Source organism: Hemiscyllium ocellatum, chromosome 26 (assembly GCF_020745735.1).
Source record: "Hemiscyllium ocellatum isolate sHemOce1 chromosome 26, sHemOce1.pat.X.cur, whole genome shotgun sequence".
NCBI lineage: Eukaryota > Metazoa > Chordata > Chondrichthyes > Orectolobiformes > Hemiscylliidae > Hemiscyllium > Hemiscyllium ocellatum.
The window spans coordinates 11,853,631-11,921,100 of NC_083426.1; the positions used below are offsets into that span (position 1 = coordinate 11,853,631).

The following is a 67,470-nucleotide window of genomic DNA, read 5'->3' on the forward strand; positions in this document are numbered from 1 at the left end:
GAAAATGTTTCAAAACTGGCTGGTGCATGTGTTCAGGCTTCTGTACCTTCAAATGAGGCATGAATGTCGATTACAATCGACTACTTTGATTTTAAGATCATTGTGGCATCAAACATGTTAAAGTCTAGCTGGCTGGCAGCCATTCTGCGTTCTGTATGTACACTTATTGGAAAGGAATCAAAACGAGCTCTGGTAGATGCATGTTTGCATGGGCCAGGGTTAATGGTAGGTGTCTTTTCACTAGGGTGGGGGATTTCAAGACTGCGGGTCATATCTTCAAGGCGAGTGGAGACAAGATTTAAAAAAAGACACGAGGGGATTGATCAGAGATTGATAGATTCTTGTTGTCTCGAGGAATTAAGGGCTACGGGGAGAATGCTGGTAAGTGGAGTTGAAATGCCCATCAGCCATGATTGAATGGCGGAGTGGACACGATGGGCCGAATGGCCTTACTTCCACTCCTATGTCTTATGGTATTTTTATTTTACACAGAGGGTGGTTCGTGTGTGGAATGAACTCTCTGAGGAAGCGGTGGATGTGGGTACAGTTACAACTTTAAAAAGACATTTGGATAAGTACATGAATAGGAAATGTTTGGATGGCTATGGGCCAGCAGCAGGCAGGTAGGTCTAGTTTAGTTTGGGATGATGTTCAGTATGGGCTGGTTGGATCAAAGGGTCTGTTTCCGTGCCGCATGACTCTACATTATCAATGGACCATTGCTGTTTTTCAAAAAGATCACAGTGCACTGTACACAGAAAATTGCGAGGTAATCACTCAGTTTATAAATCATCAACAATGATGTGAAATGAGCCCCCTGCTGGGAGAAAGGCTGTAATGGCTTTGAGTCATTACCATACAGAAGGAGGCTATTCAGCCCATCATACTTGCACCAGCTCTCTGTAAGACACCAGTGACACTGCCATCTCGATGGTGAGCTACTGGAATCATATTTTCTCAAAGAATAATGGCAGAGTTTATAAGACCCAAGAAATCATTGATAATTATTGGGTTCCACCTACTTGAGTTTTAGTGGGCAGGAGATTTGGAAGTTTGAAGTTTTGATCTCTGTCTGAATCTCTCTTTGTGTGAACCCTGAAACAGATGTATTACAATCTGTGACCGAACATTGCAAAACCATGGCAACAAAAATCATTTAACCTTTCAGTGCAGATCACAAAGCTGCAAGGTGTAATATGAATAAATAAGAAAAGCTTACAGTTAGACAGTACATTTCCTGATCTCAAAAGTCCCAACATATGTGTAGCTTATGGATTACTTTCAAAATTTTAGTGATACGATGGAGGAAACACAGGAACTAACTTGCACACAGCAGGCTCATTTAAACAGCGGTACAGTAATAACTAAGTGCTTTAGGGATGTTGCTCAAGGGATAAATATTGATCAGGGCACTGGGAAGAATTCCTCTGCTTTAACTTAACATCATGGGGCCTTCTACAACCAATTAAGAAGGCAAAGCAATGCCTCAATATAATGTTTCTGCAGAAAGACAGCACAGGCAGAATAATCACTCTCCCAATTCCTCCACTGGAATGTCAGTCTGAATTTTATGCACAGTTCTCTGCCTCAACTCTTCAACCAAGGAGCAGGAGTAATACTCAATGAGTCAAAGCTAACAATGGTCACTGTTTCATATTTTCTATAACTCAGAAAAATGCAGAGTCGACACAGCTCTCCACATATGCAACAATTTCTTTTAAAAAGTTTTAAACTATCTCTGCAATAACAACATGTCTGCATTCACACAGCTCACCTTTGTTGCCTGATTACTTTTCTCTGAGGCAATGTTTGACTCAGATTTAATAAATCAAGAACATTAGATCAATTACCAGACTCATATCAGCAAACACAAATTAATTAAACCATTTAAAACTGCAGTCACAAAGGTGAAAATCCTGGAGTAACTGTTTGAATGGAAGGGAATGGTAACCATAAAAGAGTATATGTAATCATCAGTTTTTCAGTAAAACAAATATATTCACCTTTGAAATAACTCCACAGAGGTATGTATCCTGTCACCAATTACTTACATAATTTCCTTATTTATACAGGAAAAAGTCCTTGACTGTAGTACTGCCTCTTCAGAGACAGTTCTCAGAGTGCCAGAATTTCTGACATTCCTTTTTTTTCCCCCATCACCAGGTCACCCTTTATTTACACATGGAGAGTCCTTGACACTGATCCAGCTCTGTCAGAGCCAGCTCTCAGAGTGAACAAACCCCTCACTCCTCTTTTTATCTGTCAGCCAGGGCTCCCTGATTGGACCAGATTAACAGCCCCCAAACAGGGAACTCATATTACATGAGGGTTGGCTGGCTGACTTTGTCGCAATCCCTACAGCCATCCACTAATTGAGAGCAGAAGAGGCTATACCATAAAAGTACAGCAAGATGATACTGCTAGTGTCCTGATAAGTTAACTTTTATTAATTACAGGTAAAAACAATGATTGCAGATGCTGGAAACCAGATTCTGGATTCGAGTGATGATGGAAAAGCACTGCAGTTCAGGCAGCATCCGAGGAGCAGGAAAATTAATTACATCACTATGGGAAATACCCAGCAGGAGTTAATGAATATATGCTCATGATTTGCCAATAGTCACTCTTCACCTCCACTGCCATGGGCTGCTATGAGTAAAATTGATCTTTATGTAATAATTATAAGTTGATGTTAGGGAAATGAATTGACTCATAATCATGAATAGACGATGTCTGGATTCAGGAGGTGACTAACACACTGAACATGACATCAGAAGAAAGTGAGGCCTGAAGATCTGAGGTAAAAGGTGTGGCACTGGAAAAGCACAGCAGGTCAAGCAACATCCAAGGAGCAGGTGAGTCGACATTCCAGACATAAGCTCTTCATCAGGTGCATTCCTGATGAAGGGCTTATGCCCAAAATGTTGATTCTCCTGCTCCTGAGATGCTGCCTGACCTGCTATGCTTTTCCAGTTGAGCAGAGGCTGATAGCCAAGTTAGGTACCTTGAGGATGGCCTCAACCAGGACCTTGGGTTCATGTCGCACTACAGGTGACTGCACTGCACTATACACACACACGCACACACATTCTCTCTCACACACACACAAACACACACAAACACACTCACACACTCATGCAGACCCTCTCTCATACACACGCTCTCTTTCATGCACACACATCTACACCCCCCATTACTCGAAACCATGCACACATCCTCTCACGGGCTTATATTCCATCACACCCACACACACACTTTACCTAACTTTCACACATGCAAACACACTCTCTCATGTGCACTCACACGCACACATTCACTCTCTCTCATGCATGCACATGCACATATAAGTCTATGGGGTGAATTTGTATTTGCAGAATTATATTTGCAAATAGATTCTATTTAGCTCAAAAAATGCACAATCTGCAGGCAGTCAATCCATGTAATATTTTATAAATTCCACTTTGGAAATAGAACCAGTCTGACTGAAGATTGGGACACAGACAGACTCTAATCTCACACCTTTAATGTACTGTCTGAGCTGAGATGGCACCTTTTGTTATAAAACCTTAAGTTATCTTGAGAAGGTGACTTAAAAGAAGTTCTGGGATTTATATATTAATGAACCGAAACCTGCAACCCATTCTCAAAGATAAAAGACTTAACAATGACCCAGATTGTTTAATATATCAGTTCAGTTTCATGACACTATAATCTTTTACTATAAATTCTGTGTCTTATGGTCGTCTGCTCCACAACCACTTGTTGAAGAAGCAATGCTCTGAAAGCTACTGGTTTCAAATAAACCTGTTGGATTATAATCTGGTATTGTGTGATTTTTAACTTCAACAGAATCATAATTGTGGTTGAAAGTCAATTCACTTTTATATGTACAAACACTCGGGGAACATTGTTGTATTCCAAGGAGCCCTTGGGCTAGTAATTTCAATACCTGAGAGGATTGGCAGTGACAGTGTAATCCACAGAAGTCTCCCAAATGTTTTGTACCTTGCAGCATTTTCTTGTGTCCTAGCAACACAAAAGGAAATAATGGAAGACAAAATACATTCATGATTTGGAGCTAGATGAAGGAAACTTAGAAGAACCTGCAGCAGGAGGCATTGCTTTGGCTGCTGTGGGAGAGATCTGTCCTGATATGAATTGGCTGCATTACGATTCAAAGTATGTATTCTGGCATGGGCATGGTACACAGATGAAAGCAAGTGAACAGTACTTAAACTCTAAAGTGAATTGCTATGATTATGCCATTGAAACTTACCAATGATGGACCTTACCATGCTTTAAGGTGCCACTGCTTCTTTTTATGATGAATAGTTTCTACTTATTGGAATTCTGTGGTGCTGTGGCCTTGTGGCTCTGTTCTAGGATCAATACTTTCTGGATTCCAATACTGTCACTGGATTTTGAGGAACCACAAACTAATTTAGGATGAACAGCAAGTTTTACACGTGTATTCTGTCAGCTCAGATGACTCAAATTAATTGAGGCAAGTCATGTGAGATTGTGAAACATGCTGAATGGGATTAAGGCCATAAAACAAAGTGGGAGAAGGAGGCCATTCAGCCCATCTGCTCTGCCATTCAGTGAAATCATGATTGATCTGATCATCCTCAAGTCCACCTTCTTGCCTTATTGCCATAATCCTTGATTCTTTTACTGATCAGCTTTGAGTTAACCACATGTGAATGATTGAAAGACCAGGCCTCATAAGGCCAAATGGCCTTTTCCACTCCAGATTTAATCTAACTTAATTGGATCGTTCCCAGTTCACTTGTTAGAGCCAATGTCTCCGATTGGAGAGCTTTAAAGAAAGATGATTTTTTTGTCATAAACTGAAGCATGACTGCTGAACTGGAATATGTTTAATTATCTATCACCAATAATGCATCTTCATGCAAAGTAACAAATCTTAAACTAGGTTTAGGAAAGCTGCAGGACTCAGGAATCTGTTTTTTTATCCTATATTCAATCTTCTCTTTCCCCACGCTATTCCATAGCTATGATAACACCACTGGCAAAGGGAACCTGTTACTTAATTGAAAGGCACCCTGTGGAGTAGGCAAAGGCCATGCAGACCTTTGAACCTGGTCTATTACTCAGCTTGATTGTGAATGATCTGTATCGCAGCATTTGCCTGTCTTTTCTCCATATCCTTTGATTGTCTGACCTAACAAAAATTACTGTTCAGAGGGTCGGTGTGAACTTGTTGGACCGAATGGCCTGTTTCCACACAGTAGGGAATCTATGATTCTCTGAAAAGTCTATCGTTCTCAGTCTGGAAATAAAAAAAATAAAATTTACTCATGGGATGAGGGCATCAGTGGTTGTGCCACCATTTACTGCCCAACCCTAAGGTAAAGTCAGAAGTCACATGACACCAGGTTATAATCCAACAGTTTTATTTGAAATCACAAGTTTACGGAGTGTTGATCCTTTATCAGGTGAAGTGGGCAGTGCTCTGAACACTTGTAATTTCAAATAAACCTACTGGATTATAACCTGACGTCATGCGAATTCTGACTTTGTGCACCCCAGTCCAACACAGGCACTTCCACATCAAGTCCATCCCTAATCGTGCAGAGGGCAGTTCAGTGTTAGCTATATTGCTGTGGATTTGGAGTTTCGTGCAGACCAGACCAGATAGTGACGGCAGATTTCTTTTCTGCAAAGACGTTTGTGTACCAGGTGGATGTTTACAACAATTGACTGTGATTGCAACTGGGCTAGTCTTTTTTTTTAAAAAATCAAATCAAATTTCACTATTTGCTATACTGGGATTTGAATACAGGTCCCCAGAAAATTAATCATAGTCCAGTAATAATGACCACTACACCACAGCTACCTTGCCCTGTCCAAGTATTAAATTCTGCCTCAATATTGCCTGATTCTAATGTCCAGAAAATGTTTGCTCACCCTCTATTTTTAGTAAATTGGACTTGATTACAACTCAGCTGCAAATGTGTTGCTGGTCAAAGCACAGCAGGCCAGGCAGCATCTCAGGAATAGAGCTGCTGCCTGGCCTGCTGTGCTTTGACCAACAACACATTTGCAGCTGTGATCTCCAGCATCTGCAGACCTAATTTTTTACTCGAAGATTGATTACAACTCAGTCAAAGCCCACTCACTTTCCCAGATCAGGCCAGGATTTTAAGGAAAGGATTATAGGGGAAGAACAGGGAAATGGGTCTAACTGGGAAGTTCTTTTAAATGGGCTGAATGGCCTCCTTCTGCATTTATGATTCTGTTTCTCCAAAACAAATAATCTCCATACAGCTGCGTGCTCTTGTACTGCTGTGTAGGAACATTAGTGTATATGTCTAGAAGTGCTGCGCAACCTGTAGTAAAACAGGATCTGACAGAAAGAAAATATCCCAATTCCTTCCCACAATGGTATTGGGGCTGAACTATTTCTGAGAAAGCTTCTTTTCAGAATATTTTCTCTAGCACTGAGGACTGCAAAAGGACAGCTGTTAATTAAATGTGTTCTCTTCGGCATATACTTGATGAACTGCAGGGGACAGTATTGTGCACAGAGAGCAACCTTCTGGAACTGCATTTTCTGCATTGAGGTACAATAAAAGCCTAATATATTCCTTTCAGTTGTATTATGTCATTTTACATTCTAAATACTGAAGTATACCTCAGAACCTGTAATTACACATAACCTGTCTGATGTAGCTACACTGGAATGTATGGTTGGCATTCAAAAAGTGACTCTAACGATCACAGTTTTTGGCACACTCACTACACGCAAGTTTGAACTAGCTACTATTTGTCATTATTTTCTTTTTGGTATTTTGTTAATACAAATCCAGATCGTTGCCAGATCTTAATGGAGTTGGCAGTAGACAGCTTGAGAATGTTGATCACTTTACTGATCTTAGCCTAGGTACATTCCAGACGTTGTAATGTTAGTAGCAGGAGAGGCAATGTGCTCCATTTGACAGTAAATTGGACTTGATTACAACTCAGTCAAAGCCCACTCACTTTCCCAGATCAGGCCAGGTTTTTAAGGAAAGGATTATAGGGGAAGAACAGGGAAATGGGTCTAACTGGGTAGTTCTTTTAAATGGGCTGAGTGGCCTCCTTCTGCATTTATGATTCTGAGAACCAGCCCTTGCATCTGATCCAGCCACGTGGAGGTCTAATTGTGGTCAGTAGAAGAAGGGGCTCAATGTTCACTTAGTTTCAGGTGTACAATATCAAGGCATTGCTGCAAAATTTGATTGTAATCACTGGCAACATCTCTCAAGATGATCAGAGAATATGAGTTTTATCATTCTTGACCAGCTTTATTTCAATGGGTGGGATAGATTCTGCTTTGCAAAACATCACAGACCTTTCTGTTTGTGACATTGGTAGCTACAGTTAAGAATTTAAGACTACACCTCGATTGAATTGGTTGCTTGGGTCCCAGCACTCCATTTCACTTGATAAGGTGCAGTCTAACACAAAGACAGTGAGGAAAACAATGGGGTGTAGTCCGCTAGCCCATAGTTGAACTGTCCAGAGTCAAACATCAGGTTAATTGTGGAGTCATACCAAAGCAGGAACCATGACGTACATGAAAGGAATTCATCCAGCGACAGATGGGAGTGCAAATCAGGGCAGGACTTATACACTTAATGGTAGAGTCCTGGGAGTGTTGCTGAACAAAGAGACCTTGGGGTGCAGGTTCATAGTTCCTTGAAACCGAGGTCACAAATAGACAGGATAGTGAAGAAGGTGTTTATGCTTGCCTTTATTGGTCAGTGCAGTGAAATAGGGGTTGGGAGGTCATGTTGTGGCTATACAGGACGTTGGTTAGGCCACTTTTGGAATGCTGTGTTCAGTTCCAGTCTCCCTCTTCTTGGAAGCATGTTATGAAATTTGAAAGGATGCAGAAAAGAGTTACAAGGATGTTGCCAGCATTAGTGAATTTGAGCTGTAGGGAAAGGCTGAATAGACCGGGGCTGTTTTCTCTGGAGCATCAGAGGCTGTGGAGTGACTTTACAAAAAACCACACAACACCAGCTTATAGTCCAACAAGTTTAATTGGAAGCACACTAGCTTTCGGAGCGACGCTCCTTCATCAGGTGATTGTGCATCTCCAAATCATGGTTCACTCTAACCATGATTGAATAGTCAATGTCTTTTCCCAGGGTAGGTGAGTCCAAAACTAGAGGGCATAGGTTTAGGGTGAGAGGTGACAGATTTAAAAGGACCTAAGGGGCAACTTTTTCACGCAGAGGGTGGTGTGTTTATGGAATGAGGAAGTGGTGGAGTCTGGTACAATTAAAATATTTAAAAGGCATCTGGATGGGTGTATGAACAGGAAGGGGTTGGAGGGATATGGGCCAAGTGCGGGCAAATGAGACTAGATTAATTTAGGATATCTGGTTGGCATGGATGACTTGGACCAAAGGACCTGTTTCCCTGCTGTACATCTCCATGACTCTATGTGTAATGCTATTTATCAATTGATCTACCTATCTATCTGGGAGAAAGTGAGGACTGCAGGTGCTGGAGCTCAGAGTCGAGAATGCAGTGCTGGAAAAGCACAGCAGGTCAGTCAGCATCTGAGGAGCAGGAGAATCAATTTTTTGGCCATAAGCCCTTCATCAGGAACAATGCCTGAAACACAACTCTCCTGCTCCTCGGATGCTGCCTGACCTGCTGTGCTTTTCCAGCACTACGCTCTCTATCTACCTATACATTCTACAAAGTGTGAGATAACTTGAGTTTCACAATTGGTACACTCCCCACTCAACTCAAACACAATTTTTCTCCAGGCAGGAGAAGTGAAAAATTACCCACAAAAATCTCAGACATTCCTCTCTAACACCCTTGGGCAATTAAAACTTGACCAGCTGATCACCCTTGAGCAGGTCAGGCAGCATCGGTTGGGGCGGTGCGGAATCAATGCTTCAGGCAAAGGCCCTTCATCAGGAAACGTCAATCCTCCTGCTCTTCGCATGCTACCTGACCTGCTGTGCCTTTCCAGCACCATACACTCTCAACTTTGATCACCAGTATCTGCAGTCCTCACCCTCTCCCAGCTGATCACCTTTTCCTACTTAGACAAATGTTACTTCTTATCTTATCCATTGTAATAACAGAGCTCCTTCTTTGTCTTGATGGAAGTGACTGCTGGGCCTTTTACTGAGATATTTCTATCATTGATAGTCACAGGTGAATTGACTATAGGAAGACTGGAGGTTGGCAAATGTGGTGCCACTATTTAAGAAGGGTGGTAAGGACAAGCCAGGGAATTATAGACCAGTCAGTCCAACATCGGTGGTGGGCAAGTTGTTGGAGGGAATCCTGAGGGACAGGATGTACATGTATTTGGAAAGGCAAGGACTGCTAAGAGATAGTCAACATGGCTTTGTGAGTGGGAAATCATGTCTCACAAACTTGATTGAGTTTTTTGAAGAAGTAATAAAGAGGATTGATGAGGGCAGAGCAGTGGACGTGATCTATATGGACTTTAGTAAGATGTTCGACAAGGTTCCCCATGGGAGACTGGTTAGTAAGGTTAGATTCATGGAATACAGAGAGAACTAGCTATTTGCATATAGAATTGGCTCAAAGGTAGAAGACAGAGGGTGGTGGTGGAAGGTTGTTTTTCAGACCAGAGGCCTGTGACCAGTAAAGTGCCACAAGAATAGTTGCTGGGTCCACTACTTTCTGTCATTTATATAAATGATTTGGATGTGAACATAGGAGATATAGTTTCTAAGTTTGCAGATGACACCAAAATTGGAGGTGTAGTGGACAGCAAAGAGGATTACCTCAGATTACAACTGGATCTTGACCAGATGGGCCAATTAGCTGAGAAGTGGCAGGTGGAGTTTAATTTAGATAAATGTGAAGTGCTGCATTTTGGGAAAGCAAATCTTAGCAGGACTTATACACTTGATGGTAAAGTCCTTGGAAGTGTTGCTGAACAAAGAGACCTCGGAGTGCAGGTTCATAGCTTCTTGAAAGTGGAGTCGAGGTAGCTAGGACAGTGAAGAAGGCGTTTGGTATGCTTTCCTTTATTGGTGAGAGTCTTGAGTACAAAAGTTGGGAGGTCACATTGCAGCTGGACAGGACATTGGTTAGACTACTGATGAAATATTGCATGCAATTCTGGTCTCCTTCCTATCGGAGAGATGTTGTGAAACTTGAAAGGGTTCAGAAAAGATCTACAAGGATATTGCCAGGGTTGGAGGATCTGAGATAGAGGGAGAGGTTGAATAGGCTGGGGCTGTTTTCCCTGGAGTATTGGAGGCTGAGGGGTGACCTTTGGATGTTTATAAAACCATGAGGAGCATGGATAGGGTAAACAGACAGTCTCTTCTCTGGAATTGGAGAGTCTAGAACTAGAGGGCGTAGGTTTAGGGTGAGATGGGGAAAGGTATAAAAGAGACCTACGGGGCAACATTTTCACGCAGAGGGTGGCACGTGTGTGGAATGAGCTGCCAGATAAAGTTGTGGAGGCTGGTACAATTGCAACATTTAAAAGGCATCTGGATGGGTATATGAATAGGAAGGGTTTGGAGGGATATGGGCCGGGTGCTGGCAGGTGGGACTAGATTGGGTTTGGATATCTGGTCGGCATGGACAGGTTGGACCGACGGGTCTGTTCCATACTGTACATCTCCATGACTCTAGCTGATGAAAGAGCAGTGCTCTGAAAGCTAGTACTGTACTTCCAAATAAACCTGTTGGACTCTAACCTGGTGGTGTGATTTTTAACCTCATTCTAAAGAAGGCTCTCATGTCACTTTTCAGCCTTTAGCATTTAACAAGAGATTTAATACCAAATTAAAATGCAAACAGATACAAAAAAACCCTTTAAAATGACCCATAAATGTCAAACACTTGAATGGCAGTGTAATTTATTGACCAGATGACTGGTTTGTGTTCTGGTGCTGCACAGCAACGTGTGATGTGATACAATAGCAACGATGCTGACAACATTGGTTAAGGTTTGACCAAAAGTTAATTATTAAAATTGCAGGATCAAAGAACACTCTGGCTTCTTGTGTAGACTGAAAGGCAGCAGTGTTCATGCCACGCCCAATTGATTATTCATATAAACCCAACCCATTTTAAGTTGTTCTCTGGTTAGCTAAGCACATGTCTGCCACACCACACATCTATGACAATCGGCTGAGAAGGAGGATTTTAAAGAAAAATTCATAAATGTTTATGGGAATGCAGAAGAAATTTGAGTCTGTTGGAAAGCTTTTAATAGATTTGGGAGGGCTCCTGTAAGACAGAATAAAAGTAGATTTCAACACACCCAATATAAAATAGGACAGTGCAGACGAAGAGACCGAGCAGATTTGAAACATTAACTCTGTTTCTCTCTCCACAGATGCTGTCAAACCTGTAGAGTTTCTCCCACACTTGCTGTTTTTTTAAATTTCCAGACTTCCAAAATTTGCAGTAATTACTATCGTTAGAATAAGATGTAGAAGGTTAGGTGGTAAAGGAGGGATGCTTTTCAAACACATTCCTGGATCAGTCTATTTGAATACAATGAAAAAGAGCTTGTTTGATTGAATTCATTTGATGAAATGGAGCAAATTAATAATGGGACAATAGGGAAATAGAGTTACAGAGGTGTACAGCATGGAAGCAGGCCCTTCAGTCCATCCTGTCCATGCCGTCCATGCTGGCCATCCCAGCTTTAATAAATTAATCTACTCCTATTTTCCAGTATTTGGCCCATAGTTCTCTAAACCCTTCCTATTCATGTAGCCATCCAGATGCCTTATAAAAACAGCAACTACAACATAGTTAGTCACAATGATGAAGGACACTGAAGAGTCACAAATAAGGCAAAGTTTAGTGAGATAGGAGATTTGGTTGAGAATCCCACCAGATCAAGTGGATCACCAGTAATGATCACACATCCAATCACTCTCCAATGTGAACCAAATTGGATGGGGCTTAAAAATCTTCCTGCTTTGTGGAAAAGGTTAGTTTCAATAATCTGACCCAAATGATGTTGTGGTTCTGTTCACCAAGCTGGGAGTTTTTATTGCAAACGTTCCGTCCCCTTTCTAGGTGACATCCTCAGTGCTTGGGAGCCTCCTGTGAAACGCTTCTATGCTGATTCCTCCGGCATTTATAGTGGTTTGAATCTGCCGCTTCCGGTTGTCAGTTGCTGTCTGCTGCAGGAATCAGCACAGAGCGCTTCACAGGAGGCTCCCAAGCACTGAGGATGTCACCTAGAAAGGGGACGAAACGTTTGCAACAAAAACACCCAGCTCGGCGAACAGAACCACAACAACGAGCACCCGAGCTACAAATCTTCTCACAAACTTTGACCCAAATTAATTAATTAGGAAGGAAAGCTGGCACATAGTATAATAGATTAATAATGCAAAACCTTTATTTATGACATGGTTAGATTTCCAAAGTATATTTTTGTATAAGGAGGCCCGTAACAAAATGAAGTTCTGAGTATGAAAAGAAAATGAAAATTAAGATAAAGCTAAAGAGCATAGCAAGTGCAGTTGGAGGTGATTTGGGATTTTTAAAAGACTGACAAAGAAGAAACTACCATATAATATGAAACAAGATGGAAACAGAGACAAATTATAATCGTGTCAAAAGAATAAGACAGTCAAAAGAATAAGGCGATGCAGGGGGAAGTTGTGGAGGAGATCATAGTATCATAGAATCCCTACAGTGTGGAAGCAGGCCATTCAGTCCCCATCAAACCATTGAATAAATATTTCGCAATTCTTCTTTAAAAGCAGCAGAAGCATTGAGAAAGTAAGTGAACTAGAGGAAGATATGGGAGATAGTTTTAGGAGTTAACGTGTTAACAATTTAGCTGAACTGAAGGTAGATTAGTCATCGGACTCTTGATGGTTGCCCTCTAGGCAATAAGGTATGAAAGAGGAATTAATGCGAATACTGACCACAATCTTTCAATCCCTCTCATCCATTTCATGGGGTTGGCAGCCAACTGAGTGTGACACACCTGTTCAAATTGGGAGAGTAACAAGTACGGACCAGTTAGTCTGAAGTCAGTTATAAGGAACTTCTTACAATTCATAACACAGCAGCAATGATCCGCATGTATAACAGCAGGGGATAATCAAGGAGAGCAGGCACAAATATATAGAAAGAAATTCATGCTTGATTAATTCCATGAGAATAGTTGGAAAATTCACTAACTGCACAGATAGATACAATAAATTTTTGAAAACCAAATTCAGAAAGATGTCACTAAAATTGTAGAAATATAAGTGCTTTATCCCAAGGAACCAGTGATAAACATAACATGGTTAGATTTCTCAAGAATTGGTCTCCCTCTATTCAGTAAGTTTCAGTGGGTCTGAAATTTACCTGGGCTGAAATTCAAAGTGGGGGTACAGAGAAACTTGAAGTGTGTGTTTCACTTGAACACCACTGGGTTTTAACATTAGGACATGACGTTTTAACATCAGGAGCAGTTTGTTTCTCTGTTGGTTGAGGAAGATCACGCAAAACTCGACTCAACTTATGGACAGCTGACAAATGTGAGCTGGTCATCTCTTGCCTGCACCTATGTAATACTCTGCCCAATCAGAACCAACAAACCTAGGAAACATTTACTGCTCTTTTTGAATGAAGGGATATCAAATGGTAGGGAATATCTTGAAGCCAACACTAACATATCCCAGGCAGTTCATTTCAAGACTAAATCCGAGATTTCTGAAATACTCGCATAATTAGAAACTAACAATTTCCTTTTGCTTCCCTCAATAGTTTGAAATCAAACAATCCTCATTCTACATTAGGTTCCCATAGCTCAATCCCAAATATTAGCTTTTTTTTATATACCCAGTAGTGTTATCACACACTACTGAGTGACTTTGTCACCACCAAAATCACCATGATATTTTTGTTTGCTTTTCCTTGATAGTTACTGCCAATCAAGCAAAAACCATTGTGGGCAATCAAATCTTAAATAGGTTCACTTCAAGATTTAATGGTGATAGGGCAGCAAACTGTGGGTATAAGTAACATTGCCTTGGTCCTACAGGACATAGAGCTGCTGTCTCATCAGACAGAGACAACTAGGACCGGGTTAACCTGGGAGTCACCAAATCTCAGGTGTGAGGAAATATTGAGAAGGAATGTCTTTCATGGTAACAGGTGCAGGAATTGAACCCATGCTATTGGCATGAATCTGCATTGCAAACCAGCTGTCTAGCGAACTGAAAGGGTCAAGAAGGTAACTAATCAGCAGGCAGGTCACTCAATAATGTATTTCAATGGCTGCAAGTCTCATGTTGAGAATCTGGGCAGCCAGAAGGAGAGGGGTCTGAATGAGTTTTTTACCTTGACTGATTAGCTGGGGAAGCTGTGGGGCTATACTTCCAGACTAACCTATTTCCTATTCCATTACAATCACTGATTCATCCTTCAGACAATGCAATCACCAACCAGCACGCCCACCTCACTCTTCAACTTTTCCCAGAACTGCCAACTTTTCCCCGATCACTCTCAAATCTGCCTCATGATCGGAGTTCACCTCATCAAAAGCTCTTCTAGTCAGATTCATACCTGGCACAAAGGAAGATGATGGTGGTTGTTCAAAGTTAGCCATCTGAGCTCCAGAACATCTCTGCAGGAGTTCTTCAGGGTAGTGTCCTAGACTCAACCATCTGCAGTTGCTTCACCAATAACCTTCCCTCCAACATAAAGTCAAATGACTGCACAATGATCAGCACAATTCGCGAGGCTTCTGATACTGAGGCAATCTACGCATTAGTACACGCAGACCCAGACAATATGCAGATTGGGGCTGTCAAGTGGCAAGTAGTATTAGTGCCACACAAGAGCCAAGGAACGGTAATTTCAAACAAGAGAGAATCTGACTATTGCCTCTTGACATTGAATGGTATTACCATTACAGCAACACCCACTATCAATATCTGGGGGGATCTGCCATTGACTAAAAAACTATACTGGACTAGCCATTTAAAAGCTGAGGTTACAAGAGAAAGTTGGAGGATAGGAATCTCGCAGTGAGTAACTCACCTCCTGGTTTTCCAATGCTTGTTCACTATTTACAAGTCAGGAGTATGATGGAATATCACCCACTTGCCTGGATGAGTACAACTCCAACAACACGCAAAAAGCTTGGCAGCATCCAGGACAATGCAGCCTGCTTAATTGGCACCACATCCACAAACATTCGTTCCTCATAAAGAATAAAGAAAGAACAAAGAAAACTTACAGCCTGGGAACAGGCCCTTCGGCCCTCCAAGCCTGAGCCGATCCAAGTCCACTGTCTAAACCTATTGCCCAATTCCCAAGGATATGTACCCCTCTGCTCCCCACCTACTCATGCATCTGTCCAGACTCACCTTAAATGAATCTACCATGCCTGCCTCTACTATCTCTGCTGGCAACGTGTTCCAGGCACCTACCACCCTCTGTGTGAAGTACTTGCCGTGTCTATCCCCCTTAAACCTTTCACCTCTCACCTTGAACACGTGACCTCTCGTTATTGAATCCCTCACACTGGGAAAGAGTTTACCTCTATCTACCCTGCCTATACCCATCATGATTTTGTAGACTTCAAGCAGGTCCCCCCTCAATCTCCTTTTTACTAATGAAAACAATCCTAACCTACTCAGCCTCTCTTCATAGCATCATCAACAATCAGTAGCAGCAGTGTGTAACATCTACTAAGATGCACTGCAGAAATTCAGCAAAGGTCCTTAGCGTGTACCTTCCAAACCCATGACAGCTATCATCTACAAGTATGCAGTCCGTACAAGTGATAATCACCATCTCTAGGTTCTCCTCTACACCACTCACCACCTTGACATCACTTCCTTCAGTTTGCTGCATCAAATTCTTGGACCTCTCTACCCCCCATCAACCGGACTGCCACGGTTCAAGAAGGCAGCTCAACCAGCTTCTCAAGGGCTGGCCCAGATAGTGATGACAACATCTCAGGAATGAATAATAAAAAGTTCTGTGGCCAACTCCCACCGTCAGCAACAGGAATTTTACCTGTGTCTAGAGGACAGGAGGAGAAAACTCGGGCAAGAAAATAGAATCAATATTGAGGAGGAAACTAGTTTGACGTGAGTGGTTAGAATGAAACCATTGAATAATTTATTGACCTTAGCAATGACAAAATGTCCTTGTTAAATTTAACAGTTACCAAAGTCTACACTTTGATTAACTTGTGTTTCTAGTCTTATGCCTGGATTTTCCAGTATCACATAATTACAGTTGTTAACATTTGTACGAATGCAAGTCATTCATTCAGAGTTCAGTATCAAAGTTCCTGGAAGGATTCATTGTATAGTCAGTTCTTTGTCCAAATTAATATGCTTGAGAGGACCAGTTATAAGATTGCCAACAGGAAATGTGAGATACAAAGATTTGTTTCAGCTTTGCTGATAAAGTTGGAATGCATACTATACTTTGCCACAAGGCATGAGTAGTGGGACAACAAAGTAGACTGTAGTCTCTTTTCAAAAATGCTGGTTATTCTCAATCCCTCAAATGCTCCTGTTGCTGTATCAGTTTATACCTATCAATGAGATAGGATAACATTGCACTAGAAAAATGAAATCAGAAGTCTGATCATAGGCTTAGCCAGCAAATTACGGCATTGGAATAAAAGAGGGCGATGGAATTGATTTTGGACTAAAAGAGGGCGATGGAATTGATTTCTATTCCATTTGATCATGAAACTGGTTCGTGCCATAGTTTATACAGCAAGCTTCCACCTCTGGCATCTGAGTTCAAAATGAGTCCAGACTGATAATCCAAAAGTCTCTCTTCTGAAATGAGGTTATGGAGCTTCAATTAATTTTTCAGTATATGGGCACAGAATGATAAAGCTTCCATCAATTTGATACAATTAAGGAAAGAAGTTTACTAGTGCAGGAGATAGTTGGACACATGCCCAGTCTGTTCAGCAGACAATTAAGTCTTTTGTTTTTATCTGGCATTATACCTGCTATGCCCATAAGGTATACAGGTGACAGGTGTCATTGCTTTGACAATAAAGTTCAAAACTCAATCCTCAAAGGGGATATCAAAATGTCCCTCTGAATTTTTTTCTTCATTTGTGGTGAGATGAATGGCCTCTGTATTTGCATAGCAATGTGGAGGTAACAAGATAGGAAATCAAACTTATGGTCGACCACACCTTAGCATACCCATGAACCTAGAGCTTTCATGTCAGTGTTAATAGGTTCCATGTTAATAGAACATGTAAGTTGATCTTAATTTTTTTTAACATCCAATTGCATGAACTAGTTTCCTACTTATTATTTCAAACCTCCTCCAGATACCATCACTTGAGCCCAAAAGGGCAAAGCAACTAAGCAATGTGGGGGTATTCTTAATATTCAATTCTCCCGTTGTTTTGTCTTGGTAAGTCTCTGCACAATACACTTGGTTCAGATTAAGATGGTCCCAGTGTAGCATTGTGCTTTAAAAACCTTTCCACGCTGTAAATCCATTTCGAAGCTTGAATATTGATTCAGTGTGAACTGAGTGTGGTGTTTGAAGGTTGTGACAGCAGGGTTCTGTATGAATGGGAGGACAGCTATTATAACTCGATAAGAGTTCCATGGTGGCCATTACTGCTGCAGAGCATGTGACCCCACAATCCCAGCTCACAACCCCACTTAGGGTCCCAACTCTTAGTTTGGAGAGTCCTGGTGAAGCGATGAACAGGATAATTTTCCACTTACAGGGAAGACCATCACTAAGGGCTATAATTATAAGATAGTCATCAATAAATCCACTGGAGATTTGAGCAGAAAGGTCTTTGCTCAACAAGTAGCAAGATGTGAAGCTTGTTACTATGTAAGCGCCCCTGAGCCAACTAGCATAGGTGCACATCTGTGGAATAAAGCTAAGTGACTGAAAGGAAAGGAGGAAAAGCAGAAAACGGTTAAATGCATAGTGATAGTAATAGGCTTGTGCTGGGGACGGGGAGATGGTGGGAAGGATATATGTAAACACCAGTGCTGTCTATTGGGCTGAATGGACTGTTTCTGCACTATCCAGTCTGCAATTTAAACTTTGTTTTTGCATTTAAAAAACCTCTTTAGTCCTGGAAGGGTTAAAGAGAATATTTGATTTTATGTTATTTTTATTACAATTACAATTAATATTATGTTAGGGAAAAAAACTTCAGGGAAAGCACACATTCTCACACACACTTCGGTTGGAGTTCATTTACTAAAGTTTCCATCCATTCTCAATGCTTCTTATTTTTGGCCTCTGTGTCAATGCAATTCATTACGTGCTGATTTTCTGGGCTAACTACATGTTGTCTTTGCATCTCTTTCCAGGATACTGGTTCCCATGTATGACCATGTATGCAGAATTCCTGTGTGCAGCGTGAGTATTCTTCTTTTTGATGGTGTACACGGGATGTGGGTTCTAGTTAATTGTTGCACACTGGAGATTGAGAGGATCGATTGAAACAATGAACTGTCACAATGACAAAATGCTACAACTATTCCCTCAAAGAAATAAAAGGGACACCAAATATTTCTGCTACTGTACTTCCTGCTACAGCCATTGTCTAAAGAGTGCAGAAGTTAAATGATGCATAATGCAGAGGAGAAACTTTATCTGCAATGCAGGTGTGTGCTTTTCTTCCGGCGGATTAGATTTCTGCCCTAATGATTAGTCAGTGGGAAGTCGCACCAGTGTGATTGTATTGAAGAGGAGGTAGCTGTCTGAGAGTCAATTTAGGAACTAGGAGTCATTCTGAAATTCATTGTGAAGGAATGTGCGTTGTATTTACCACCTTTCTTTACAGACAAAATAACCAATTTGATTTGAAGATTAAACCTTTGGGTTACTAATCCTTACATTTTAATCTTCTTATTAGTCAGACATGCCTTATGTAACCCTTTAATAGGTTTTGTTTGACTCATTTTATTTTGGCTTTATAAATACTTACAAAGTGAAAGAAGATAATACAAGACCAATATAATGATGGACAGTGATAATCTAACAATTCTTCACCTTGCTGTAATCATCACTTTTTTTCATTTCCATTGCCTGGTTTCTGACTGTGGGATCAGTCTATTTTCAGTTCTCTTACTGTTTGACTGTATAAATCTACTTTTCTTCTTTCTACTTTGCTGTACTTTATAAATCACACTGTGTCAAATCTTTTACCTGATTTTAATTTTATTCTCAATGATATCCTATCAAATAAATTCTAGCCAATTGTACTCCAGCAGAAAGATTGTGCCTCATCTACCCCAACTGGCAAAAGTTGGTGAGAGAAGACCAGGACAGATAGAGAGAAATAGATTGAGACCTACCTGCTGGACATGAGCCAATAGTGAAAAAGACAAAGGAGATTTCTTCCTGACAAGGAAGTCAAAGCAGACACTTGATGACTTCAGTTCACTGCTTATTCCTCTGGACTGCCATCTTGGAAACCCTGTCAACATCTCAGGGCATATCACTGGGGCACCAGCCACATGTACCCTACGTCCATCAAATGCCAATATCTGCTTTATGTCAGCCTGTCCATCATACCACATCCTAATCCACTTACAATCAGCTTCTGAACTGCCTGCTGCACCTCAGGGCATTCTGGTAACCATCATTGTGATGCTCCTGCAAAGATACTATGTATGCTGGACTAGGCACTCAGCTCACTGATTGGAGTGGGCTGTATCTCTGGGCTGGCTCACTTAGTACCTTAGCTTTGAGCCTACCTGTGACAGGGTTGTGGCTACCACATCCATGTCTTGCCTTACCCTGCCCTTTTGCAGTACACCCCTTCAGCCAGAACTACCTGGTTCCTGCATTGCCTTGCCATTTGGTGCAGATGCAGAGCTAGGAAGCTTGTTGCAGCAGTCGTGAGTCCTCAGTTATCAAGGGAGTCAGCTTTCCGCTAAGGGCCCTAACATTATAAGTCAAATGCAGCCTCCAATGCTGATCTAGGGACTTGACATTGGCCAGTCAGCCACTTGGCATGCTCAGAATCAGGTTCATCTCCTCGTAAGGGGATAGGAACTGAATGGCAGGCAGCCCACCACTCAGCTTGGCTCTTTTTGCTATGTTGTGGGCTGCTTCCAGTTCAAATGGAAGGGAGAGGGGAAAGGGGCTGGCACGACAATTACTGTTGAATTAAAGATGGTCAGGTGTTTCAAGAGAAGGTGGCAGAATTGTGTGAGTGAGAGTAAGTGAGGGAACATATTGTAGGCAAAAGTGATAGAGCATAAGCCTTGATGCAAGGTGGGTAGAGTAACAGTGATAGATCATGTATGAGGTATCAGAGAGATGATGGTGGCACTGACCCTGGTGGAGCAGAGAAGGTCATTGACCTTTTTCCCATACTGCTGAGCGTTACTCTAGACAGCTGCAACTGCACTGACCGGGTGTCAACCTCAGACCAGGCTGTCATTAGTAATGTGGCCTCCTCTGGCAGAGATGTGGGGTAAGGACATCCCTTCTCTTACCACCCCCTCCATTAGGGCCTTGTCTGCAAAGGAGACCCCAAATTCTGCTTCTCTGCCATGACCAGGGAAAAAGTCAGGAACCTTGCAGGGTAGCTCTGGACTGACTGTGCCTGTCTGGGTGGTGCACTATGGCATTGGTGCCTAGGATGTCCAGTCTATTCTGAGATACCCCACTGTTGGCAAATTGTTCTGGATATAGTGAGTGGTAGGATTTGGTTGGCATAGGATGAGTTGCATGCCACAGGGGCATGTTAGGAAGTTCATCAGGCAGATTGGGATAATACTGTGACAGATTTTGTTAGACTTCCAGAAGAAAAAACTCTCCATGAAACTTAAAGGAATTGACACTTCACCAAAATATGGTAAGATTCAGAACATAATTTTTTGATCTTCTATAAGTGTATGCATGGGCTATGAATGATATGTTTGACATTAATTAAAATCAATGAACATGCAATTCCACTGACCTAGCATCTTTTCTGCTGGCTAAGTTCAATTATCTTGCAGTCCACTTTTACCTCCATTTTTAAATCTTCATCTAAGGCTTTACCCTTACGATCTCTCTAACATCCTCCAACCTTTCAACATCTCTGTGCTTTCCAACTCTGACCCCCTGTGGCATCCCCCAGTGTCTTTGCCTAACATTGACAGTCATACCGTTAACCAACTCTCCCTTAAATCATTGGAATTTCTACCCAAAAATCTCTTTGACTTCAACCTCAATCACTTTCTTTGAGATATTCCTTAAAGCATACTTCTTTGCCTAAGTTATTATCCATTTGTCCAAATAATTTATTTCGTTTGGGGTCATTTTTTGTTTGATTATACTATTAAAAAGCAGCTTGGAAAGTTTGGCCGGACTAAAGGCAGTACATAAATACAACTTTTTGTTTTGCATATCTTCATACAACTGATATAATTGATTCATTTTTTAAAGTTACTGAAATTAGTGAGACTGCACAATGCTGATCATTTGATCACTTAGAAGATATTCTACATTTTACATATATAACATCCATTGTGTCCTATATATAATATTCTATACTATACAAAATTGTCAAAAACAACATATATTACAATAAATGCACATTTCATGTCTTCTACCTTACAAGCCATGTAATTTCCCAATACAAACTACATTATCGATTACACGAGGGGACAACAATCATTTGACGCTATGCACATTGACCAGAGATATTTTGCTAGTTTGTGTTGCTATTTATACCTCAATGAATAAGAAAGATTTTCTAGTCAATGAGATGGTCAGTGTTTATTGGGTTTTGACTGTGCTTGCATTGGTTGCTGTTTTTCCTTACTTTACAACTGGAACAAGATGACAAAAACCTTTATTCGTTGTGGAAGTCATGCTGAGGTCATGTAAGATGCCATATAAAGGTGAAACCTTTTACTCTTATGAAATAGCTTACCATCTTTCTACATATCAATACGTTCACAAATTGTATTAAGTGTAGCTATTGCAATTTCTGGGAGTAATCATTACATCCTACTTTTGCTGAAAACTGCGGAGGGAAATAAGTTTCTTCCCCTTGATGGAGACTGGTCTCTGACTGAAACAAAGACACTTTTCTAATTCCATTTTATCAAATCACATGCATGTATAAAACTTGCTTAGACCTCTGATGATCTGTTATATATGATTTCATACACCAGAAATATGAACTTTCATGAATTTTGATTCATTGTGTTCTGAGCTGAAAATGTGTTGCTAGAAAAGCGCAGCAGGTCAGGCAGCATCCAAAGAGCAGGAGAATCGACATTTCGGGCATGAGCCCTTCTTCAGGAATCAATAGTGTTCTGGTCAACCTTTTGTTCAAATTTGATGGATAAGATTAAGTTGTTCAACCTTTACATCTTTAGATTAGATTACTTACAGTGTGGAAACAGGCCCTTCAGCCCAACAAGTCCACAATGATCCTCCGAACAGCAACCCACCCAGACCCATTCCCCTACATTTACCCCTTCACCTAACACTACGGGCAATTTGGCACGGCCAATCCACCTAACCTGCACACCTTTGGACTGTGGGAGGAAACCAGACCACCCGGAGGAAACCCACGCAGACATGGGGAGAATGTGCAAACTCCACACAGAGTTTGCACATTCTTGTTTGGCTCTCAGCGGACTTTCTGTATTCACAAATGCTTGATCACTAAGACAACCTATTTCTATGACTGTGGTATCACTTGTTCTCAGCTATCTGCTGTTTAAACTTCAGAGTCATACAGCATGGAAACAGACCCCTTGGTCCAACCAATCCATGCTGAACATAATCTCAAACAAAACTAGCCCCACTCCTTACTCATATACCTCCAAACATTTCCTATTCATGTACTCATCTAAATGTCTTTTAAAAATTGTAACTGTGCCTGCATCCGTTACTTCTTCAGGAAGTTCATTCCACACATGAACGACCTTTTGTATAAAAGATTTGCCCCTCGTGACTTTTTAAAGTCTCTCTCCTCTCACTACTGCCTTTTTCTTTCCTCTCCAGGCACAATTGCTTAAAGGTGGCATGATGGCTCAATGGTTAGCAGTACAGTCTTATAGTGCTAGGGTCCCGGGTTCAATTCTAGCCTTGGGTAACTGTCTGTGTAGAGTTGGTACATTGTCTGTGTGGGTTTCCTCTGGGTACTCCAGTTTCCTCCCACAATCCAAAGCTGTGCAGGTCAGGTGGATTGACCATGCTAAATTGCTCCTAGTGTTAGGTGTGTTAGTCAGAGGGAAATAGCTCTGAGTGGATTACTGCACTTGTTGGGCTGAATGGCCTCTTCCACTCTGTAGGGAATGTAATCTAATCTAAAACTCTCCTGCCTGTATCCTTCCTTACCTCAAGTCCTTTACATCTATCAACCTGTGCTGACTAATCTACATTGGGCCCTTCATCTAATGCCCTAAATTTGAAATTCTTATCTATGTCTTGAAACCCTCCATGGCCTCTTCCTTTGTCTCTCCAACCTTACAATCAAATCAGAGATCTACATTCTTCCGTGCTTGTAACTCCAGTTTCCTTTGCCCCCACTCCACCCCTACATTCCCCCCCACCACCACCACACCCCACCATTGCTCTCCATGTCTCTTGTTGTCTAGTCCCAAGGCTCAGAAACTCCCTGCCTGAACTTCTACACCTGTCCATTTAAAAAAAATGTTGCCTAAAACTAACTCCTTTGACCAAGATATTGATGTCAATGCCTCTTTCACTGACTTTGGTATTAATGTTCATCTCATTATGTTCTTACAAAACACCTTAAGATGTTTTATGAAGTTAAGGAGCGATACATAGGAAACATCTTGCTTTGTTATTCAATCATAAATTTATCTTATCATCATGAGCACTCTATGATTTGCTTTGAAAACCCAGGAACTCAATCAATCAAAACAAAAAGCTGAAGCATTGGTTCATGTTGTCAATCTAGATCGTAGGTGACCTCAAGTCCAAAGGGACTACATTAAGATTAAGCAAGACCTCTTCTTCATTTGTCATTTCATTGGAAAGGAATGCTGTTCAAACCTTAGATATTAACAACATGAGAAATAACTTCGTGAGGCGGCCAATTAATACTTTGACCTGTTCTACCACTCAATGAGATTTTCTACTCAACATCATTTTCCAGTATTATCCCCATATTCCATGATGAATTTTATACATAGAAATCTTTCAAACTCTGTCCTGAATAAACTCAATGATAGCCTTCACAGCTATCTTAAGGAGAGGACTCCAGGGATTCACCAACCTCTTAATGAAGAAATTCTTCCTCATCCCGGTCACAGAGTCATAAAATCTAAATAATGAAGCCTTAATCTCGGCGCTAAAGAATAAACTCTTTATTTTGACAGTGCCTGTACCTGCACCCCTGAGTCTAGATCAATAAGTCAGGGGAGACGCCCATTTCTATATCTAGCCTGTCAAGCCTGTAAGTCTTCGTATGTTTAAGCAAGATCACTTCTCATTCGCCTACATTCCAGAGCATAAAGGCACAATCTATTTCATCTCTTTTTATAAGATAATCCCTCCATCTCAGGAATGAGTATACTTGTTATTCAGATGTAAAACTGCATGAAGTCCATCTGGGTAAACATTTCAAAGACAGTTCCTTCACTGTTGTGAACCAGTTAGTTAAGCCACCTAATCCACGGCTCTTACAAATGAATAAAAGGTTGCAGTTTCAAGCCTTTGAGCTCAAGAATTTGAGCACAATATTAAGGCTGACATTCTCGTGCAGTACTGAGGGACTGCTGCAGTGTTGGAAGTGCTAACTTTTAGATGGTTGTTAAACTGAGACTCTATCTGCCCCCTCAAGTGACAATAAAAATGTATGACTCTATTTCTAAGAGTATTCCAGCCAATATGTATCATTCAATCAACAGCAGAAAGAGGTATTCTGAAGAAGTCATCTCAGATTTGAAAAGTGTAACTCTGTTTTTCTCTCTCCACAGGTGTGTCCAGACCTGCTGAGTTTTTCTAGCATTCTTTTTGTCTGTTTTAAATTTCCAGCATCCAGTGTATTTTGCCTCTCGCATTTTTCACAAAATGACTTCTCTGGTAACTATCACTTGCTGTTTGTGGGAGCATGCTGTGTGCAAATTGACTCCTGTGTTTCCTACAACAATGACCACCCTTCATTGAGTGAAGAGTGCTTTGGGATGTCATAGATTTGTAGAGATGTACAGCATGGAAACATACCCTTCGGTCCAACTCATCCATGCTGACCAGATATCCTAAGTGGGGTAAAAACAATGACTGCAGATGCTGGAAACCAGATTCTGGATCAGTGGTGCTGGAAGAGCACAGCAGTTCAGGCAGCATCCAAAGTGCAGCGAAATCGACGTTTCGGGCAAAAGCCCTTCATCAGGAATAAAAGGGGCTTAGTGGCCATGTTTAAAAAAATCACACAGCACCAGGTTATAGTCCAACAGATTTATTTGGAAGCACTAGCTTTCAGAGCCTGTTGAACTATAACCTAGTGTTGTGTGATTTATAACTTTGTACACCCCAGTCCAACATCGGCACCTTCAAATCATAAGTGGCGACCGAAAGTGCTACATGAAGGCAAGTCGTCCTTCATGCAAAACCATTTTATGTAAATATTACGATTATTCTGTGAGGTTAAAGGTCACAAATGTGGTTATAATCTATTTGTCCTTGTGTACACACTGACTACCTTCCAAATTCATTTGTCGTGTAATTAGTGGAAGTTCTAGTAAAGTTGGAAACTCAGCAAAGCGAGGCACTGACAAGATCTGTTTTGTTCTGCACTGATTACAAAGCTTTTGCACCGCATATTGGTTCCGTGCCAGAGCCTCTCACACACATATACTATACTGAATATTTCTAGCGCTAGGACCCCAGGGGAAACCACTTCTCACCATCTCGCCGACAACCTTCACTTCAGCATCACTCGGCGAGCGCGTCCCATGAGGATTGCAGGGAAATTGAACTTTAATTAAAAACTTCCCCGCGAATATTTGCAGAACCAGCAGCGGGAAAATCATCGGGAGAGCAGCTCTCAGAACTTGGACTGTAGGTGAAGTTTTGAAGAGTCTTTATACTCATTTCTTCCAAAGAAGAAATTTGAAGATTTACTTCGAGAGGAGTAACTTTCATCTGTTTCCAATCAACATAGATTCGTTTCTGACAATATTTCGGAAGATACCACCTTATGGTGTCAGTGGTGGCGACTTCAATATCTTTCTTCTTTGAAAAGTTCCTGGGAATTTTATATTTGCATTTGTCTTTTGGGAATTACATTTTGTAAAGATTTTCTTTTACTTGTCTTTTGGGGTTATATTTAAATTTTTTGTGCATTTATCTGTTGGAGTTACATTTTTGAACGGTACTTTTTATTTAAACCTTTTGGAGTTACATTTTTTAAAAAAAACCTTTACATTAGTTCTTTGGAGTTATATTTTAACAATATTTTTTATATTGATCTTTTGGAGTTACGTTTTAAGATTTCTTTAAACATTTATCTTTGGATGTTTTAAATGATATTTTTAAATCGGTCTTTTGGAGTGTTTTTTTTACGTTTTTTGGAGTTACATTTTAAAGTTTTTTTACATTTATTTTAGGAGCTATATTTTTAAAAGTCTTTTTCACATTAGTCTTTTGGAGTTACATTTTGAAATGATGTCTTTGACATTTATATTTGGATTTACATTTTAAAAAGATATTTTCAGCTTTGTCTTTTAAAGTTAATTTTAATGTTTTTACCTTAATCTTTCGGAGTTACATTTTTATAAACTTTTTTTTACATTTATCTTTTGAAATTACATTTTTTTAAACTTTTTTTCACATGTTGTGGATGGCCTCTCCACTGTGTCTTTTTTGAATTTACAGTTTTAGTTTTATTCCAGTAATCTTTGGGAGTTAGGTTTTATCAGTGAATTTTTTTGCGTTAGTCTTTTGGAACTCGGTGCTGAAAAGTGAATTGGAAGATTTCCCTTCCTCACTCGCTGCTTGACCATGCTGGGGAGCAGTGACTCTGGCCCTGGCCGGAGGACCTCGTGGCTGGTCAGCGCCTTGTCCCATCACTTCGGCCCCGAGGGCGGCCAAGTGGACAACGAGATTGTGGTGTTAGCCACCGGCCTGGACCAGTACCTGCAGGAGATCTTCCACCACTTGGACTACGAGGGGGACGGGCTGGTGTCGGGCGAGGACTTTCGGGCTCTGTGCTTCGTGCTGGGGCTGGAGGATGGGGTGGAAGGGCCGCCCGAGGCGGTCACCTTCCGGCACTTCCACGCCCTCCTGTGCGAGCCTTTCCACGGCCTCGTGGGTCGGAGGGAGCCCGGGCTGCGGCTGCCCGTCAGTAAAGAGACGGAGCACATTGAGAGGCAGATCCAGCTGCGGTGCCCTCGCCGGAGGAGGAAGAGAAGCGTGTCCTTCCAGCTGCCCCGGGAGGGAGGCGCAGAGGAGGAGGAGGGGAGCCCCGGGGCACAGCAAGATCCCAGTGCCAGGGAGCTGGAGAATGCCAGCCTGCGGGAGCTGGTGGAGGATCTCCGGGGCGCCTTGCAGAGCAGCGATGCCCGCTGCCTGGCTCTGGAAGTCGGCCTCCACAAAGCCATCACTGGCCTCCCCGGGGCTCCCAGGCACCGGAGGCGGCAGCTCCAGGAGCCCCGGCCGCCCGCACCGAGCTGCCCGGGCTCCCGCCACCTGCTCCGGGAGCTGGAGCTGATCCGCTCGTCCCGGGACGGCCAGCTGGACGAGGCGAGGCGCCTGAACCGGCAGCTGGAGCAGGAGCTGCGGGACGCTCACTGCCGCCTCGGGCACCGGGAGCACCGGCTCGCCGCCCTCCGAGCCGAGCACGGCCGGCTCCGGGCTCAAGCCGAGAGGGTGAGCTCCGCACTCCGGGCCGCCCTGAGCAACGTGAAGGAGCTGGAGAGGAGAGTCCGGCAGCTGCCGCTGTTGGAGAGCCGGCTCCAGGAGCTGGAAGACCAGCTACAGCTGGACAGGTCAGTGCACACACTCTCTCATTCCCAGGGACTGTTCTAATGCAGCGGTAATGTCCCTGCCTCTGAGCCAGAAGACTCAGGTTCCCATCCAAATTCATTCCAACATCACACCTCAAACTGCTCCAGTACACAGCGGTAATGTCCCTGCCTCTGAGCCAGAAGACTCAGGTTCCCATCCTAATACCTTAATACACCTGAACAGTATATTTATATAAAGAAATCACATCCCAAACTGCACCAGTACACACTGGTAATGTCCCTGCCTCTGAGCTAGAAAACCCAGATTCCCATCCAAATTCATTCCAACATTGCACCTCAAACTGCTCTAGTACATAGTGGTAGTGACCCAACCTCTGAGCCAGAAAACCCAAGTTCCCATCCTAATACCTTAATACACCTGAACAGGATATTTATACAAAGAAATCACATCCCAAACTACTCCAGTACACAGTGGTATTGTCCCTGCCTCTGAGCCAGAAGAGCCATTTTGCCATCCCAGTGTCATAATACATCAAAAGATATAAAAGAGACCTAAGGGGCAATGTTTTCACACAGAGTATGGAATGAGCTGCCAGACGAAGTGGTGGGAGTTGATACAATTGCAACATTTAAAAGGCATCTGGATGGGTATATGAAGAGGAAGGGTTTGGAGGGATATGGGCTGGGTGCTGGCAGGTGGGGCTAGATTGGGTTGAGATATCTGGTCGGCATGGCTGAGTTGGACCGAAAGGTCTGTTTCCATGGTTGTACATCTCTATGACTCTATATCCTGAACTGCTCTAGTGCACAGTGGTCGTGTCTTTAGCTCTGAGTCAGAAGCCCCAGGTTTACATCCACATGTCATAATAAATCTAAACACATTGTTTTTAAATCAATGTATTTTTCACACTCAAAGGTGTTCTTATGCATGGTGGGAGTGTCCTTGCCTCTGAACAAAAGTCTCAAATCCCCATCCTAATGTCACAATACAGCTGAACAGGTTGATTTTAAAAATATACCTCTTATCAGACATTAAGAGAAACAGCATCCTGTCCATAGTGAATTCTTTACACTCCATTTCTAATTGACAGCAGACCCCCTTGGATTTTGGAACAAGTAAAGTTATTCTAGTTCTACTTGACCATAATGCTGATCTGTCATCAGAGAGAGTGGTAGTGGCTTAACCTGAGGGTCTCAAGCCTCAGGTGAGGGGAGAGATTGAGGAGAGTCCTTTGTGGTAAACTCAGCCAATGCAGGAATCAAGCCCACACTGTTGGTGTCACTCTGCATCACAAAATCAGCCATCCAGCCAAATGAGCTGATCAACCCCTTGCAGCAAGTGACTGACCAATGAACCAGTTCAAAAGATCAGTCATATTGGAGCTGAAACATTAACTATGTCTCTCACTCCACAGATACTGGCAGACTTGCTGAGTTTCTTCAGCACTTTCACCGTTTATTTTAGATTTGCAGCAGTATTTTGCTTTTATTTAATTGACTTCAACTTATTTTTTGTGTGAGGATGGTGGGGGGTTAGCTTGTTTGAAAACCACCTCAGATCATTCGGGTACAAGTTACTTCTGTTGCCTGCTCAGATGTGCACTGTACACATACCAAGGATGCACTCAGTTTGAATCATCTGCTCTCGGCTCTAATGACAGGCAAGAGCCAGGGGCCACAGCCTCCAGTTCCACTTTGCCCCCGTAACATAGAAGGTATGAGAGTGAAGACTTCTTATGTTATCCATTGTAATTGTGGAAACGTTTTGGAGTTTGTAACAGGTTTGTCATTGTACTTTGAGGAAATTACCTGGAGAAAGTCTCCCCTTTCGGAACTCATTGTCAGGTTGTGGTTGTCAATATAAAAGACAGTGTTTGTTGATCGCCTCGTAAAGAGATTGTGTAACTTCTCAGAATCACAGAAGGGTTACGGCACATTGCCTCCAGCTCATTAAATGAGTTCATTGACCAGTATCCATGTCCTGCAGTTCTGTATTCCCTTTTACTTGACCTGCAGTAGTGAATATAATGTGGCATATGGACAATGATGAATACACCATAGACTACCACATCAATGTCTGCTAATATTTCAACCAAATCATTTCAAAAATAATACGTCTCATATATGTAGTTAAAAATCACACAACACTTGGCTATAGTCCAACAGGTTTAATTGGAAGCACACTAGCTTCCAGAGCGTTGCTCCTTCATCAGGTGATAGTGGAGGGCTCAATCCTAATACACAGAATTTATAGGAAAAATTTATAGTGTGGTGTAACTGAAATTATACATTGAAAAATATCTTGATTGTCTGTTGAGTCTTTCATCTGTTTGAATACCATGAAACTATCATGGTATTCAAACCTTTTAACTTTGGACACCCCAGTCCAACACCGGCACCTCCAAATCATGTCTCATATATATATTCCTTATCCATTTGACTCCAAATCTAAACATTACCTTCCAAAAGGAGCCACTTAATTTTGTTTCATTTGTTCATGGGATGTGCACATCATTGGCCAAGCCATCCCTAGTTGCTCCTGACAGGGTGATGGCAAGTTGCCTTCTCAAATTGTTGCAGTCCTGGGCTTGTAGGTACACCCATAAAGTCATTAGAGAGAGAGAGAGAGAGAGAGAGAGAGTTCCAATTTGAATTGTTCATATTGAATTATAAACGATTAATGACTTTAAAAACAAAAGCGATTTGCTGAGAGAGACTTTTTTAAAACTCATTCATGATATGGGTGCTTCACAGACTTGGCCACTAAATGCCCTTCCTAATTGCCCATGCAAAGTTGGTGTTGAGCTGCCAGATTGAATAGCTGCATTCCTTAATGTGTAGGTACATCCACAGGGACATTATAGAAGAAGCTCCAGGATTTTGACTCAACAACTGTGTATTTCCAGGGTTACTTCTAAGGGATGGAGTTCCCCGGCACATGCAGCTCTGACTATATTGGCACAAGAGAGCTGTGATCAATCTTGGAGGGCTTACAACCATTGACAGGTGTGACTTGAGTGCTTTGTGGTAACACCAATGGATCAATGGACATCTTCAGTGGAATCATTAGCAGGTCCCAAAAGGAGCAACCAGAAAGTAGGTGTTGATGTTTCTATCAAATTAAAAGCATAGTTTGCAGCTTTGGAAATGATACAGATTGGAGTGCAGCAAAACCTGGTTTACTGTATTCAAGTGTCCTGTGGTTACCAGAATTTGCTAGCTGCCATTTGGTTAGCAAAACAGTTGATTGTTGGGGATCCCGGTCTGAAGGAATGTGCAATGTTTACAGACTCTCCTGAAGGTCAGGCAGCATCAGAGGAGCAGGAGAATCACTGTTTTGAGCATAAGCCCTGATGCCTGAAACGTCAATTCTCCTGAAACGTCAATTCTCCTGCTCCTCTGATGTTGCCTGACCTGCTGTAGTTTTCCAGCAACATACTCTCGATCCTGATCTCCAGCGTCTGCAGTCCTCACTTTCTCTTAGACTCTCCTGAAGATTTGATGGGAAAGTGAGAGAACACTTCCCCCACCTCCTCCAACCCTCCCCCTACCAACCAACCAAGAAGTTCAATCCTGTGGTTTGGTTTGGATTGTAGTTGAGGGAGTAGTATGCCATGTTCTTTGGGACTGCGCTTGTTGGAGTTTAGAAGGATGAGAAAGGAATCCTCATTGAAACTGACAGAATACTGAGGGACCTGCATCGAGTAGACATGGAGAAAGTGTTTTCAAGAGTAGGTAAGACTACGACCCAAGGGCACAGCCTCACAGTGAAATACTGTAATGCCCCTTTCAAACCGAGAGGAGGAATTTATTTGCCAGAGGTTGGTGAATCTGTGGAACTCATGGTCTCAGAAGGCTGAGAAGATCAAGTTATTGAGTGTATTTAAGTCAGAGATCAAGAGCTTCTTCATTATTAAGGGGATCAAGGGTTATGTGGAGAATGCAGGAAAATGGGTTTGAGAAACATATCAGCTCTGATCGAATGGCAGAGTAAACTCGATGGGCTGAATGGCCTAACTCAGCTCCTATATCTTATGGAATGGAGTGAGAAGTATGAAAGATGAGGAAACAGTGAATCTATGTAATATTGAAGAATGTCCCAAATATTTTACACCCAATTAAATACTTCGCTGATATAATGTAGGATATGTATCAGCTAAATTGCACACTGTAACTTCTCACAAACAGATTAATGACCAAGTATACGTTATGCTGATAATATTAAATGGAGCGAAGCATAACAAGCTGCATCAAATTGAGTGGGCCAACATGAAGTTTAGCTGAATATAATGGAACTGAAATAATGTAATAAGTTGATGTTGGAAACCTGTCCCTGACAGAAAGGGGCTAATTGGCAATCAGTCCGTATTGTGATCCATCTTTGGAAAAGGCAGCTGATAAAACAGTCACAATTTCTTCACAACCAATTACAGTACCTGCAGTGTGCTATTGTACACAACTTTAAAGATGAGTGAAATGGTCTGGGCTTGTTGAGTGTTTTGCAAGAGATTTCTGCTGCCATCAGCCGTCTGTAAAATGCTCTTTATTTGCGTGAAACCACAGCAACTTGTAACATTCTATTAGGAGGCATATATTGTTTGCTAATGTCAGCACAACTCAACAACTGAGTTACACAATGGAGAATGCAGCAAATGTACTACTCACCTCACAAGGCAAAATGAAAGATTCTCCAGTGTCTGCACAAAGAAGTGTGAGATGAGAAAATGTAACAGCAGAAATCAGAATCTTTGTTGGATGGAAACACAATGAGTTTTCAGTCACATCTTTTGATCTATATGTTTGACATTTATTCCCTCCATGAGGAAATTCTCCTTTTAGAATGTTAGAACATTACAGTGCATTATAGGCCCTTCAGCCCTTGATATTGCCCTGAACTGTGGAACCAACCTGAATTCTATCTAACCTACACTATTCCATTTTCATCCATATGTTTATCCAATGACCATTTAAATTTCCTTAAAGTTGGCAAGTCTACTCCTATTGCAGGCAGTGCTTTCCATACCCCTACTACTTTCTGAGTAAAGAAACTACCTCTGACATCTGTCCTATATCTATCACCCCTCAATTTAAAGCTACATCCCCTCGTGTTAGCTATCACTATTGAGGGAAAAGGCTCTCACTGTCCACCCTATCTAACTCTCTGATTATCTTATATGTCTCAATTAAGGCACCTGTCAACCTTCGCTCTAACGAAAACAGCCTCAAATCCCTCATTAGACTTTCCCTCCATACCAGGCAACATCTGAGTAAATCTCCTCTGAACCTTTTCCAAAGCTTCCACATCCTTCCTATAATGTAGTGGCCAGAGCTGCATGAAATACTCCAAGTGCGGCCGCACCAGAGTTTTGTACAGCTGCAACATAACCTCATGGCTCTGAAGTTCAATCCCTCTATACACCATATGCCTTCTTAACAAACCTATCAACCTGGTTGGCAACTTCCAGGGATTTATGTACATGGACACTGAGATCTCTCTGCTCATCTGCACAGCCCAGAATCTTACCATTAGCCCAGTACTCTTTATTCCTGTTGCTACTTCCAAAATGAATCACCTCACGCTTTTCCACATTAAACTCCATTTGCCACCTCTCAGCCCAGCTCCGCAGCTTATCTATGTCCATCCGTAACCTGCAACATCCTTCGTCACTATCTACAACTCCACCGACCTTAGTGTTATTGTTGTTTAATTCTGTCCTATCCTCTCACAATATACTTCTCTGATCCACTGAATTTCTTGACACAGAAGGCAGTCAACACTTGGAACAGGTTGTCTGAAGAATGGTTCCGATCAGGATATAGGACTCATTTTCGAAAAAAAACCAACAAAATGACAGTGAAACTTTGTTATTTGAAAGTGGAGTCCATTGGGGGCAAAGTGATTTCTTTAACCAAAAATAAGTTTTTTTCAAACCAAGCCCATGTTACTTTAGTTACAACAAAGTGGTATGGGACTCAGTGATAACTGTTTTTCTCTCCATCGATGCTGAGTTTACATCGCACGTTCCAAATGACCTGACAAGTATCTTCTGGTGCAGTTCACTTTATGAAGGTTATGAGCATAATGGTGATGGGAAGAGAATTTGTAGCTTTCTTGGATCAGTTCATTGGCATAATTCCTCAAAGTCTCAGATGTGATTTGTACTCGTGCAGGGAACAGAAAATTGTGGCAGATGCAGAAGTTCAATGATATATACAGTTAAAATGAGGAGGGATAAAAGGGCCTCTCAAACCACTGATAACTGAAAGAAGAGAGCATGGAAAAGGACTGGGAAAGGAAACATTACATGTAGGTTTGGATTTGAATGCAAATGATGAGTCAGCCTAACACCCAGTTCCTGTTTGGGGATCACTGAAGTGGAAGTGATATAATTCTCCCCATCCTCAAAGATCAGTATTGTAGTATGTGTGGGAAGAGGTGGAAGCCAGTCAGAGAATACTGCAGTATAGTAATTGTAGTCAACCTGATTAGACAATTGTATGCCCTACCTTCAGGGCAAGTGGGACTTGAACCTGGACCACCTGGCTCAGAGGTAAGGGCAATGCCAATGTTCCTCAGCGTGTTGTGGTAAACCAGAATGTAAATGTGCTAATGTTGATAATGGAGATTATATTGCCACACGGACAGTAGTGGAGAGTATGAGAGAGAAGTACATGTTGAAGCAGAAGTGAAACACTGCTTTAAGAAAGCTATACTCAGTAAGATGTGTATTCAGTGGTAAATAATGAATTTTGAGTGCAGAAGAGAGTGAGAGAGCCTTACTTTAGGATGAATAAAGGTTACAAGGGACAGTAGGAACCTGTAAGAGTGGTGGTGAGTGCCTGGAATACGCTACCAGAGGAGGTGGTGGAAACAGACCCAATAGCAGCATTCAAGAAACACCTGGATGAATCCATGAATGGGAAGGGAATAGAGATTTATGGATCCTGTAAGTGAAGACAGTTTTAGTGTAGAAGGGCAAAATGTGTTGGCGCAGGCTTGGCGGGATGAAGGACCCGTTCCTGTGCTGTATTGTTCTTTTGCTGTTTAGTACGAGTGGAGACACCTAACACACAAGAGAACCAAAAGATTATGGACATCATGAAGTTGTAAACATGCTAACCACATTGTGCTCTTGAAAGAACAACATTGCTTCACACCTTGCTGTAGCTTTTCTTGAAATAGATGGTAGAATTCTGGTTGTGCCAACTCAGCAGCTGTAATGACCATTTCCCCCCAGTTGATGCCACAGGGGCCAGGTGCCACTATGTCTGGATGAATATGTTCTATTGAACCAGGCTGGCACGAGTTAGAGATATGGTATAATTGAAAACATGACATACCCGTGAATGGAGTGCTTCCACAGCTGTGTCAGAGTGATATTTGTCACACCATATCCATATAATTAGGTATTAACTTGCAGCCCCTGGATTGGACTGTCTCTGTACATTAATCTTCAATGACACAAGCATCACTGCTCATAGATACCGATGAAAGGGCACTGCCAGGGCTCACAGGAGGGACTGTGGCCTGCTGGCCTTTCCAGAAAGCAAAGAACCATGGATGCTGGAGATCTGAAACAAATAAAAACAGAAATTCCTGGAGAAACACACAACTCAAAGAACGAGGATTACTGGATTCGAAGCATTAAATCTATTTTTTTCTTCACACATGCTGTCAGACCTGTTGAGTTTATCTGGCAGTTTCTCTGTTGATTCTTTTTCTCTAGTTCACTCTTTGCAAAAGTTCACAAATGATAGTTCCCTTTGGGAGCTTCATTGGTGTTGCAGTTGGGAACTGTCACGAAAGAGAAAGCAGAGCAATCATGCCCAACATCATGGAGTCTAAGCAGGCAAGAAAGGTCTAGAAATAGTCTTCTAAACTGTTGTAAGGAGTTCAAATCCAACCATAGCAAGCTTGGGAGTTGAGGGATAGGGTGTAGGTTTGCTCACTGAGCTGTAGGTTTGATATCCAGATGTTTCATTACCTGGCTAGGTAACATCATCAGTGGTGACCTCCAAGTGAAGCCAAGCTGTTGTCTCCTGCTTTCTATTTATATCTTTCTCCTGGATGGAGTTCCTGGGATTTGTGGTGATGTCATTTCCTGTTCGTTTTCTGAGGGGTTGATAGATGGCATCTAGATCTATGCATTTGTTTATGGCGTTGTGGTTGGAGTGCCAGGCCACTAGGAATTCTCTGGCATGTCTTTGCTTAGCCTGACCCAGGATAGATGTGTTGTCCCAGTCAAAATGGTGTGTAGGGCTACGAGGGAGAGAGGGTCATGTCTTTTTGTGGCTAGTTGGTGTTCGTGTATCCTGGTGGCTAACTTTGGAGTTGAATTGAATACTTTTGATTAACTGGAAGTACTGCAGACATTGGAAATCAGAAACAAATCCGAACTGAGGAATGGTCACTGGACCCGAAACGTTAACTCCAATTTCTCCCCACAGATGCTGCCAGACCTGCTGAGCTTTTCCAGCAGTTTCTGTTTTTATTTCTGAACCCTGTTGATAATTTGTGAACTAACTGACTGCAGCAAAAAGAAAACTAGATTGCTGAGAAGGATTTGACAGGTTCACTGATTTCCTGCAGGGGAAAAAACTCACTTATGTGAACCTATGTACCACAACAATTTAACTCTTGTATGAATAAATCTGAAAAAAAAAAACACTTGTAATAATCATTTCAGTGGTTAAAGGATATTGCTGAGAAGGAAAACAACAGTGGAATGGCAAATTTGATACAATAGTCCACCTTGTGTCCTAGATATTTTTATTCGATCTCAAACAAAGGGAAAATACTGCAGATTCTAGAAACCTGAAACAAATATTCAAGAAATTCAGCAGGCCTGGCAGCATCTGTGGAGAGAGAAAAACAGTTAATGTTTCAAGCCTTGAGGTGTAGTCTGGTAATTAGTAATAAATTTGAAGGGTTGTGGAGATCAGGCAGGGAAGTGAAGTTGAAGCTGAGATGAGATCAGCCATGATTGTGTTAAATATCAGATTCACTCAAGGACCTGAGCTGCTCATGCTCCTAGATCTCGTGTTCTTATGACTTTTCAGAATAAGAGAACTTCAGAACCAGCTCTGAAGAAGATTCTTATTGGGCTAAATATGTTTCTCTCTCTCCACAGCTATTGCCAGACATGCAAAGTTTCTCCACCATTCTCTTTTTTTTATTCAACTTGTTCGGGCACATAATGACAAACCTCTGGAACAGTTAGATTTTGAACCTATACCTAAGTTCAGGGCGTTATCACTGCACTACAAGGCATTCTGCCTTTTATATATTTGAGAATCAACCTTCAGAGTACAGTGTACAGCTGGTCAATATCATCAGAACATTTCCAAATGTTACTGTTTTGTTGCTGGTGTTTTCCCTCTCTGGTAGGAATTCAAGAAAACAGCTCACCACCTGAACGTAACTAGAAATAGCCCCTTAACATGGAGTCATAAAATCCCTGTAGTGTGGAAGCAGGTCATTTGGCCCAGTGAGTCTATACTAACCATCTGAAGAGCATTACACCCAGACCCATCCTCTACCCCAGCCCTATAACCCTGCATTTCCTATGACTAATCCACCTAGCCTGTACATCCTGGACACGGTAAGCAATTTAGCGTGGCCAATCCACCTAACCTGTACATCATTGGACAGTGGGAGGAAACCCACGCAGACACGGGGAGAACGTGCAAACTCCACACAAGTCACCCGAGAGTCTAACCCGGTTTCCTGGCGCTGTGAGGCAGTGGTGCTAATCACTGAGCCACCATCTCATCCACAAAACGCGGTCTCGTTAACGCTGTCCACAAGAAAAAGGAGTAAAACTGCCGCAGTTTTGACAGTGAGTTCTGAGTTGTCAGAATAGCTTTGAAGTTAACACAAGGTGATCTGAAACTAAGGATTTGCTGTAAAGGAACATCTTGCACACCCACCCATTCAAACTGAGGAGACTGACCTGCCATTACTGATAAATGCTATAACTTGTTCTTTACCAAGGTCACAAGGCAGAAAGGACCCAGCTCTGCTGAACCATTCCCAATACTTGCACAAATATTGCAGCTCTAGGCAGAATACCTGGAGTCCCTCATTCCAACAAACACGGAGTCCTCCCACGGGAAAAGCAGATTCAACCTTGGAAAGCAGGGATTGTTCCAGCTTGCAGATTGGAGATCCTTCCTGTAATGAAGGTAAAAAGCTTTTCAAGGTGTCAATGTAAAGTCTAAAAACCTAGCTCTGGGCTTTCAAACCAATAAAATCTTCAGTGTCCCTATTTGTACAATCATCACAGCACAAAATATATTGCTGCTGTCACTGTGCTGATTTTTGCCATTATTACAGTAAATTCTGTACTTTCTGAAACTTTGCAATGTCCATGCCCATCTGTCCTGAGAGAGTACCTGCTCTATCCTGTTTTTTCCACAGATGAGGGACATTTACTCAGAGCGGTCGAGGGGTGTGCTGCTTCTGATGAGGAGGAGGAAGAGAGAGGTTCAGAGGGTCAACAGTGTCAGATGATTGAACCGAATAGAGATGGCTGCAGTAGTGAAGGGTAAGCTTCTTGCAAACAAGTGACGGGAACACCCTCGAGTCATGACTCTTACTTCCCGTTTGTTCCAGTTAAGTGTTTTCCATCAATTAGAAAGAAAATGGAAGCATAAAGGAGAACAAATGAAGTCTACAAATCTTGACTTCTTAGGTTGACTTTTTTCTTAGTTCATTCATGGGACATGAGAATCACTAGCTGGCCAGCTTTCATAGCCCCTCCCCATTTGCCCTTTGTTAAGGTGGTGGTGAGCTGTGTTCTTGAACGGCTGCCCATTAGGAAGAAATTCTAGGATTTTGTCCCAGTGACAGTGAAGGGATGACAATATATTTCCAAGTCCGGATGGTGGGTGATTTGGAAGGGAACTTGCAGGGCCTGGTGTTCCCATGTATCTGCTGCCTTTGGTCATCTATAGGGAAGTGGTCATGGAAGATGCTGTCTCATGAACTTTGGTGAATTTATCATCTTGTTGATAAGAGCAGCAGCATGCATGCATGGAGTGTTGGCAGTGGATACTTGTAGATGTGGTGCCAATCCAGTGGGCTATTTTGCCTTGGATGGTGTCAAGCTTTGAATGTTGCTGGAACTGCACCCATTCAGGTAATTGGGAGTATTCCATCACACTCCTGACTTGTGCCTTGTAGGTGGTGAAAAGCTTTGGGGACTCCGGATGTGAGTTAGACGAGGTAGTATTCCTGATGAAGAGCTTTTGCCCAAAGCGTCGATTTTCCTGCTCTTTGGCTGCTACCTGACCTGCTGTGCTTTTCCAGCACCATGTTCTTGACTCTAATCTCCAGCATCTGTAGTCCTCACTTTCGCCCTGCTGTAGTATTGCTACCCTCAGACTTGCTCTTGTTGTCGCTATGTTTATGTGACAAATCTAGTTCAGTTTCTGATCAAGGGTAACCCCCAAGATGTTGATAGTTCAGCGATGGTAATACCATTGAATGTAAGGGGCAATGATTAGATTGTCTCAATTGGAGCTGGTCATAGCTGAGCACTATGTGGTACAAATGTTAACTTGTCATTTTTCAACTCGAGCCTGGATATTGTCCAGCTCTTGTTGCATTAACCAACATGAGTAATTTACACAGGATCTTAAGGCATAAACCGGTGAAGGAACACAATGCTGCTTTCTCTAAAGATTTTCACTGCACTCTGCCTGGTGTCAGCCTAAGTTTGAAAAATTGTTTCGACCAGAATGGTTTCTCCAGTGGTATCAGAATTCTTAATGTTCCAGTGCATTTGGGTTGAAAATAGTTTTATTATTCTTGAAATATTCACCCAGAACAATACAGCAGCAGGTTCCCCTCCAAGCCCCTGTTCCATTGTCGCGACTTAACTCAAAGGTGTGCACCAATAATTGTGCCACAAACCTTCACAAAGTGTATGCATGCATAAAATTCTAATAAGTCTTCGTAGGATATGTGGAACAGTCCATCTTCCGCAACTACACTGGCACCACCCCCCACCTTTTCCTCTGCTACATCGATGACTGTATCGGCGCTGCCTCATGCTCCCACGAGGAGGTTGAACAGTTCATCAACTTTACTAACACCTTCCATCCCGACCTCAAATTCACCTGGACTGTCTCAGACTCCTCCCTCCCCTTCCTAGACCTTTCCATTTCTATCTCGGGCGACCGAATCAACACAGATATCTACTATAAACCGACTGACTCCCACAGCTACCTGGACTACACCTCCTCCCACCCTGCCCCCTGTAAAAACGCCATCCCATATTCCCAACTCCTTCGTCTCCGCCACATCTGCTCCCAGGAGGACCAGTTCCAATACCGTACAGCCCAGATGGCCTCCTTCTTCAAGGACCGCAGATTCCCCCCAGACGTGATCGACGATGCCCTCCACCGCATTTCCTCCGCTTCCCGCTCCTCCGCCCTTGAGCCCCGCCCCTCCAACCGCCACCAGGACAGAACCCCACTGGTTCTCACCTACCACCCCACCAACCTCCGTATACAGCGTATCATCCGCCGTCATTTCCGCCACCTCCAAACGGACCCCACCACCAGGGATATATTTCCCTCCCCTCTCCTATCAGCGTTCCGCAAAGACCACTCCCTTCGTGACTCCCTCGTCAGGTCCACACCCCCCACCAACCCAACCTCCACTCCCGGCACCTTCCCCTGCAACCGCAGGAAATGCAAAACTTGCGCCCACACCTCCTCCCTTACTTCTCTAAGGCCCCAAGGGATCCTTCCATATCCGCCACAAATTCACCTGCACCTCCACACACATCGTCTATTGCATCTGCTGCACCCGATGTGGCCTCCTCTATATTGGGGAGACGGGCCACCTACTTGCGGAACGCTTCAGGGAGCACCTCTGGGACGCCCAGACCAACCAACCCAACCACCCCGTGGCTCAACACTTTAACTCTCCCTCCCACTCCACCGAGGACATGCAGGTCCTTGGACTCCTCCATCGCCAGAACATAACAACATGACGGTTGGAGGAAGAGCGCCTCATCTTCCGCCTGGGAACCCTCCAACCACAAGGGATGAACTCAGATTTCTCCAGTTTCCTCATTTCCTCTCCCCCCACCTTGTCTCAGTCGATTCCCTCAAACTCAGCACCGCCCCCCCCAATCTGCAATTTTCTTCCTGACCTCTCTGCCCCCACCCCACTCTGGCCTATCACCCTCACCTTGACCTCCTTCCACCTATCACATCTCCATCGCCCCTCCCCCAAGTCCCTCCTCCCTACCTTTTATCTTAGCCTGCTGGACACACTTTCCTCATTCCTGATGAAGGGCTTTAGCCCGAAACGTCAAATTTCCTGTTCCTTGGATGCTGCCTGATCTGCTGCGCTTTAACCAGCAACACATTTTCAACTAAAATTCTAATAAGACCATCTAAATTACTGACTGCTACCCAGGGCAAAAGCAATTTATGTCTGAAAAAAGCATTTTTTATTGTAGTGCACTTAACTTTAACAAGAACAGTGAAAACAGAGAATTTCTAATTTATGCAACTTTGTAAAATGCCTATAGTGTAGAGGACATTCAGCCCATCGAGTCTGCACTGACCCTGCATAGAGCATCCCATCCCAGCTCCCTCACATGTGGATTGTACCGTATCTAACTCACCAAACCTGTTCATCCCTAGACACAACTGGGCAATTTTGAGCAGGGCCAATTCACCTAGCCTGCACATCTGTGGACTGTGGGAGGAAATCCACTCAGACATGGAAAGAACATGCAGACTCTGCAAACAGCCGCCAAAGGAAGGGATCAAATCCGGGTCTCTGGTGCTGCAAGGCAACAGTGCTCACCCACCTTGCAGTCCACTTAAACAAAACCACTTCAAATCCCCAAACATCAACTTAAATGATCAAACTGAATCACGATTAAGACAGACAAAAGATTAATCTCTCTCTTTGTCATGCGCACATGTACACACACACACACACGCACACACACACACACACTCTCTCTCTCTCTCTCTCTCTCTCTCTCTCTGTTCCTCTCTTTCTCCAAACAAGCAGACACAACTCAACCAAAAGCTATAGCCACATTATCTTACATTGAAGACATGTCAGAAATGACTTCCAGACTACTCAGACCCCTTGGCATGATGGTAGCCCATCAACCTAACACACCTAGACAGTGACTAATGAACCTAACAACATTTACACAATGCCATACAAGAACTGTAAAAAAAAACTACATCGGACAATCTAGCAGGAAACTTACCACCAGGATACGTGAACACCAACTGGCCACCAAAAGACACGACCCACTCTCACTAGTTTCTGTACATACAGACGAAGAAGGACACAACTTTGACTGGGATAACACACACATCCTAGGTCAGGCAAAGCAAAAGTACGCATGAGAATTCTTGGAAGCATGGCATTCTCACCAGAACTCCATCAATAGATATATCGATTTAGACCCTATCTACCTTCCCTTGAAAAAAGGAACCAGAAATGACATCACCCGCCTTAAGAAACCAAGACCTATAGATAGAGAGGCGGACATACCACCACCGCTTGATCGGAGACTCTTTCTGATGATGTTACCTAGTATGGTGACAAAACATCTGAAAACAAACCTCTCTCTGTCTCTGTATCTGTCTCTCTCTCTCTCTCTCTCTCTCTCTCTCTCTCTTTTGGGAAGGGTAAACAAAATTCCAGCAATTGAAAGTCTACACTGCAAGGTGGAAAGTTACTTTCCCCACAGGCATATTGATGTTTGCAATGATGATACGCTGTTATCTGTACAGTGACAGTCATCCTTCGATTTGATGGCTGATCAGGTGAACTTGCGTCTTCTCTGTATGGATTTTGTTTTTTAAAACTTCCTTGGTTCATCTGTCTGTTACCCACATGAAGGGGAAGCGAAGGTTGCTCTCAGTCTGCAGGCTCTAGATGTTTGTCACATCCTACTGCTCTTGCCGTGTGCAACATTTTAACATTCTGCAGCTCAGTCAATCAGAGGTATTGTCAGGTAGAATTTTCTTAACTTGAAAGATTGTCTGTGCCGTTCAATCTCAAGTTCCCCCACTTACTGCTTCAGAAAAGCAGCATTGTATTGCAAAGCTCAAGAATATGTAACACTTGATTTCGAGTTGCAAACCACTTTCCAATTATAGCAGGCCAACATGCAATTCAGTTTATAGTTGTTTTAAAAAAAAACAAAATGTAGTCTTTTACGTTACCATGACTTGGAACTGCATTGTTAATCCCTCACAGTCACTGGATCAAAATCCTTGAATTGTACTATGGGTGTCCTTATAACCCACCGATTGGCATGGGTCGAAAAGGCAGCTCCAATGCCAAGGGCAAATAATGATGGACAATAATGAATTTTGGCCCAGCCAGTGATGTCCGTACCCCCTGAATGAATAATTTTAATAAGTGCTGAGTGAAATCATTGAACGTAGCTCTACAGTTGTTAGGTAAATGCATCCTCAGTCTCCCCTCATGGTACGATAATCCCACCGTTTCTCTGCTGCTGTTGTTTCTCCTGGGTTTTAGAAGCAACACACTTTGCAATAAACACTGGTTTACAGTTTCTGCTATAGGTTATGAAATTGCTTTGTAAACAGTTTATCATGTTACATTAAACCATTTCCATCCCCGGGCACTTTCTCCTAACTCTCTGTCACACCACAATTGCAATATGTCTCAATTTACTTTGAAGGCAAATATCTCTGACTTAACAGAAAATTATAGCTATACCCTTGATGGTGGTGAAACCGCTTAATTTATTCCTCACCATTTTATATTTTGCAATCCCAGCCAATGTCTGTCAACAGTTTGGCGACAAGTTGAATCCCAGTTGTCTTCCTTGGGTTGTTGAAGTTCCTTTGGGACTGTTTCAAAGAAAACTAGAGGTGATTAGATTAGATTAGACTTACAGTGTGGAAACAGGCCCTTCGGCCCAACAAGTCCACACCGACCCGCCGAAGCGAAACCCACCCATACCCCTACATTACCCCTTACCTAACACTATGGGCAATTTAGCATGGCCAATTCACCTGACCCGCACATCTTTGGACTGTGGGAGGAAACCGGAGCACCCGGAGGAAACCCATGCAGACACGGGGAGAACGTGCAAACTCCACACAGTCAGTCGCCTGAGTCGGGAATTGAACCCGGGTCTTCAGGCGCTGTGAGGCAGCAGTGCTAACCACTGTGCCACCGTGCCGCCCAAACTTGTGATGTCCCCTCTGCTTTTTTCAATATATGTTCCAACCAATTTCAGTTAAAATAAATTATCAGGCAATTTATCTTGTCTCTGGGACATTTGCTGTGAACAATTTGGCTGCCAATTATCACACATGTTAACAACAGCTACAATCTGATATGTACTAACCCTAAAGCAGTTTGAGAGACTGTGAAGTTCTGAAAGAGCCTAAATATATGCAAGTTCTTTAAATCCATTGAGTCCACCTAACTCTTTGCACTGTGTCTAGTATCTGAAGTTATAATAACAACACTCTTTTAGACAGACAATATCTGTGTGAAAGCTTGTGATTTAACAAATTTTGGGGTATTTAACTTAAATTTTGAATTTGTTTTAAATTCTTTTCGTATCCATAGTTGCCACAGCAGCACATTACAACGACTGCTATCTCACAACTGCAGCTGTGAGATCATGGTCATTTCACCATGGATGGAAAGAGAAAAGGAACTCATGACTCAGTTAAAGAACAAGGAGGAACAAGTGACAGAGCTCCAGACTGAGACTGAGAAGGTATGAATTATGATCAAGAAATTCTTCCAAACACTGGAAATCCAAAATTGTGTAACATGTTGCTGATTAATTAAGTGCACTTACCTTGGTGCCTTATTTCTCTCTTCCACAAGAGTCAAAGCTCAAAGTAATTTCCAGATTCCTACATCGTTAAAACAATATTTACACCGAGGGGAATTGTGGGGAATAAACTTGGCTGTTCCTATGGGTCTAGAGAGTAAGTTTTTTATTAAATTTGATCCAGTAAAAGCTTGTTTTGCAGTTCCTGGACGCTTAAACATAGAACATTACAGTGCAGTACAGGCCCTTCGGCCCTCGATGTTGCGACAACCTGTGAAACTAATATAAAGCCCATCTAATCTACTCTATTCCATTATCATCCATATGTTTATCCAATAACCATCAAAATGCCCTTAATGTTGACAAGTTTATTACTGTTGCAGGCAGGGCATTCTACGTCCTTACTCCTCTCTGAGTGAAGAAACTACCTCTGACATCTAACCTATACCTATCACCCCTCAATTTAAAGCTATGCCCCCTTGTGCTAGCCATCACCATCCAAGGAAAAAGGCTCTCACTGTCCTATCTAATCCGTTTCTCATCTTGTATGTCTCTATTAAGTCACCTCTCAACCTTCTTCTCGCTAATGAAAACTGCCTCAAGTCCCTCAGCCTTTCCTCATAAGACCTTCCCTCCATATCAGGCAACACTCTGGTAAATCTGTGCTGCAACCTTTCCAATGTTTCCATATCCTTCCTATAATGTGGTGACCAGTCAAGTGGAAGACTGTAATATGATCAGCCAGTGCTATTGCAGGTTGAAGCAGTTCATTCTTAGCTTTCAACTTGGGTATAACTTAAAGGGTATGGTAAGCTCTCAAGTAAAGTGTAGGTTAAAGGGTTTAGAAAACACATCTAGAATATTCTTAGGCTGAATGTGATGGTTTGAAAGCTTAGTATGTGTCATTACAGTCGGACGCTGAGGAAAGACTTGCTCATCTTCACATCTTCATTTGCTTGTCCAGTATAATCACTACAAAAAGAACATCCCAATGCTGTGAGTGGAACAAAGAACAATGAGATTGTGTACGGGATCAAAAAGTGCTGAAAAAGGTCTGAATGCTGAATATTACTATAGGGCTGGTCATCCCTCAGAAGTGAAACATCACTCCATACCAGGCTATAGTTCACCAGGTTTATCTGGAAGTACAAGCTTTCAGAGCACTGATGCAGGAGCAGGACTCTGTAAGCTTGTACTTCCAAATAAAACCTTTCGGAAAATAATCTGGTGTTGTGCAATTTTTAACTTTGTCCATCCCAGTCCAACACCATGGCATCGCTCCGAAGGATAGATGGAACATGGTCTATTGCCACAGGCTGTGGTCCTAACCCAAGCTGTGAGGAGACTCATTATTGGGTTGGTCCCTTGCCACAAGACATTGCTGTCGGCTAGGAAGACATGGTGTGTGCTACTATGGGCTATCAGAAAGTGAGAATAGACACATCATACTGAATGGGACAGAGGTCTTACATTTCACAAATGCCTCTTCTCAATTCAAGGATACTCAAAACAGAGACATTGGCCTGAAGGGAAGGGGAAGAATCCCCCTTTAAAATTCAGAAGAGGGTTCTTGTCACCGCTGCCCCCACCACCATTGGCTCCACCTGGACAATTCTGTCCTTAAAGCCCTGTCACTTCATTGTCCACGTTTCTCAGAGTGGGTCACCCTTCTCCTTTGGCTCAGTGTTTCCAGTTTAATCTTGCATCGGTGAAAAATGTTCGGATGTTTTTATGTTAAGTGCAAGTTGTTATTGTTGTTTAGGCAGTTCCTGTTCAGACAGGACTCAGCAGACCCTGAACAAGTTTGACGCGCCTGAATTCCTGCCCTATTTGCTTAAGTGAACACCATTAACTATTGAGGTTTACTTAAAAATACATAGTGAGTGAGTTTCAGAGTGGTCTCCCATTAAATTACCCTCTAGCTATCCATGATCCAGCCTCACAAAGCACAGCTGCTATAGGTTGTGTCTGGTCCTCAGTATATTGCATTCAAGGACGCTTGTAGTGTGGTGGTGGTGTTCCAACCTCTGAACCAGGTACACCAGGTTCAAATCCCACCTGCTCCAGAGGTATGTAATAACATCTCTGAACAGGTTGATTTAAAAACAATGTCTCTGGTCATGGAGTCACATAGCACAGAAATAGACCCTTTGGTCCAACCAGTCCATACCAACCATTATCCCAAACTAAACTAGTCCCACCTGCCTGCACTTGGCCCATTTCCCTCCAAGCATTCACTATTCATGTACTCATCCAAATTTTAAACATTGTAACTGTACAGCATCCACCAAGGAGAAGGAGTGGTATTATCGCAAGATGGTTAACTCAAATGATGTTCTAGGGATCCGGGTTTGAATCCTCCCACGACAGATGCTGGAATTTGAATTCAGTTAAGATCTGGAATCAAGAATCTAATAGTGACCATGAATCCATTATCGATTGTCAGAAAAATCCACCTGGTTCATGAATGTCCTTCAGGCTCTGGCTTACATGTGACTCCAGGTCCTCCAACAATGTGGTTGACTCTTAACTGCCCTCTGGGCAATTAGGGATGGGCGATAAATGTCAGTCTGGCCAGTGATGCCCTCAGCCTGTGAATGAATTAAGAAAACAAAATTCTTCTGAAAGTTCATTCCACACCTGAACCACTGACTGTATACAGAAAAAACAACATTGTCCCTCATATTCAACTCCTAGAAACTACAAACATCAGATTCAAACCCAGTCATAGTTCATGGTGTGTAGCCTGCACTGAGACACAATTCCTATGGGAATGGGAACCTGTGATGAAGGAAAATGCCATTAAATGTGCTTTCCCCTTTCTGCTTGCTCAATGCTGGAGTTTCCCATCCTGCCTGAGCTTCCTATCTCGTCTGTCCCTACACACCAATTGTCTGTTAGCTCAGTCTCTTCCTGAGTAAAGTGGAAGGAAAGGCCTATTTTGCACTTGAGTTATTGTGTCTCCGTAACCTTCTGTGAGGAGATGTACCCGGCTGGTCTGGACAGCTGCAGATCCTGATGTTTCCTCTCAGATGGTTTGACATGTCCTTGAACTAATTATACTTAGAGACAAATTTTATTTCAAGACCAGTGTTCCCACAATGTAAAAATGGTCTGGTTGTAAGAGAAGGTAGTTATCAAAGTTTTGTATGAATCTGTTGTGTAATGTTGGAAATATTAAATGAGAAGTGAGTTGAATAAACGTGCCACAGGGAAGTACAGAATTGGGTAAAGGATATTTAGGAGACAGTTTGTTCTTGTAGTGGATTTTGTCTTTCCCACAAAAGATTAACCTTCTGCCCCCTCAAGTAGAGCAGGACAATTTCAAAGAAAGGCAGGGAAGATTTCTTTGACATTCTAAGCAATATTTAACCCACAAACCTCACTTTTAAAAACTGATGGTCTTACCAGTATGATATAGCTATATGTGGTAGCTTGCAGTTTGTTAACTGACTGCCACATTTCCTACATTTTCACAGTGTCTACACTTCAAAAGCTATGGCTGTGAAAGGGTTAGGCACATCTCAAATTGATGATCGTGACATATGAAGAGAAACTGGATCGGTTAAGATTATATTCACTGGAGTGTAGACGAATGAGGGGGCAATCTCGTAGAAATGGGACAAGACGGGGCAAACACAGGAAGGGTGTTCCTGATGACTGGGGAGTCCAGAACTAGGAGTCACTGTCTAAGTGTGCAGCATAGGTCATTTAGGGATGAGATGAGGAGAAATTTCTGCACCACAGAGTGATGAGTCTAGGGAATTCTCTGCCATAGAAAGGGATTAAGGCCACAATATTGAATGACATAGAATCATAGAATCCCTACAGTGTGGAAACAGGTCTTTTGGCCCAACATGTCCACACTGACCCTGCGAAGAGTAACCTTCCCAGACCAATTCCCTATTACTCTACATTTACCCCAGACTAATGCACCTAACCCACACATCCCTGAATGCGATGGGCAATTTAGCATGGCCAGTTCACCTAACCTGCGCATCTTTGAACTGTGGGAGGAAACCAGAGCAAACCCAAAGGAAACCCACACAGACAAAGGGGAGAACATGCAAACTCCACGCAGACAGTCGCCTGAGGTGGGAATCAAACCCGTGTCCTTGGCACTATGACGCAACAGTGCTAACCACTGAGCCACTGTGTGCCATCCCAGTGTTTTCAAGAAGGAGCCAGATATAGTTTTTGAGGCTATGGGAATCAAAAGTTGTGGGAGAGAAATTGGAACAGGGTACTGAACTGGCTGATCAGCATGCAAATGTGTTGCTGGTCAAAGCACAGCAGGCCAGGCAGCATCTCAGGAATAGAGAATTCGACGTTTCGAGCATAAGCCATCATATTGAATGGCGGAGCAGATTTGAAGGGTTGAATAGCCTGCTCCAATTTTTTATAAAGCTATCTATGTATAAGAGTGGCTATAAAAATGCATGTCATTGTTGGGCTACTGTGGCTTCCATGTGAATGCTGTCTTGTTTTCCAGTTGACCTGTGCAATGACCAAGGAACTCCAGCTGAAAGGGGAGGAGGTGGAGATGCTGAGGATAGAGCTGCAGATGGTTGAAACTGATCGGGTTAGACTCTCGCTGATTGAGGAGAAGCTGACGGATGTACTGCAGCTTCTGCAACAACTGCGAACGCTGGTAATTACCCCGAACCCTCTCCGACGATTGAAAAGAAAGTAGTCTATTGTGAAGTTCATTCTGTGGAGTTGCTGGTGTTGGACCTGGGTGGATAAAGTTAAAAATCACACAACACCAGGTTGTAGTCCAACAGCTTTATTTGGAAGAACTAGCTTTGAGAGCGCCGCTCCTTCATCCAGTAACAGTGGGGCAGTATCATAAGAAACAGGATTTATAGCAAAAGATAGAACATAGAAAAATACAGCGCAGTACAGGCCCTTCGGCCCTCGATGTTGCGTCGATCCAAGCCCACCTAACCTACACTAGCCCACTATCCTTCATATGTCTATCTAATGCCCGTTTAAATACCCATAAAGAGGGAGAGTCCACCACTGCTACTGGCAGGGCATTCCATGAACTCACTATTCGCTGAGTAAAGAATCTACCCCTAACATCTGTCCTATACCTACCACCCCTTAATGTAAAGCTATAATTTAAAGATCACAGTGTCATGCAACTAAAATGATATATTGTTATAGCTCATTGTTAGAGGTTCGAGTGTGAGAGGGTAGGTGCGTGTTTCGGAGAGGAGGTCAGCATCGATAACTTAGATGCCAGATGCTGTCGGAACATTCATAACATGCCAAGGCTGCTCACATCCCGGTCAGGGACTGTCTGAACCAGTTGCTTGGCAAAGTTCACAGCAGTTTACATTATGTCTGATCACAAACACCAAAGAGTTCTGTTCTTAAGGAACAGGCAATAGTCCGACTCGCAGCATGTAAGTATGATTTCACACTGGGTGAACGTGTTAGGATTGGACTTCTGTTCAGACACAGCTTCCTGCAGCAATAGCTCAATCAGAGGTATTAAGTCGCGTGGCTGGCATTCAGGTTGCTAATTTGGGCTCGATTCACCATGTTGGTTGTGGGGGAGTGAGGAGATGGGTGGGTATGTGGGTATTCATTGAGTCACAGAATTACTACTTTTCAGAAGGAGACCATTTGGCCCACAGTGTCTGCACTGGCTCTCCGATTCAACTTCACATGTTAGTTTCAGGCCTGGAATTTGTGGAATTGTAACTTCCATTAGGGCACACTTCTTATGGGGAACCGAAGTTTGTTGTTGAGTCGACATTCCAGGTTTCTGGAATCCCTCTGGAGCATTCACCAGTGTATGCTGGTCTCTTCCATTCCTTAGATTGTGCAGGTAGCCCTTCTTTCACTAGGTGTGTAGCAAAGTTAGAATTATAGAACCCCTACAAAGTGGAAGCAGGCTGTTCGGCCCATCAACTTCACACCAACCCTCTGAACAGCATTCCACCCAGACCAACCTCCCTTATCCTGTCCCTTTAGCCTGCATTTCCCATGGCTGATCCATCTAATCTACACAGCCCTGGACACTATGGGCAATTTAACCTGCCAGTCCATCTAACCTGCACATCTTTGAACATTGGGAGGAAACAGAAACACCTGGAGGAGAGCCATGCAGACACAGGGAGAACATGCAAACTCCACACAGACAATCGCCTGAGGCTGGAATTGAACCCAGGTCCCTGGTGTTGTGAGGCAGCAGTGCTAACCACTGAACCACCCTGCTACACTTGAGGCATGTTTGTTTCACTTTGGAGGGCAGTCATGTCAAGGAGACATTGAGAAACTGAGCACGGATTGGAGTGTTTTTTTTAATTCATAAATATAAGTACCTTTGGCTAGGCCAGTGTTCTTCACCTATCCTTAATTGCCCACATGTAGGCCAGACCAGGCCACTAAAGTCTTCCCCTAAAGAGCGTTAGTGAACTAGATGGGACTTTCCAACAATCAACAACCGTTTCATGGTCATCATTAGACTTTTAATTTCAAATTTTTATTCAATTCAAATTCCACAAACTGTCATGGTTGGATTTGAACCTAGTTCCCCAGAAATTACCTGGGTCTCCGGATTAATAGTCGAATGATATTACCAGTAGACCATGGCCTCCCTTTTCACGAGTTTCAAATTGGATATTGTACATACAGTATTTCTTTATCTCAGATTGACATCCATCTTCATAACTGCTTTATTCATGAATAAAAGTAAAACATTGCAGATGTTGGAAATCTGAAACAAACAGGTAACACTGGGGAAACTTGGCAGATCTGGTACATCTGTGGAAAGGGAAATAGAGTTAACGTTTTGAGACCCATATGAGTTTTGTTCAGAACTTGTATTCTGATATGCTAGAGACACTAATATGAATGAATGAAAAACAAACAAATTTTGTGGAAACCTCAAAAATTCAGCAACCATTTGGCCCATCTCTTTGCAGGAACTCTGTAATTAATCCCATTTGCTTGCTCCTTCCCCATAATCCTCTGAATATTTCCCCTAAAATAACACTAATTTCCTTTTATCCTCATCCATTTACTGTATGAGAGTATGGATCAACAGGTCACTTACTCTGTTGCACCAACAAGATTATGGTCAAAAGTGTGGTGCTGGAAAGCACAGCAGGTCAGGCAGCATCCGAGGAGCTGGAGAGTTGATGTTTCACGCATAAGCTTTTCATTAGGAAAGCCCACATTCCTGATCAAGGGCTTATGCTCAAACATTGACTGTCTTGCCCCTCGGCTGCTGCCTGACCTGCTGCGCTTTTCCAACTCTCTCGACTCTGATCTCCAGCATCTGCAGTCCTCATTTTCTCCCAATAAGATCATAGCTGCACATTCCCACCTCCCTGTGATAAACTTTCACTCTGTTACTCATCAAGAATTCATCTACCACTGCCTTTAAAAACTAAATTCAAAGGCCACCTTTTGAGGAAGAGAGTTTCAAAGACTCACAACCCTTTGTGAGAAGAGAAATGCTCCTCACCTCCCGCTTAAATGGGCCAACCCTCATCTTTCTGAAGAAGAGTAGCACCTCAACAATAGCTGTTTCTCTCTGCACAGATATTGCCAGATCTGCTGAGTTTGTCCAGTAGTCTCTGTGTAAAAAGTGAGGTCTGCAGATGCTGGAGATCAGAGCTGAAAATGTGTTGCTGGTTAAAGCACAGCAGGTCAGGCAGCATCCAAGGAACAGGAAATTCAACGTTTCGGGCCAGAGTCCTTCATCAGGAATGAGGAGAGGGTGCCAGGCAGGCTAAGATAAAAGGTAGGGAGGAGGGACTTGGGGGAGGGGCATTGGAGATGTGATAGGTGGAAGGAGGTCAAGGTGAGGATGATAGGCCAGAGTGGGGTGGGGGCGGGGAGGTCAGGAAGAAGCTTGCAGGTTAGGAGGGCAGTGCTGAGTTCAAGGGAATCGACTGAGACAAGGTGGGGGGAGGGGAAATGAGGAAACTGGAGAAATCTGAGTTCATCCCTTGTGGTTGGAGGGTTCCCAGGCGGAAGATGAGGCGCTCTTCCTCCAACCGTTGTGTTGTTATGGTCTGGCGATGGAGGAGTCCAAGGACCTGCATGTCTTCGGTGGAATGGGAGGGAGATTCTCTGTATTTGCTTTATTTGTGTGTCTGTCGGGATGAGGTGTCACCTAGTCATGGCATGGCGATGACCTTACAGCCAGTATGGACAGTATTGTTGGCCTGGATGCCATCAGCGGCTTGGGTATGGGTGGGACAACACAAAGAAGCAAATGAGCAGCTTCTGAGAGCAGCAGTGGTTGAATCTGCTGGATTACACTGTGTTCATTGAATCATTTAATCCCTCCGGTGTGGAAACAGGCCATTTGGCCCAACAAGTCCACACCGATCCATCCAAAGAGTAACTCACCCAGACCCATTCCCCTATCCTAGGATCCTACATTAACCCCTGACTAATGCATGAGGTAAAATCAGATGCTGGAAACCAGATTTTGGATTAGCGATGCTGGAAGAGCACAGCAGTTCAGGCAGCATCCAAGGAGCAGCGAAATCGACGTTTCGGGCAAAAGCCCTTCATCAGGAATAAAGGCAGTGAGCCTGAAGCGTGGAGAGATAAGCTAGAGGAGGGTGGGGGTGGGGAGAAAGTAGCATAGAGTACAATGGGTGAGTGGGGGAGGGGATGAAGGTGATAGGTCAGGGGGGAGAGGGTGGAGTGGATAAGTGGAAAAGGAGATAGGCAGGTAGGACAAGTCTGGACAAGTCATGGGGACAGTGCTGAGCTGGACGTTTGGAACTAGGGTGAGGTGGGGGAAGGGGAAATGAGGAAACTGTTGAAGTCCACATTGATGCCCTGGGGTTGAAGTGTTCCAAGGCGGAAGATGAGGCGTTCTTCCTCCAGGTGTCTGGTAGTGAGGGAGAGGCGGTGAAGGAGGCCCAGAACCTCCACGTCCTCGGCAGAGTGGGAGGGGGAGTTGAAATGTTGGGCCACGGGGCGGTGTGGTTGATTGGTGCGGGTGTCCCAGAGATGTTCCCTAAAGCGCTCTGCTAGGAGGCGTCCAATCTCCTCAATGTAGAGGAGACCATATCGGGAGCAATGGATACAATAAATGATATTAGTGGATGTGCAGGTAAAACTTTGATGGATGTGGAAGGCTCCTTTAGGGCCTTGGATAGAGGTGAGGGAGGAGGTGTGGGCGCAGGTTTTACAGTTCTTGTGGTGGCAGAAGAAGGTGCCAGGATGGGAGGGTGGGTTGTAGGGGGGGTGTGTGGACCTGACCAGGTAGTCACAGAGGGATCTTTTTTTTGTGGAAGGTGGAAAAGGGTTGGGAGGGAAATATATCCCTGGTGGTGGAGTCTTTTTGGGGGTGGCGGAAATGTTGGTGGATGATTTGGTTTATGCGAAGGTTGGTAGTGTGGAAGGTGAGCACCAGGGGGATTCTGTCCTTGTTACGGTTGGAGGGGTGGGGTCTGAGGGCGGAGGTGCGGGACGTGGACGAGATGCGTTGGAGGGCACCTTTAACCACGTGGGAAGGGAAATTGCGGTCTCTAAAGAAGGAGGCCATCTGGTGTGTTCTTTGGTGGAACTGGTCCTCCTGGGAGCAGATACGGCAGAGACGGAGGAATTGGGAATACAGGTTGGCATTTTTGCAAGAGGTAGGGTGGGAAGAGGTGTAATCCAGGTAGCTGTGGGAGTCGGTGGGTTTGCAAAAAATGTAAGTGTTAAGTCGGTCGTCATACCTCACCCTAGTTCCAAACGTCCAGCTCAGCACTGTCCCCATGACTTATCTGGACTTGTCCTACCTGCCTATCTCCTTTTCCACCTATCCACTTCACCCTCTCCCCCCGACCTATCACCTTCATCCCCTCCCCCACTCACCTATTGTACTCTATGCTACTTTCTCCCCACCTCCACCCTCCTCTAGCTTATCTCTCCACGCTTCAGGCTCACTGCCTTTATTCCTGATGAAGGGCTTTTGCCCAAAACGTTGATTTCGCTGCTCCTCGGATGCTGCCTGAACTGCTGTGCTCTTCCAGCACCACTTTTCCAGACCCTGACTAATGCACATCACCTCACACATCCCTGAACACTGTGGGCAATTTAGCACATCCGATTCACTTAACCCCCACATCTTGGAGATTATGGGGAGGAACTGGAGCACTTGGAAGACACATAGACACGGGGAGAATGTGCAAACTCCACACAGAGAATCACCCGGGGTGGGAATTGAACCTGGGTCACTGGTGCTGTGAGACAGCAGTGCTAACCACTGAGTCACCGTGTTGCCCTTTATTTTAAAGATTTAGCATCATGGAATCCTTACAGTGCGGAGACAGGCTATTTGGCCCAACAAGTCCACACTGACCCACCTCCAGTCCTATCAGCCTACCTCTGCCAAAGATGGATTGAACGCTTTGACAATGATTTTGAATTGGGTTTACAGTGTGAGGGTCTTGTGAATACTTAACTAGGCTTTAACTGTCCAGAAATCCATGCAAACACTTAATGACGTTACTTTGTCACTGGTATCCTCACCAGGTATCAAGCAGACTGAATAGCAGGATACAGGGGGGTCTGTTTTAAGTGGAGACCATGTTCTTGAGTTGTTGAATGGACCAGTTTTTGATGTTTTTCAGATTCTAACTCTTCCTTTTTCTTGCATTCCTATCCATTTGTGGGCGGCACGGTGGCACAGTGGTTAGCACTGCTGCCTCACAGCGCCAGAGACCCGGGTTCATTTCCCGCCTCAGGCGACTGACTGTGTGGAGTTTGCACATTCTCCCCGTGTCTGCGTGGGTTTCCTCCGGGTGCTCCGATTTCCTCCCACAGTCCAAAGATGTGCAGGTCAGGTGAATTGGCCGTGCTAAATTGCCTGTAGTGTTAGGTGTAGGGGTATAGGTGGGTCGCGCTTCGGCGGGTCGGTGTGGACTTGTTGGGCCGAAGGGCCTGTTTCCACACTGTAGGTAATCTAATCTAATCTAATCTAATCCATCCTCAATTTGTACTCTGCTTGATCGCAGAACATTTCCAGACGGTCATTGGGGAAGATCTTAATGAGCACTTTGGACTCCTGTTACAGTGTGGGACATGGTAAGGAATCACAACAGTGAGATGTTATAAAAGAGAGCGATAATCTGATTTGGCCTGTTAATAACAACTTTCCCTGCCTATTTTACAGGAATGATGAGCTCCTTGGACATATTGAGTGTTCTCCATAAAGAGCTGCTGTCTTGTGAGTTACTCGCCAAAGGTTCATGTCAAACGGAAGATGAGCAGATCAGGAAAAACTCCCTGGTGATATCATGTTAATGCATGGAAGTGAGCAGATCCCATTGAGTGGTATTAGTTATTTACAGCAATAATCCTCTATCTTTCCCTCTTAAGCAGTCAGTTGGGCTGTGGCCAATATCTGTAGGCAAAAGATCGACTTGCCTGCTGCTCAGATACTGCCTGACCTGCCTTGCTTTTTCCACACTTTATTGACCCCAGGTCTCTGCAGCCCTCTCTATCTTCTTGAAACCATTGAAGATCAATCACTGAAACACAAATGTTTATGAATGCTTGTGGACCGGAAGCTGGCCAATCACAGGCTGACACATACAGATGTCTGAAGCAATGGATGATGTACAGTCTGTGCTATGATGGACTTTGACAATCTCAGTGACAAAAATTCTGTAAATTTTCACATGGTCACAAAAGGCAAGCAAATCGATTGAAAGAGAGAGCTTGTTTCTGGGGATTTTGCAGCTAATGAAACCTGTGCACTGAGTGGACAAATGCAGTAACCATCTTGTGCTCAGGAAGATCCCACATAGAGTGTGGTTCCAGTTAATTTGGTCATAACTGCAAGACAGTTGTTTGTCAGGATACTGGGAGAGCTCCCTGCAGAAAGAGAGTGATGAAGGTTACGTGTCCATCAGAACGGGCAGCTGGTGCCTAGGTTTAATGTCTCATCCCAGTGGTCACCCTTCCAGCATTTCAATGTTGCTTTTGAACGGGTCTGAGCTTTAACAAAAAGCAGAATACCACAGATGCCGGAGACCTGAAATTTAAAGAAAAACACCAATTGGCAGCTTCTGTGGAGAGAAAGAGACTTATATCAGAAAAGATGATGCACTCAGTCTTGAATCTGTATCAGTTAACCATGTTCCACATCTCAAGACATGGCTCACAATAACCAGGTCACTAAACAATAAACAAAGCACTTGGGTTTATTTCTGATGGGAGAGAATTGAAAAGTAGAGAGTGTTGATTAGCCGGTACCTGGAACCCTGCATACAATCCTGGACACTATTATTACAAAGAAAGATATCAAAACACAGAGGGTGTAAAATAGATTTATAAGGAGGATGCCAGATTGACAACTTTTCTTTCTTGTTGAAAAAGGAAGGGAAGGGGCTGTCCTATTAAAACTGTTTAATATTATGGAAGATTTTGATTGTTTAGATGTGGAGAAAATGTTATGGGAAGATCATAACTAGAAACCATTAGTGTATCTAGATTTTCATCCTTTGTTTTATCTATCCATCTTCATGCCTCCAAGAAATTCAATGGGGGGAGCAGTGGGAGGGATGCAATGAAGGGATCTGTGCTGATTGTTGAAGTTCTGGGGTGAACATAGAGTCCCTTCAGTGTGGCAGCAGGCCCTTTGGCCCAACGAGTCTATACTGACCCTCCAAAGAGTAACCCACCCAGACCCATTCCCCAACCCTTTGATCCTACATTTATCCCTGACTAATGCACCTCGCCTACACATCACTGAACAATTTAGCATGGCCAGTTCCTAACCTGCACGTCTTTGGAGTGTGAGAGGAAGCCAATGCAAACGCAGAGTGAACGTGCAAACTCCACACAGACAGTCACCCGAGACAAGGATTGAACCCAGGTCCCTAGCGCTATGAGGCAGCAGTGCTATTCGTGCTGCCCAGTTTTCCAGTGACCAAAGTAATGCAGCTACATGTAGCCTAGGCTGCTTGTTTGGATTCTCAACTTTTATTATCCCAAGCTGATGGAATTTTACATGAGAGAGAGAGAGCTTCTGAACATCCAGGCTTTCAGTGCTCCCCACCGGGAGGAGACTCATCCCCTCCAACATAGATATTTTGAAAGATATGAGTTCCATAAAAAGTTCAACTCCACACCCACAGCTGTTAGACTTTGACTTGCATGGACTCTGACGCTGAACAAAATACCAACTGTTGCAGAATGATTAAAAAATTATAAAGAACTTCTTTATTCAGAGAGTGAAACTCTTTACCAGAGGAAGCAATTGAGTTGCATCATTTAGATGCATTTAAGGAGTTGACTAAAGGAGCAAGTAAGGGAGAAGGGAATGGAGGGCTATGCTGGTTGAGAGGAGGGTGGATCTAGGGCTGTTTGGACTGTTTCGGATGGATGTCTGCTGCTTTGCTGTTGTTTCTCTGCAATCTGATTTCACGTGCCCTGTAAATTGCCTACTGGTTTATATTAAGCTGTACTAGCTGTGTATATTTTTAAAAATGCTATTTTAGTTTCTGAAATTGTATCTAGATTTTCATCCTTTGTTTTATCTATCCATCTTCATTGTTCTGATTCACTATCTCCTTTTGCTTATCTATGATTTTGTATGGAAATTATTATTTTAAAGGATCTGTCGCCCCCTTGTGGGTAATCATTGTTATTTATGGTTCCTATTCTAGATGGTGATGTGGAGATATTCCCTTTGATTTTTTTATTGGATTAAATCAATTTATATATTGATGGGAGGAGTATATTAATATCTTTGTTTTCAATGTTTTCCATTTGAGCAGAGATTATGTTTTCCTATTATGTATTTGGTAACTTTCCAAATACCAAAGGCCCCACCCCGACACCGACTTACGTTGAGCTGGTCAATTAAAAATGCTGGTTAATCTGTTGCAGTTTGTACGAAATGAAGGAATTGAATGAAAACATGTCTTAAGGTCTGATGCAGCTCTCAGACGCTTATAACCTCTCCACCTTTGACTCTATCCACTGTAAACTCTGGAGGCAAAGAACTTCAAACTTATTGTTTGTTTTGCAATCATACAAAGCCATATAGCAAGAAAGAGACCCTTCAGCCCATTAGTCTGTACTGGTTAGATATAACCACCCAACTAGTCAATCCAATTTTCCAGCATTTGGCTTATAGCCTTATATGCTTTGGCATTGCAACAGCATATCTAAATACTCTTAAATGTTATGATGGTAAACTGGTGCAAATGTGTTGCTGGTCAAAGCACAGCAGGTTAGGCAGCATCTCAGGAATAGAGAATTCGACGTTTCGAGCATAAGCCCTTCATCAGGAAACTGTCAATGTTCCTATTTTTCTACAGCAATAGTGACACCTATTACGATACAGTTACTACACACACACGTGTTACTATAGGGATGGAGTGGAGGGGGTTATTGGATTTAGGAAGTTAAAAATCACACAACACCAGTTTATAGTCCAACAGGTGTATTTGGAAGCACTAGCTTTCAGAGTGCTGTTCTTTCATCATGTAGTTGTGCAGTATAAGGTTGTGAGAAATGAAGGAATTGAATGAAAACATGTCTTAAGGTCTAATGCAGCTCTCAGACACTTATTACCTCTCCACTTTTGACTCTATCCACTGTAAACTCTGAAGTCAAAGTACTCCAAACTGTATCCATTTGCAATCATACAGGGTCATACAACAAGAAAGAGACCCTTCAGCCCATTGCGTCAGTACTGGTCAGATTCAACCAGTAACTCTCGGTGGTTGTAGCAGATACTATTCCAGCATTCGTGATCAAATTGGATAGGAGCTTGGAGGAAAAAAAGATAGACTCATGGGCTCAGGGTGAGAAATGTGATTGAAAAAAATCCGTATGTGTACACAATGAATACCAGCACAGAAGGGTTGGACCATCCTGCTACGTGCTGTAACCTCTTATGTATGCATTGTGTTCTACTATGCATTTGGTAACCTTACATAATAATAAAAGGATTCATAGTCTGAGGCATCAACCTTCCTGCAAAAGCAGAAACTGCTGGAGAAACTCAGCAGCTCTGGCAGCAACTATGGGGAAGAAAGCAGAGTCAACATTTCAACTCCATTGACTCTTCTTCTGAACTGATGGTAGCTGGGAAAAGGTGATATTTATGTTGAAGTTGGTGGGGGAAGGAATAGAGAAGGAGCCCAGAGGCAGAGAATGATAGACAGACAAAGTTATGGAAGATAATATGCCAGGTAGAGAGAAAAGTTAATAATAAAGACGATGAGTTGGTGAAAATGGGTTGGCAGTGCTGAAAGCAGGCCATTTCATGAAAAGGGCTATGGTGTTGGGTAGGTAGAGGACATAGAACGTGTTCAACCTGTAAAATTATTGAACTTGATATTGAGACCTAAAGGCTGCAGGGACCTTGGATATATCTGCCAAATGTATTGCTGGAAATGGGGCTCTAGGATCAGACTCATCAGCCACATAATGGCCAACAGAACCCATGAGCAGTGACATGGAATTTTCTGGGTAGATAATTATACTCGATAGTGAATGATTGCCAAGTACAATGATGATAACAAATAAACTGTAACGTTTTCCCAATAACAGATGTTAAGCCAACTCACCCAGCTAAATTTTTTGTCTCCTTTGTTAAAAAAAAGTATAAAAGCATTACATCAACAGTTTTCTAATCCACTGATACTTATCCAGAATCTAAGGATTCTTGGAACATTATTACCAGTGCATCCATCATCTCTGTGGCCATTTCCTTTAAAACCCTTGGAGGAAACACCCTAGGTTCAAGGACTTATTGATCTTTAGCCCCGTTGGTTTCCCCGGTACTTTTTCTCTCGTTTATTTCGTCCCCCTTCCTTCTCAAACTGCTGCACTGCCTCTACCCCTTCACTTTCTGATTCAGAGGTGGGAATTCTATCACTAAGCTTGACTCTGTGTCTTCATGGTGACTGAATAAGAGCAAAGGGAAGCACCTACTCATCAGTGGTTGTGATTCTCCCAGGTGCCCTGATGGACAGGAAGGGGCCAGAGGAATTTCAAATTCCTTTAGTCCAGATCCGAGATGGGAGCCATTGACTGGCCACGTTTGCTTGCAAATTTTTATTAATTCCAAATTAAAATCCTAGGAATTTAAAGGAATTGGCTACAGAGATGATGGATGCGCTGGTAGTATTACACGCAATCTACCTGGACTTGACCTCACTTCTAATTAAGCAATGCTTCAATTTGAAAGTTGTCCACTATATTTTCAAATCCTTTTATGGTCTGGCCCTCTGAGGAATTGACCTTTCTGTTGAGCAATTGTTCGATAGAGATGGTTTTTCCATAATAAACCACCTGGTGAGGAATCAAGGCTCCCCCATCTCTGTCTAAATATCAACGTTCAGCTGGGACAAGTTTTTGGAAGGATTGACTTATGGGGAAGAGAAGAATGCCATTTGACTGAAAACAGCTTTGACAGCCGCCAGCCAATATTGAAGACGCCAATGATTGCATTTGACAGCTGCTGAGAGCACAGAATCCCCTAAAGCTTTCAAAAGAATGTAACTCTATAATCAGGTTCCCTCCATTAGCCTGTTAAAGCTCGTTCGGTTTTATTGACTTGGCTTTGCTTTTCCTGGCACACTAATCTACTCCAGAGACTGAGCTCCTTACAAGATTACCTTGAAGAAACTGGGTCTTCGATCTTGCCTGGGGCAGTTATCCATGCCGTGATTGTGCTTGCTGAAAGGTGTAAGAGTGAGGGGTTGGGTGTGGGGGCACCAAATGCAGAATCAGGAATCTTAGTTCATTTTGGAGGCTTCCCTGACCTCTCACCTATTAACTATTGCTACTCATGTACAGTCACTGGTCAGTGATCTGGGTCAAAGTTGAGGTGCTCAGTTCTCAGGCAGGGTCACCGGACTCGTTAACTTTGATTTCTCTTCACAGATCCTGCCAGCCCTGCTGAGCTTTTCCAGCAACTTCTGTTTTTGTTTCTGATTTACAGCATCTAGAGTTTTTTTTTCCAGTTTTGCTCAGTTTTATGGTTGGCTTGACCACAAATAATTAAAAAGGACTCAAGTAACGGTAGACATATTAGCGATTTTTGAGAAGACTTGTAGCTCAGGTTGATGAAATGATTTGGAAATACCGGTGTTGGATTGGGGTGTACAAAGTTAAAAATCACACAACACCAGATTGTAGTCCAACAGGTTTAATTGGAAGCACTAGCTTTCGGATCACTGCTCCTTCATCCACAACCACCCAACGGAGTGGTGCTCCGAAAGCTAGTGCTTCCAATTAAACCTGTTGGACTATAATCTGGTGTTGTGTGATTTTTAAGGTTGATAATAAATATGTAAGTTAGCTGGCTAAGTTGGAAGTTTTGTTTTCAGATAGTTTATCACCATATTAGGTAACATTATCAGTGAGAGTCTCCGTTGAAGTGTTGGTGGTATGTCCCACCTCTCTATTTATAGGTCTTGATTTCTTAAGTTGAGTGATGTCCTTTCCAGTTTTATTTTCAAGGTAAGCTAGATAGGATCAAAATCGATGTGTTTATTGATGAAGTGCATCACTTTCCCCTTGCCCACTTCTTCATCATTCCAGAAAGAATAGACTTGAATTTATTTAACACCCTCCAGAACGACCCAAAGGCAATTAACGTCTTTCAGTTAGTAACCAAACAATTTGTGCACAGTCCAGGAACTGCAATGGTGGTTCTGGTTCTAGGATTGGTGTTGACTAAGACATGGGAGAACTCTTCTGTTCCTTTTCCAAGGGCATTTAAATTCATCTGAACAAATTATCTCATCCAAAACCAATATCTCCAAAAATGTTAAGCATCCCCTCTGTACTTAGCTGTGCCGATCATTCGACATTATGTAAGGCGTGGAATGGGTCTTGAGCCCACAAGCCTCTGATCAGGTTAAAAGGCAAAATGCACAGTAGTAGACCTTTTGGGGTTCTCAGTGAAACCAAGAGGAATTGCAAGGAGAGGGGAAGTCTTTTCAACCGTGCTGTTACCAATCCTCACTCTGCTGCTCTGCCATAATTATGGTTCAATTGTGTATCCCTGAGTCTGGCTCCATTGTTTTTCCAAGCTGGATATTTGCAGGCAACACTTTCATTTGGAACTCTCATAAAAGTGCAAATTGTAACAATTTATGCAAGTACCCTAATACCTGATGCAGGTGACTGTTACTGACATCTGGAGGTAAAATAATAATTTCAGCTCAAACAATTTTGTTTATTCCAATTTGGTTTCCTGACCCTGCCTTAGGTGATCAACGGCAGTTATTTTAGGTTTATGTTTCTTCCTTGTTGTAACCATTTTAGTCATGGAAGTCTTGATATTAACATAAGATGATGGAAGTTGAAAATTCATAGTCTATAGATGTAAGTTTGCTGGATGAGCTGGAAGGTTCGTTTTCAGATGTTTTGTCACCATACTAGGTAACATCTTCAGTGAGCCTCCAGTGAAGCACTGGTGGTATGGCCTGTTTTTTATTTATGTGTTTAGGTTTCCTTGGGTTGGTAATGTCATTTCTTGTTCTTTTTCTCTGGGTGTGGTAAATGGGATCCAAGTCAATGTGTTTGTTGATAGAGTTCTGGTTGGAATGCCATGCTTCTAGGCTTGTCCTAGGATGAATGTGTTGTCCCAGTTGAAGTAGTGTCCTTCCTCATCTGTATGTAAAGATACTAGTGAAAGTGGGTCATGTCTTTTTGTGGCTAATTGATGTTCACGTATCCTGGTGGCTAGTTTTCTGCCTGTTTGTCCAATGTAGTGTTTGTTACAGTTCTTGTAAGGTATTTTGTAAATGACATTAGTTTTGCTTGTTGTCTGCATAGGGTCTTTCATGTTCATTAGCTGCTGTTTTAGTCTGTTGGTGGGTTTGTGGGCTACCATGATGTCAAGGGGTCTGAGTAGTCTGGCAGTTGTTTCGGAGATGTCTTTGATGTAGGGGAGAGAGGGTTTCTGGACGTGTTTTGTTGGAAATCTTCAAGATCATCAATAATACCCTTACTGGCATAAAATTCACTCAAGAGGAGGAAAACAACAACAATCTGCCATTCCTAGATGTCAGTAGAGTGAACAGCTAATGGGGAACTTCAAACCAGCATCTACAGGAAAAGAGCGCATATGGAACAAATACTGAACTACAGAAGCAATCATCCCAGCATCCACAAACAGAGCTGCATTGGAATATTAATTCAATGAGCCACCACACACTGCAGCACAGAGAAACTATGTAAAGCAGAGGACAATCACCAATACAGTGTATTCAAAAAGAACGGGTACCCAATGAAGACAGTCTGCCGATTTCTCAGCAACAAACCCAAACAAGCAAACAAAACACATCTAAAAACCCTAGCGCCTTTCCCCTACATCAAATACATCTCAGAAATGACTGCTAGACTACTCAGACCTCTTATTATCATGGTAGCCTACAAACCCACCAGCACACTAAAACAGCAGCTAATGAACTTGAAAGACCCTAAACAGCCATCTGATGAGTTCTGTGGTGGAACTGGTCCTCCTGGGAGCAGATGCAGCAGAGGTGGAGGAATTGGGAATATGGGATAGTATTTTTCCAGGAGGTAGGGTGGGAGGAGTTATAATCCAGGTAGCTGTGGGAGTCGGTGGATTTGTAGAAAATGGTGTTGAGTCAGTCATTGTTGATAAAGATGAAGAGTTCCAGGAAGGGGAGGGAGGTGTCAGAGATGATCCAGGTGAATTTAAGGTCTGGGTGGAATGTATTGGTGAAGTTGATGAGGTGTTCAACCTCCACGTGGGAGCACGAGGTGGCACCGATGTAGTCATCAATGTAGTGGAGGAAAAGGTGGGAAGTGGTGCCGGTGAAGCTCCGGAAGATGGACAAAGAGACGGGCATAGCTGGGGCCCATGCATGTGTCCTTGGCTACCCCTTTCGTCTGGAGGAAGTGGGAGGATTGGATGGAGAAATTGTTGAGGTTGAGGACCAGTTCAGCCAAATGAATAAGTGTATCAGTGGAAGGTGGGGATGACAGGAGAGGAAGAAACAGAGGGCTTGGAGGCCCTGGTCATAGCGGATGGTGGTGTACAGGAACTGGATATCCATGGTGAAGATGAGAAGTTGAGGGCCGGGGAAACGGAAGTCGTGGAGGAGGTGGAGGGTGTGGGTGGTGTCCCAAATGTGTGTAGGGAGTTCCTGGACCGGGGAGATAGGACAGTAATGAGGTAGGTGGAAATGAATTCAGTGGGGTGGGAGCAGGTTGAGTGTGCCAAACTACCACTGCATGCCCTTTATCTGCTGGTTTGATGGTGAAGTTAGGGTTGAGCAGAGAGAGTGGAGGGTTGTGCGTTGTGAGGGTGAGAGGTGGGAATGGGGGAGGGGGGTAGACAGGTTGAGGTGGTTAATGTCTCAGTGGCAGTTGGAAATAAAGAGATCAAGGGCGGGTAATAGACAGTCATGGGATGTCCAGGTGGATAGGGTGTGTTGGGAAGGGTCCCTCGGAAGATGTAAGGGAGTCTTGATGAAAAAAGTAAATTTGGAGGCAGAGGCAGCAGAAGAAGTGTTCGACATCATGACGCATATTGAACTCGTTGATGCGTGGATGGAGGGAGATGAAGGTAAGACCTTTGCTGAGGACTGATCGTTTGTCCTCAGTGAGGGGGAGGTCTGGGGGGATGGTGAAAACTCAGCAGGCCTGGGAGCTAGGACCTGGTATAGGGCTATAGCTAGGAGTGGGGGTGGAGACTGTAACTGGAATGAGAGTGGTAGTGGCAGGTCTGGGGGTTTGTGATGTCATTTGTGGAAGTGATGCTCATCACGGGGTTCTGGGGGATGGGGGGGTGGGGATGGTGACAGTGGGATCAGTGGGGGGGGGGGTGTTGGCAGTTTGCAGGTGTGTGGCCTCAGTGGGGATGGAAGTGGTAGCGATAACAGCAGCTGCAGGGGCAGAAGTCGTGGAACGCGTGGCGTCAGTGATGACGTAGGGAGCATAAGTGCCGGAACTTGTGGTGCAGGTGATGATGCAGAATGTGGAAGTTGCTGTAGCAGTGGCCACGAAGGGGACAGAAGTCGCAGAACGCATGGCACGGTGATATCAGAGGGGGCAGAAGTGGCTGTGGCGGCAGCACTGGGGGTGTGCGGAAGTATGTTTTCGGTTGGGCCTTGAGTCGGTCTCGGTGGCGGTGGATTTGGTAGCAATCACGGCAGTGGTTGGTTGTCCAGCGTTTGTGGCGGCTGTTGTCTGGCTGTTGGTCGCAGAGGCAGCATGAGCAGCCGATGATGTTACCCAGTAGGGTGACGCAACGTCTGAAAATGAACCTTCCAGCTCAGCGAGCAAACTTATATTCAGAATCTCAACCTGGCTAACAATCTTCTCAAACCTCGTTAATTGATAATCTATGTTTTACCACTACTATGACAGCAGCAAGCAAATAACTATGGGATTGGAAAGGAAGATCATCTGGATTATTTAAAGGTCCTATCTGCTTCTTCTCAGAAAGGAGACTTGAGAACAATAAAATCCATTGGCCGACCTCACGGGCAATCATTTCCGTCGAGGTTCTGCATTCACATTCAGTAGCCTAGAACATCTGTGAAACCTGGCCCAAGCACTTTGTGATTAACACATTGGTGCTGGGTTGTTTTGGGGTGAACTGTAAATGGAGGGTGATGGGGAGGTTAAGAGTGGCTGCCAGCACATGTCACACCACCACAACAGAGAATTCTGGCTGCCCCACCCCCTTCCCCATTGATCATTTCACAGGATGCTGCACCTCTCCTGATGGCTGACCACATTCCAACCCTACCCCCTTTCTGTGTCTGTATTCCCATCCCTCATTCCCACCTCTCACTGCTGGCCACACCCAACCCCCAGACTAAACCTCACTCCAATCCTTACTTATATCTTTACGCCCCACCTTACCTCTAAACCCGTACCGACCGTTGTCTCCACACATGCCCTTACTTCTATCTCTACCCCTACACGTAATGCTAAGCCCATCCCAACCCTTCCACCTACCCTACCTTTATCCCTACCCCTAATACTACACCCAGCCCTTCCTCCACCCTTACCTTTGCCCCCTCTAAACCCAGTCCTATCTCAACCTTTGCCTTTGCCTCCCCCAAACCCAGCCTTACCTCAATCCTTACCCTAACTCCTCATGACGTTACATCCATCACTGAGCTCACCAACTATGCGCACATTTTGAGCATGCTAGTCACAGTGCCACCTAGTGGAGGACCCTTCAGAAAAAGGCAGGAGGCTTAAACACGTTCCTTTAGTTTGCAGAGGATAGGTCCCTCTGTATGTATGTATGTAACTGGTAGTCAGAATAAATGAGCTCAACTAATTATGTTAAATTGTTTGTTCTTGCAGCTATTAGTATGGCCACACAGATTGTTCATCAAGTCCTGAACAATTAATTTAAATGAAACCATGGGAGGGTGAGGGGAACCACAGCCACATACTGATGCAAGTTCATATTGAAATTGATCGAAGTATCTTCACACAAAAGATAATGATTATACAGAACAGATAAATCCTGGAATCACTGATACTACTGATATCACTGATTGTGGGTGGCACGGTGGCACAGTGGTTAGCACTGCTGCCTCACAGCGCCTGTAGACCCGGGTTCAATTCCCGACTCAGGCGACTGACTGTGTGGAGTTTGCACGTTCTCCCCGTGTCTGCGTGGGTTTCCTCCGGGTGCTCCGGTTTCCTCCCACAGTCACAAAGATGTGCGGGTCAGGTGAATTGGTCAAGCTAAATTGCCCGTAGTGTTAGGTAAGGGGTAAATGTAGGGGTATGGGTGG

At 43.3% G+C, this 67,470-nt stretch overlaps 1 protein-coding gene across 1 annotated transcript; it reads left to right on the forward strand.

The window, feature by feature from the left end:
* The first annotated feature begins 26,806 nt into the window (after positions 1-26,806).
* Positions 26,807-58,382, forward strand: LOC132828335 (EF-hand and coiled-coil domain-containing protein 1-like). The gene is made up of 7 exons (XM_060845355.1): positions 26,807-27,932; positions 37,906-38,096; positions 38,332-38,458; positions 44,518-44,671; positions 49,224-49,382; positions 55,717-55,786; positions 55,875-58,382. The coding sequence occupies exons 1-7, from the start codon at positions 26,947-26,949 to the stop codon at positions 56,003-56,005; spliced, it is 1,818 nt and encodes a 605-aa protein (XP_060701338.1). The 5' UTR covers positions 26,807-26,946; the 3' UTR covers positions 56,006-58,382.
* The last annotated feature ends 9,088 nt before the right edge of the window (positions 58,383-67,470 follow it).

What these genes read in the sequence shown, in the direction of transcription:
- LOC132828335 (XM_060845355.1), top strand. Translation starts at nt 26,947, where the DNA reads ATGCTGGGGAGCAGTGACTCTGGCCCTGGCCGGAGGACCTCGTGGCTG. An exon ending in GACCAGCTACAGCTGGACAG is followed by an intron (nt 27,933 to 37,905) that starts GTCAGTGCACAC and finishes TTCTTTACCAAG; the next exon opens with GTCACAAGGCAGAAAGGACC. An exon ending in CTGTTACAGTGTGGGACATG is followed by an intron (nt 55,787 to 55,874) that starts GTAAGGAATCAC and finishes CCTATTTTACAG; the next exon opens with GAATGATGAGCTCCTTGGAC.